General features: G+C 46.1%; 1 protein-coding gene across 2 annotated transcripts; it reads right to left on the reverse strand.

Moving 5' to 3' along the window:
- Positions 1-16,171: 16,171 nt before the first annotated feature.
- On the reverse strand, positions 16,172-40,838 carry BFSP2 (beaded filament structural protein 2). Of its 2 annotated transcripts, none has more exons than XR_010410456.1 (5): positions 40,726-40,838; positions 39,539-39,700; positions 26,545-26,676; positions 19,424-19,736; positions 16,172-16,441 (listed from the first exon to the last, which is right to left on the reverse strand). XR_010410456.1 is itself a non-coding variant. In XM_045903763.2 (5 exons), exons 1-5 carry the CDS (start codon positions 40,792-40,794, stop codon positions 16,435-16,437), a joined length of 591 nt encoding a protein of 196 aa, XP_045759719.1. In that variant the 5' UTR covers positions 40,795-40,838; the 3' UTR covers positions 16,172-16,434. The 2 variants fall into 2 exon arrangements, 1 of the variants encoding a protein (XP_045759719.1); XM_045903763.2 differs by having other exon boundaries at positions 19,516-19,736.
- Between the last annotated feature and the right edge of the window lie 30,906 nt (positions 40,839-71,744).

The raw sequence follows: 71,744 nt of genomic DNA on the forward strand, positions 1-71,744 counted from the left end.
TATTCCAGTGACACTCTAATGGTGGATACATGACATTATGCATTTATCAAGACCCATAGAATGTACAACACAAAGAGTGAACCCTAACGTGAATTATGGACTTTAATTAATAACATGTCAATATTGGTTCTCTAATTGTAACAAATGTACCGCAGTAATATAAGAAGTTAATAATAGGAAAAATGTGTGGGAGAGAGAGAATATGGGAACTCCTTGTACAATCCGCTCAGTTTTTCTGTAAACCTAAAACCATTAAAAAAAATAAAGTCTACAAGGCACCTGGGTGGCTCAGCCAGTTAATCATCTGCCTTCAGCTCAGGTCATAATCTCAGGGTCCTAGGATCAAGCCCCGCATTGGGCTCCCTGCTCAGCGGGAAGCCTGCTTCTACCTCTCCCTCTGCTATTCCCCCTGCTTGTGCTCTTTTGCTCTCTCTCTTAAATAAATAAATAAAATATTAAAAAAAATGAAGTGTATCAATTAGAAATTATTACTCAATTTAATGAATTTTAAATAGTAAATTTTTAATTTTAAGTTTTTGTCTCAATGTTTGCCAGTCAAAATTTCTAAAGCTAAGTGTACAAGACATTTGTTTTATTCTTTATTTATAAAAGTAAATAATTTTTTTATTTCAAGATTTTATTTAAATTCTAGTTAGTTAATATATACTGTAAAATTGCCTCCAGCAACGTGTCTAGTAAGAAGTTGCTGTGGCTAAGGTCAAAGAGGATGCTGCCTGTGTTCTCCTCTAGGATTTTGATGGTTTCCTGTCCCACATTTAGGTCTTTCATCCATTTTGAATTTATTTTTGTGTATGGTGTAAGAAAGTGGTCCAGTTTCATTCTTCTGCATGTGGCTGTCCAATTTTCTCAACACCATTTGTTGAAGAGACTGTCTTTTTCCCATTGGATATTCTTTCCCGCTTTGTTGAAGATTAGTTGACCATAGAGTTGTGGGTCCATTTCTGGGTTTTCTATTCTGTTCCACTGATCTATGTGTCTGTTTCTGTGCCAGTACCATACTGTCCTGATGACTATAGCTTTGTAATCTAGCTTAAAACCTGGAATCATGATGCCTCCAGCTTTTTTTTTTTTTTTTTTTCTTTTTCAAGGTTGCTTTGGCTATTTGGCATCTTTTGTGGCTCCATGCAAATTTTAGGATGGTTTGTTCTAGCTCTGTAAAAACTGCTGGTGGTATTTTGACAGGAATTGCATTAAATGCATAGATTGCTTTGGGTAGTAGGGACATTTTAACATTTTGTTCTTCCAATCCATGAGCATGGAACGTTTTTCCATTTCTTTGTGTCTTCCTCAATTTCTTTCATGAGTATTCTATAGCTTTCTGAGTACAGATCCTTTGCCTCTTTGGTTAGGTTTATTCCGAGGTATCTTATGGTTTTTGGTGCAATTGTAAATGGGAAGGATTCATTGATTTCTTCTTCGGCTGCTTCATTATTGGTGTATAGAAATGCAACAGATTTCTGTATATTGATTTTGTATCCTGCAACTTTGCTGAATTTGTGTATCAGTTCTAGTAATTTTTTGGTGGAGTCTTTTGGGTTTTCTACATAGAGTATAATGTCATCTACGAATAGTGAAAATCTGACTTCTTCCTTGCTGATTTGCATGCCTTTTATTTCTTTTTGTTGTCTGACTGCTGAGGCTAGGACTTCCAGTACTATGTTAAATAGTAATGGTGAGAGTGGATATTCCTGTCTTGTTCCTGACCATAGAGGAGAACCTCTCAGCCTTTCCCCATTGAAGATGAAATTGGCTATGGCTCTTTCACAGATGGCCTTTATGATGCTGAGGTGTGTTTCATCTATGCCTACTTTGTTGGGGGTTTTTTACCAAGAATGGATGCTGTATTTTGTCAAATGCTTTTTCTGCATCTATTGAGAAGATCATATGGTTCTTGTCCTTTCCTTTATTAGTGTGGTGTATCACGTTCATTGATTTGCAAATATTGAACCATCCCTGCAGCCCAGGAATGAATCCCACTTGAATGTGGTGAATAATTCTTTTAATATACTGTTGGACTCAATTTGCTAGTATCTTGTTGAGAATTTTTGCATGCTCAACAGGGATGTTGACCTGTAATTTTCCTTTTTAGTGGGGTCTTTGTCTGGTTTTGAAATAAAGGTAGGAGCACCTGGGTGGCTCAGTCGGTTAAGCCTCTGCCTTCGGCTCAGGTCATGATCCCAGAGTCCTGGGATCGAGCTCCACATCAGGCTCCCTGCTCAGCAGAGAGTCTGTTTTCCCTCTCCCCCTGCTCATGTGCTCATGCTCTTTCTCTCTCTCTCAAGTAAATAAATAAAATCTTTTTAAAAAGATGAAATAAAGGTAATGCTGGCTTCATAGAATGAAATTGTAAGTTTTTCTTTCATTTCGCTTTTTTGGAACAGTTTGAGAAGAAAGTATATTGCAATCCAGGCCTACCTCAAGAAACAAGAAAAGTCTCAGATACACAACCTTACTTTACACCTAAGGGAGCTAGAAAACAAACATCAAATAAAGCCTAAAGCCAGCAGAAGAAGGGAAATAATAAAGAATAAAGGTCAGAAATGAATGATATAGAAACAAACAAAAATGGTTCTCCATTCCCTCACTTTCAATCTACAGTTGTCTTTAGGTCTAAAATGAGTCTCCTGTAAGTAGCATATAGATTGGCCTTGTTTGTTTTTCTTATCCATTTTGATACCCTGTCTTTTTTGATGGGAGCATTTAGTCCATTTACATTCAGAGTATTACTGATAGTTATGAATTTTGTTCCATTGTGTTGTTACCTGTAAAGTTGTTTTTTCTGGTGATATTCTGGTGTAGTTCCTTTCCAGTCTTTGTTGCTTTGGTCTTTTTTTCCCCACTTAAGGTGTCCCCTTTAATATTTCTTGCAGGTCTGGTTTAGTGGTCATGAACTCCTTTAGTTTTTGTTTGTCTGGGAAACTCTTTATCTCTCCTTCTATTCTGAATGACAGCCTTGCTAGATAAAGTATTCTTGGCTGCCTATTTCCCCCTTTCAACATGTTGAATATATCATGCCACTCTCTTCTGGCCTGTCAAGTTTCTGTGGACAGATCTGCTGCAAACCTGATCTGTCTTCACCACTTGTAGGTTAAGGGCATTTTTTTCCCTTGCTGTTTTCAGGATTCCTTCCTTGTCTGCATATTTTGTGAATTTGACTACGATACGTCTTGGTGATGGTGAGCTTTTGTTGAATTTAATGGGACTTCTCTGTGCCTCTTGGATTTTGAGGTCTGTTTTCTTCCCTAGATTAGGGAAGTTTTCAGCTATAATTTGCTCAAATAAATCTTCTGTCCCTTTTTCTCTCTCTTCTATTCTGGGACTCCTATGATATGAATGTTATTACACTTTATGTAGTCACTGAGTTCCCCAAGTCTACATTTGTGATCTGATACCTTTCTTTCCCTCTTCTTTTCAGCTTCACTATTTTTGATAATTTTAACTTCTAGACACTGATTTGTTCCTCTGCTTTATTAATTCTCATTGTCATGGCATCCATTCAGGTTTGTATCTCAATTATAGCATTTTTAATTCTGGCCTTACTAGTTTTTAGTTCTTTTATCTCTGTAGTAAGGGATTCTCTAGTGTCTTCTATCCTTTTTTCAAGCCCAGCTAATATCCTTATAGTTTTTGTTTTAAATTCTGGTTCAGGCATCTTACTTATATCTGTATTGATTAAATACCTGACTGTTAACTCCTTCCTGTTCTTTCTTTAGGGGTGAATTCCTCCATCTTATCATTTTGTCTAGGTCACTGTTTTTTTGTGTGATTGTTGGAAAGCCTGTTGTATTCCTGCTCCTGAAAGTAATGGCTATATTAAGAAGAGGTCCAAAAAAAAAAAAAAAAAAGAATCTAGATCCGGGGCGCCTGGGTGGCTCAGTTGTTAAGCGTCTGCCTTCCGCTCGGGTCATGATCCTGGAGTCCCAGGATCGAGCCCCGCTTCGGGCTCCCCGCTCGGCGGGAAGCCTCCTTTTCCCTCTCCCACTCCCCCTGCTTGTGTTCCCTCTCTCGCTGTGTCTCTCTCTGTCAAATAAATAAATAAAATCTTAAAAAAAAAAAAAGAATCTAGATCCTATTTCCTCTAGTGCTGAAGCTTTGCAGCACTCTGACTTGGTGTGAGCGAGGGCTTTGTGCTGGTCTTCTGGGGGAGGGGCCTGCTGCGCTGATTCTCGGGGGGACTTGCCCTATTAGAAATGTGCCTGTAGGGTGCCAAGGGGTGGGGCTCGGTTTACGCAGCTCTGGTCTCCACTGGGGAGTGCTGTGTGGCTCACTGAAGTCTGTCAGTGTTAACAGGCTGGGGGTTGGGGGGAGTGGCGTTGCTCCGCTCTCTCACCCCAGAGGGCAAAGTTCCTGCCACCACTCTTCAGGAAGCCTTCACAGAAGAGTAAACAGTCACCCTTCTTGTGTCCCCAGCTTCCGTCAGATACCCGCCTTCCTCCTGTCTGAGCCATCTATTTGCCAGGTGGCACAGTACTCCTGTGTTTTATCTCAGGCACACAGCTGGCTTTCAAAACCCCAAATTTTAGGAAGTTGGCCTGGTGTGGACCCATTCTGATCCTCTGGGGGAGGATCTTGCCTCGCTTGTGCTGTTTGCCACTCTGTCCCAGAAAAGCAGTCACACTACTGGGCAGCATTTCAGAGTTTATAATAAAGCACAGCATAAAGCTGGTACTAGGTTTGCTGCCCTGTGCTGGTGTCCCTGTTCCTGTGCTTGGGAACAGGGTAGCATGTTGGAGCCACCAGTCCTTTAGTCCCCGAGAGGCCATGCCACTCCAAGAAGGGGCACGGTCTCTCCTCATATAACCCAGGGGGTGCTCAGAGCATGCTGTCTGCTCCTGGGCCTCCGCCCTCCTTCCCCACAGGAGCACTGCTATGCCCACCAGGCATGACCCTGGTGTTGGCGTGGACTTTAAAACTTCAGACTTTGGGCTCTGCTGCTTGTAAAAACCTTGCGATAATCAGCTGCTCTAGTTTTCCCAGTCAGTGCTTTTGGGGAAATGTTTCTCTTGTGTAATCCCCTACACACCACTTTCTCTCTGTTTCTCTCTCTCTCTCTCTCTCTCTCCTCTCTCTGAGCTCAAGGCTCCCTCCCCTCCACAGCACCTGTGATTCTTTTCTCCTTGGAATCACATTTTTGCACCTTCTACCTTCCGTGATGTGGCTTCTTTTCTCTCTCTAGTTCTGCAATTTGTTCTCTCAACATACAGATCAATTTCTTGGGTGTTTGGAATGACTATTTATCTAGCTGTGTTTGGGGGATGAGGCAAGCCTAGGGTCCCCCTACCGCTCTGCCATCTTAACTCCTCCCCCAAGTATACAAGACATTTAAATGCTTTAACTTTAAAATAATTTTTTGTAAGTTTGTAGCATTTATACTTCTCTTTTTAAAAGATTTTATTTATTTATTTGAGAGAGAGAATGAGAGAGAGAGAGAGAGAGAGCACAAGAGGGGGAAGAGGGAGAAGCAGACTCCCCACTGAGCAGGGAGCCTGATGCAGGACTCAATCCCGGGACTCCAGGATCATGACCTGAGCCGAAGGCAGTCGTCTAACCAACTGAGCCACCCAGGCGCCCAGCATTTATACTTCTGAAGTTAATAAAGTTTAAATCTGCATTAAGAATCTTTCTACCTAGAATGTTAATATTTGTGAAAGCTGAGTGATTTGGAATTATATGGTAATTCCTTAACTATTCTTTCAACTCTTCTATATCTGAAATTATGTCAAAAGAAAAAGAAAAAAGAAAAAGAAAAAGAAAACAAAACCCAAACCCAAAACCTTGTAGTCTTCTGAGTTACTGAGTTAATAGTTCACAGCCCAGATTGATTTGTGTTGCTTCTGAAAATCAAGCTTTGTTCCTCTTTCCTCATGGTGGCTGGTGTAAGTTACAACATGCACTACTCACTTTAGAAGATCTATCCCAACAAACCCTAGAGGCTTTACCTGTGTGGCAGTCTTCTGAATGTTGTCAGGGCTTATTTTCCATCCTCTGGCAAGCAGGTGCCTTACTAAGGCACCTACTTGCTAGCCAGCTCCCTCAGGCCCACCAGGTCCAATTAGTACGATGAAAATATGAAATGGATCAGCTTGGCCTTCTGGGGGCCCAGACGCAGGGGAGCTGACATAGCCCGAGGCAGTCCAGTAAAGGTGTACTGTCATCCCTGCCAGGAGGGGCAGAAGAGGACAGGGAAAGCACTGGCTATAGGTCAGTAGTAGTATAGCAGGGCCAGAGCTGTGTTGATTTGCTCCAGTAAAAATACCACCTCTGCAACCTCGCTGTGATTCACCTCACCGCTTGATTACTTTGTGATAATCTGCACGTATTCTCCGTGACCCAGCTGACTCGTGCACTCACTAAATAGGTAAGCTAACTGTGGATATGGTAGCAATCGCCACCCTGCATCTTCAGGTCTTTGGTGGTGGCACTAAGCTCTCAGGAGAGCAGGGAAAAACATTTATAGGAGGCTGGCACACTGTAGGAGCTTGATAAATGGTAGCCATCCCATCATCATCATCATCACCATCATCATCACGGTTGTTGTTGTCATTATTGTTTCAGCCAGACCAGGGGCAAAACTTACATTACCATTTCCCTTTGTAAAGTACCAAATTTCTTTGATCACTGATCCTAAAAGCACATTGTTTCATGCTTGAACATCTCTGAAATTAGGGTATGAAAACAGTTGATGGTATGTTTTGCTGTCCAGTGGGATTAAGATTGGGTCTGTTCACAGAGAATTTCTTTTTGCTTCTGCCAGTTTCTTGGAGGCAGAGATAGTTTATCTGAAGCCAGTGAAACTAAAGCTTCAGCGTCCCTCCTTTGTGCGTCTCTTCTGAAGCCCTGCAAGGGGTCCTAGTCACAACTTCATATGATCATATGTTTTTGTAACATTTGCAAGAATAAGTTATTTTGTATTCATTTTCTTAAAGATGGCCCCAAATTATATAAGCTTTGGGCTCTGCCCTGCCAGGGAACTCAATAATGTGAGACCACTTTAGGTGAAATTCTCTGAGGTTTTTGAACTGTGCGAGTAGTCCCACAGCCTGCATGAGAACCAACTTGTGGTTCAAATGGTTAGGGAAGAACTTTCCCTCTCTCCCCCCAGTGGCAAAGTTGAAACATGCAACTTCCCTTGCTACCCTACTCTGCATGTTCCTTTCCTGCTATCTCTTTTCTGTAAATTTCTCATTTACTCCTCTACTAAGGCCTTTAGTGTCTCAGCTGAATCTGGGGTCTCCTAGTAGATTTCCATTTGAAGTGGTTTTATTTCCTAGTGTTACATCCAGTGATAGTACATCTTATAATCAGTGATGCCTTAAGTTTCATGCACATAGTATATAATGGGGCCCTCGGGCTGGGACCAGCTGAGACAAGTAGGCTAGCCCATGGAGTTGGACCACACTACCCTCTGGATGTCCCTCTTATACTCTGGGGAGACTAGCCCACAGTTACTACTGATAATTCAGGAGTTGCTTAAAACTTAGGAGATATTTAGGAACTTTGAAACAGATGCCTGGTCACATGCCCAGCTGGCATGGGGCTGAGGACAGAACACAAATTCAGTCCAAATATGGAGTTCATATATGTCTGAGGGACTGAAATGGTTGGGGGTGAGTCCTGATGAAGCTGGATTGAGGGAGAGTCTATGGAACCTTGAGAGAAAATCCCTACAAGGGAGAGAAGAGACTGGCAGAACGATTCAGTTGAGGAAGAGGGGGCTAGAGGTGAGATCTTGTGGCCAATTTTGACTCAGCTTACCCCTTCCAGGGCTTGTGTGGTACGGGGTCAAGGAAAGGAGAGGGATGTGGCATGAAACAAAAGATTTAGTCACAGGAGGCTTAAGAGCTCTGCCAGAGGAACTCCTTCCAAAAGAGCTGGTTGTGAGAAGCAGTTCTGTGGAGTGGAAGGATTACTTGAGCCATGGGGGATGCCTGTGAAACTGTTGGAATGGTGGCCATTCTACTTACACCTGCCTAGGATACTCTGGGATACCCACCAGCCAAGCATTTCACATATATCTGAGGAGGTGGAAGCAGGACTTCCCACAAATAAGCTTGCAAACACCTCAGTAGTTCTCACCAACTATACATCCCGCCCACCTCTAAGCAACCTTTATCTGCTCTGTCCAAACAGTAGCCACCAGCCACATGCAGCTACTGAACTCTTAAAATATGGCTAGTGTGACGGAAGTAATGAATTTTAAAGGTTATTTAATTTTAATTAATTAAAAATAAAAGCAGTATAAAATATTTGTCCTGTAAAACAAGAAAAATTTGAAAAGTGTTTTTTTTTGATGTTTATAGAGTTGATTTTCAAACATATGCAATTACTTTCTTAAACGTGATGCTAATAACATCAAGTGGACATAAGAGTTAGTGAATTTATTTAACTTGGACAAGTGTGGTTTTGAAACCAATATGCTTTTGCTTCAAAGCCAATAAACTCTTCCAAAAAAGATGAACCAGTTTTGTTAATATAAATCAAAGGAAAAAATATAAACATCAAAGGAGGACAATTTTTTGGTCCTCAATTCGGTTATTGAAAAAAATTTTAAGTATGTTTGGTATAATTTGGGTTTGTGAATCTACTTTTTCAACTATAAATTTTAAAATCTAAATATGGATCAAGTACTTCTGAAGAAAATTTAGCATCCAAATTGAGATGGAGTATAAGGATAAACTATAAGCCTGATTAGAAGACCTAATACCAAAAAAAGAATCTAAAATATCTTATCAATAATTTTAAAATGTCAATTATATGCCAAAATGATAGGATTTAGAATATATTGAGATAAGTAAAATGTATTATTAAAATTAGTTTCACTTGTTCTCCTCTGACACTTTTAAAAATGTAGCTATTAGAAAATTTAAAATTAGGTACATGGGTTGGATTCTATTTCTATTGGACAGTGATGATCTAGATTCTTTAAAGGCGGGTCTACATTTTGTACTTCTCCACATCCTTGGCACCTAGCATGGTGTTGATGTGGAACAGGGGCTGTATAACTGTTTTTTGAGGAAGAGGATTTAATTTTGGAGAGGAGAGAGTTTTCCACCACTGAGCACAAAGGTGAACTGCTAAGTTGAATTCCCCAAATAATACATAAAACCACAATTTCACTTCCCCAGACAGTTGTTACCCTACATGTTTCTCTTGCCTCTTTTCTCTTGGTCACTAGTAGCTAAATGATGAGGTGCTTAACCTACCACTGGTCGGTTGATTCCTGCCCTTTTGTTTCCCTCTCAAAGTACCCATAGCAATACTGACATAAAAGGAATTGGTGACATCTTGTCTTAATTATCTAGTCAGGTTTGCCAAGTAGGCTTCTTTTTTTTTTTTAAGATTAATTTATTTATTTGAGAGAGAGAGAGAGAGAGTGAGCAGCGGGGAGGGGCAGAGGGAGAGGGAGAGAATCCCAAATAGCTCCGTGCTAAGCACAGAGCCAGAGGCAGGGCTTGATCTCACAACCCCGAGAATATGACCTCAGCTGAAATCAAGAGTCAAACTTAACCAATTGCACCACCCAGGCACCCCTGCCAACTAGGCTTTTTAATTAAAAATTGTGAACCTTATTTAGGTAGGTCATCAATAAGAACTTTAGCTATAGAAACAAAATGAAACAACAATAAAAAAGCCAAAGTACCTATGGCTTGTCCAGAGAAATTCAGGAGTTTGTGGCTTATCCACTTTGCAAAGTCCATTCTCCTAAGATGCAACATATCTTTTGTGTTCAATCCCAAAATTACACTGAAAGCTTGACTCCCTATGGTGTGAATGGTCTTTCACTCTCAGGAGGAGGAGGAGAAAATGGACGATTTTCTCTTGGGCATGACAGGGAAAGTTGGGTTTTCTGTTGACTTTGCAGCACAGCACATCTATGTTGGGATCTTCTCCAGTTCCTGCTCAACCTATTGTTCAAAATAACTGGTCTATATGATCCAATTAAGCCAGTCACTTCAGCTGAGAAAATAGTATGCTTTCTTCACTCAACTAGCAGATTAATTTCTTGAACGTGATTGGACCTGCTGTGCTGTTGTGTCAGGAGACTGAGTTTTCAATCAAGACTGAGCAAGAACGTGGCCTGGGTTACCCCTTCCCTTTCTTGTGATATCCAAGCTAAAAATGCTGGACAAATCTTCATGAATCACTTGAGGTCAGAAAACTATATGGGATATGAGTATGGAGTGCTTCTGACTGATTATGATTAGGGCTGCCTGATAATTTTTTTAAAGATTTTATTTATTTAAAAAAATTTATTTATTTACTTCTTTGTTTATTTATTTTAGAGAGAGAGAACATGAGCGGGAGGGGAGGGGCAGAGGGAGAGGGAGAGAGAGAGAGAATCTCTCAAGCAGACTCCATGTTGAGCATGGAGTCCAAAGCAGGGCTTGACCCCATGACCCTGAGATCATGACCTGAGCAGAACCAAGAGCCAGACGCTTAATTGACTGAGCCACCCAGGTGCCCCACCTGGTAATTTTTTAGTAGAAGTATGTCTGATGTAATATGTGGGACATATTTCTACTAAAAAATTATTCATTGTTCATCTGAAATTCAAATTTACCTGGACATCCTGTATTTTATTTAAGTCCAGCAACCCTAGATAAGATGCCAGAATTGCCCAAAAAGGCACCATCCTCTTTTGCCATTTATCAAAACAAAAAAGATGATGTAAGAGTTTATGAAAGAATATCTGTGTTACAATAGCATCAAAACCATAACATAGCTAGAAATAAATTTAACCAGGGAAGTAAAAGATCTCTACACTGAAAACGTTGACAAAAGAATCAAAGACACAAATACATCAAAAGGTATCCCATGCTCATGGATTGGAAGAATTCATACTGTTAAAATGTCTATACTACACAAGGCCATCCATAGATTCAGTGCAATCCTTATCATGATTCCAATGATATTTTTTACAGAAGCAGAAAAAAAAAAATCCTAAAATATATATGGAACAACAAAAGGCTCTGCATAGCCAAAGCAATTCTGAGAAAGAACAAGCAGGAGGCATCACACTTCCTAATTTGAGGCCATATTATAAAACTATAGTAATGAAAACAGTATGGTATTGGCATAAAACACACACACAGACCAATGGAACAGAATTTAGAGACCAGAAGTGAACCCATGCACATACAATTGATTAATATTTGACAAGAGAGCCAAGAATACTCAATGGGGAAGACACAATCTCTTCAATAAATGGTGCTGGGAAAACTGGATATTCGTGTAAGAATGAAACTAGACCCATTTCTTAAATCCACTTACAAAAATTAACCTGAAATGGATTTAAGACTTAAATGTAAGACTGAAAACTATAAAACTCCTAGGAGAAAACATAGGAAAAAAGCTCCTTGACATGGGTCTTGGCAATGACTTTTTGGATAGGACACTTTAAGCACAAGCAAAAAATTAAAAAATAAATAAGTGGGACCCCATCAAACTAAAAAGCTTCTGCACAGCAAAGGAAATCATCAACAAAAGGAAAGACAACTTACTGAATGGGGAAAAAAAAATTTGTAAACCATGTATCTGGTAAGAAGTTAATATTCACATTATATAAAGACCTCACACAACTCAATAGCAAAAAACAAATAGTTCAACTAAAATTGGGCAAAACTGGGGCTCCCAGTCTTTCAAGGCCATCATTTCCCAATGCCCTTTGACCCTGCCGAGGATCATGGACAGGACATAGACTGCTGTACTCTGGCATGGGAATAGGGGAGGCTGTAGCAGCATCAGCCTTGGGGTTCCAGGCCCCTGTCCTACAGATACTCAGCACGCAGTGGCTCATTTCCAGTGACCCAGCACCATATCCCACTAGCACTTCAAGAAGATGTCTCAAGAAGAACAGGCATTTGGTTTAACAGTCAAAATGTCAACTGGCCAGACAAGGGCATATCCTAGGAGAGATCATATCTGCTTTCTAATCTACTTGAAGACTTCTTGTCCTGACGTGGACTGTATCAGCCCTGGCACTCCCACCTCAGTGTTCCTGGGGACAGGAAGGACCTCACTTTGGAGATAAGACCACTCAGTGAAAAGTCCCTGCTCACAAACTGCAAAACGTTAGATTTGTAAGGGTAATAGGTCAGCTGTAGTCATCATGCCCCACCAGCTCTGATGGTGATGTGTATGTGTTATTGCTTCATCACGTAGAATATGAAACAGGTGACTTTGCTTTCCTGAGGAGTAATATCAAATCTCCATTATTGCTTGACTTACTCTTGCCTTTTTTTAAGTTTTATTTATTTAAGTAATCTCTACACCCAATGTGGGGCTTGAACTTATGACCCCTGAGATCAAGAGTCACAAGCTCTTCCAACTGAGCCAGCCAGGTGCCCCATTCTTGCCTCTTGAGAAGAAAATCCTCTTATTATGGCTGCTGCTGGCACCCTTACGCTGGCATCACCCGTTCCTCAAAGGGCCCCTGCAAATTCATTTGTAATAATTGGTAAACTTGAATCTTATGCTAACAGATTGGGATCACATAGTTCTGTGCAGATAGAGTACTAACAATTAGTTTCCCTTCTAGAAATGTTAAAATCATTCATTTCTTTATCTTTAATAGCCAAAGTACTATGTTGATTTCTGCATTTTTTTTAAATGTGTTTTTTAGAGAGGGAGAACACACCTGTGTGTACACATTAGTGGGGGGGAGGGGCAGAGGGAGAGGGAGGGAGAGAATCTTAAGCAGGCTCCATGCCCAGTGTAGAGCCCAACTTGGGGCTCCATCTCATGACCCTGAGATCATGACCTGAGCTGAAATCAAGAGTCAGACTCTTAACCAACTGAGCCACCCAGGCACCCTGATTTCTGCAGTTAAAAATTATATATATATATTCAACCTTGGAAGCAGTGTAAATATCTGATAATAACTAAATAAGCAAATTACAATTTAAAAAGATAGGCAAAAGTCCTGAATAGACATTTTTCCAAAGAAAATAGATGAGGGGCCAACAGGTTCATGAAATGATACTCAACATCATTAATTGTTAAGGAAACCACAATAAGATATCACCTCACACCTGTTAGAATGGCTAGCATCAAAAAGACGAAATAAATGTTGGCGAGGATGCGGAGAAAAGGGAACCCTTGTGCACTGCTGGTGGGAATGCAAACTGGTGCAGCCACCATAGAAAACAGAATGGAAGTTCCTCAAAAAGTTAAAAATAGAACTACCATATGATCCCGCAAAACCCCTTCTGGGACAATATTTGAAGGAAATGAAAACACTATGTCAAGGAGATCTCTGCACCCCCATATCCATAGCAGCATTAGTTACAATAGTCAAGACATGGAAGCAGCCTAAGTGTCCTTGGACAGATGAATGGATAAAGAAGTTGGGATATATACAGATACACACACACATATACCCAGAGGAATATTATTTAGCCATAAAAAGCAGGAAAGTCTGTCATTTGCAACAACATGGGTGGACCTTAAGGGCATTATGCTAAATGAAATGAGGCACACAAAGAAAAACAATGTATGATCTCAGTTGTTTGTGGAATCCTAAAAAATAAACGCCTAGAAAAAGACATCAGATCTATGGTTAGCAGAGGTGGGAGGGGGTGGATTGGAGGAAGGTGGTCAAAAGATACAAACTTCCAGTTGGAAGATAAGTAAGTACCAGGGATGTCTCACACAGCATGATGACTGACTGCCTCTAACACTGCTGTCTGGTACCCGTGAAAGTTAAGAGAGTAAACCCCAAGAGTTCCCAGCACAAGGAAACAATGTATTTTTCTTTTTCTGTATCTAAAGGAGATGATGGATGGTAACTGATGGTGGTACTCATTATACACCTTAAACTTGCACAGTGCCGAACATCAATCACAGTTCAATACATCTGGGAGGAAAAAAAAGAGTATCTGTGGGGTATTTAGAGATCATCAGAAACCAGCATGGGACTTACTTGATGATTCTTGAAATCCCACAGAGATTAGATCTGGATGTCTATTGCCATGCCTTCTATAATAAGCTGAATTCTATGAAGGGGTCCCGCGAACTGCAACGTGATGCTCTGCCTGTTTTGCTTTGTTTTTCCTTTTATGTGCTCACTCAGGCTCCCCAGGGAGACAGTAAGCCCACCGGGGCGGAAACTGTCTCCTGTTTACTGCTGTCCTCAAAGCCCAGCAAAATGTCTGGGCGCCAGGGGGGGCTCAGAAGTGCTGTGGATGACAGTGAAGGTGAGTTTGCTCGCGGTCTGAAAGCCTAAGGACGGGCGCTCTTGCAGTCTCGCTGGGTGTTTACACTGTGCTCCAGGGTCCAGGCCGGAGGCCGGTGGCGTTACCTGGTCTGGAAACAGCGCGTCTGTGCTTTTGGAGGAAGCCCTTCTCCGGTCCGCTCCAGAACAAATGCTCTGTCCTTGACACCAACAGGAGCAGGAAGCATCCCTGCCACCTGCCAGCGAGCTGCGGCCAGGCTGTAATTTTACCGGCTGTTGCGGGGGAAGCCCGAGCTCAACGAGGCCCTGGCCGAATCAGGGGCCAGCAGCGCCTTTTCTTACCTGTTAATGAAGCCTCATTAGAAACAGCAAGACACCGTGCTGAGAACTGGAAGCCCCAGTCTGCCCTGGCTCTCCCTGCCAAAGGCTGATTAACTTAATGATTTATGGCAGAAGCTCTTTGAGATTAGGGGGCGGAGGAGACGGGGTGTGGGCGGCTCCGCGCAGCATGCTGTCCGGTGGAAACGCGGGAGGGTGTGCGGATCCCTTCTCCCCTCCGTGCGATAGCCGAAACAGCGTCCAGGTTCATGGCCATTCAGACCCAGAAGTACCTCCTTTTGACGGCTGACGTTTTGGGGCCCCCCAGCTGTGTTTAGGTTAGGGATTTAGGTCTTGGCTGGGGCGGGGGGGGGGGGGCAGAAAATTAACTGTAACAAGTAAGAAAGGAAAGAAACAGACCTCAGTTGGCCACTTATCTATTTTCTTTGGAAAAATGGCTATTCAGACCTCAGTGCACCCAGCATAGCTCGCCCGTGCACGATGCCCTCTTCCAGGGAGCCCCTTGTACCCACTGCTTCCACGGAGGGCACCGGGGAGCACGCAGCTGTGCAGGGATTGGTGCTTTGCAGAGATGTAGCATCAGGTGGTGCCTTGACTATTTCTGAGCCTCAGACCACAAACAGAATTATGTAAAGGTGTGGTGCAAGCTGTAAATAGCTGTCCTGCCCACATGACTTGCTAATACAATCCCTTTGATCCTAGAAACCAAAAAGGAAAGCCAGTTGGCGCGGTGTCAACCAGGAGACCCCACTTCTTGCCTTGCTTCTCTTTTAAGCGTTCTTAAGGGTAAAGAAGGTTTCTTTTGTTTATGTTGGCTTTGGCTCTTTGGAACCCCAGGGGTGGGGGGAGGGTGTCTTTGAATGTGCCCATATTGGACACATCCCCCTGTCTGGATTAGCCACTTAGGAGGACAGACTTGTGTGGATATTTTGGTCTGTAATTCTGTGTGGCAGGTGGACTAACAGAAGCTTGGGGGAAGAATTCAGAAATTAAGGCTGGGCTTTGTGTGTGTGGTTTTGGAGACACTGAGAGCCTGTGGTAGGACACAGGTGGTGGTTTCAGTTTTAATCAGAAGGCAGGGAGTCTTGCCTGGGTCGGTGGCAGATTCACACACTATATTTGGCTGGGCTAGGCCCTGAGACGGCTGGGGGAAGGATCCTGGAAAAAAGTTCTGAGGCTGCCAGTGGGGTAGGCAACCACAACCTAATTAATACCCCCCTCCCCGACTTGAAGTACCGTTTAAACTGATTGAGAGATGCTCTGCCATCGCAGTGAGATGTGTGAGTCTGCACGAATATGCCTGTGCAGAGTGCATGAGAGAGATCTGAATGCTCTGTGATGCTTACGATCATGATATATTCAACAAAGCACCAGGCCAATCCGCTGTCTAGCAAGAGTGTTGTTTTTGCCCCCGAACTGTGGCAATCTTACATGCCATGGGCACAAGTCTTGCTTAAGCCGCACGTTTATGTTCATGAACCCAAGAGCAGCTGACCCTTGGATGACGAGGTAGATGCCGTCATGCTCAAGGACCCCTGCAGAAGCCATTACGAATGGCTCTGGGAGCAAAAAGCCAGGCAGGTAAAGTGATATCCATCTTCACCTGACAGTGGGTTGAACAAGGTGGGCAGACTGGAAGCCACACACAAAGCATTTATTTGGAGAGGGACAAGGAAGGTTGATCAAGTTACAGACTATTTAAATTAAGGCAGAAGGACCCTCTCCACTTCCAGGATGCTTTTCAGACTAAGCTGAATCAACCAGGGAATCCAGCAAGGAATGCAGCTTGGGAGGGTAGGGTGGTGGTGGGAGTCTAGGCGATGTGGGGGAAACTCCTCTAGGAACTTCACTGGTCACTTGGTGAGGGGGGCAGCATTTTCTTCGTGAAAAGAGAAGTTCCTTCATTCGCTGAAACAAACAAAAAACGCAAGTGAGAGAAGTTGTAGATGATGAAAATTAGTAAAGAGGTCATAGTGGGAGTACAGGAAAGGCAAGAGTCTCATGGAAAGCATTTGGCCTTTGGAACAAGGCAGTTTGGGTTTCAAACCCCTGCTCCATGGTTTTTAGCAGTGTGACCTTGGGCAAATGACTTCAGCTCTCTGAGGCTTTGTCTCCTGTCTGTAAAATGGGGAGAATGATGTCATCCTGGCAGAGTTTTGGGGAGAAATGAAGATAAAGAGCTTAAGACTGAGCTGGTACCTAGTGGGCACTCACTAGTGGAGTTCTTATATTCTTGAAGTAAATTCAGCCTAACTCATTACTTTTTGCATATGTTTAAAACAATTTTATGTATATATTCAGATGTTCAAGGGCATGTGAAAAAATGAGCTTTGTTAGGAACATCTAGCTTTTATAATCAGCAGAAATCAATGCAATAAAAAGACAGTCGGGAAGGAGCTGAATGACATATTCTCTATTGGAAAAGAGGGAGGATTCTGTTGCTTCTATACAGTTCTCTTGCCTTCGGGAGAAAAATGTTACACAGCACCTTGGAGAAGCCAGGAGACCTGGGCTCCAGTCCCAGCTCTGCCTCCACCTCCCCGTGTGATCACAAACACATCCTTTTCTGCTCTGGGCTTTTGTATTCTCTCTGAAATTGAGGGGTTGGATTATGTAATTACTAAGTTGTTTCTCAGAGCTGATGTTCTATTCATTATTCAATGTATGTCTTGGAAGGGACTTTGGAGGGAAAAGTGAAGATACAGAATTATGATAGAATAAAGCTTGGATTTCCTTAACAAGCTGGCAAGGAAGCAGAATCCCAAGACTTACACATATGCTCCTGGAACCCTTACCCATTAAAAAAAGACTGCGAATATACACATACCTGTGTGCATGTGCATACACATATATACATATACAGAATATATATGCCATTCCTACCCCTTGATTCTCTCCACTATGGAGGCTGGAAAAGCTAAGTAATTTCTTTCCCAGCATCCCTTGCAGGGAGGTATGCTCATGTGAGCAGGTTATGGTCAATGAGATGTAAGGGAAAATCCACTGGAGGTCTTCTCAACATGTTTTTCCTTCACTGATAAAAGAAGAGAGCTGCCTCCCTCTTCCCTCCCCTTCTACCATGAATGAAGATATGAGTCTGGAGCTGTGGTAGGCATTTGGCAACCATGGGTAATGAAATGAAGACAAAAAGCCCATATATCAGGGATGGTATATCAGGAAGATGAAAGAGCTTGGGACCTTAATGAAATCACTGAGGGGCCTAGACCTCCTTATTTCTGGAACTCTTAAATAAGCACAGTTTGTGCCCTTGCCACTCAAAGTGTAGTTTGTGGGCCAGCAGTTATAGTCATCACCTGGGAGCTTTGTTAGACTTGAAGAATTTCTGGCCTACCCCAGACCTAGTGAAGCAGAGTCTGCATTAAAAAAAAAGTCCCCAGGTTGTTCTCTGTATTTAAGAATCTGCTTTTTTGTTTGTCTCTTTTTTCTTTGTTCATTTGTTCTTAAATTCTACCTATGAGTGAAAAAACAGACTCTTAAATACAGAGAGCAAACTGATGGTAACCAGAGGGGAGGTGGGGGATGGGGGAAACAGGTGAAGGGGATTAAGAGCACACTTATCTTGATGAGCACTGAGTCATGTCTAGAGATGTTGAATCATTATATCATACACCTGAAACTAATATGATACTGCATGTTTATTATAGTTCAATAAAAAATAAAATATGCTCAGGTTTTGGTGTTCTGAGTGCACATTAAAGTTTCAGGAGCATTGGTTTGTAGCCCCATTAATGAGGGTCTATTACCCGCAGTTGAAAGTACTCCTAACAGACAGCATGTATGTCCTCGGTATGTCCAAACATGTAGAAGTATGTCCATGTGTGTGTATGTGTATATCTGCAGATGTGAATATACGAATAGAAAAATCCTGCAAGGAAGACATGAACAGACATTTTTCCAAAGAAGACATCCAAATGGCCAACAGACACATGAAAAAGTGCTCAACATCACTTGGCATCAGGGAAATCCAAATCAAAACCTCAATGAGATATCACCTCACACCAGTCAGAATGGCTAAAATTAACAAGTCAGGAAATGACAGATGTTGGCGGGGATGTGGAGAAAGGGGAACCCTCCTACACTGTTGGTGGGAATGCAAGCTGGTGCAGCCACTCTGGAAAACAGTATGGAGGTTCCTCAAAAAGTTGAAAATAGAGCTACCCTATGACCCAGCAATTGCACTACTGGGCATTTACCCCAAAGATACAAATGTAGGGATCCGAAGGGGCACGTGCAGCTCAATGTTTATAGCAGCAATGTCCACAACAGCCAAACTGTGGAAAGAGCCCAGATGTCCATCGACGGATGAATGGATAAAGAAGATGTGGTATATATATACACACAATGGAATATTATGCAGCCATCAAAAAAATGAAATCTTGCCATTTGCAATGACATGGATGGAACTAGAGGGTATTTTGTTAAGCAAAATAAGTCAATCAGAGAAAGACAATTATCATAGGCTCTCACTGATACTTGGAATTTAAGAAACACAACAGAGGATCATAGGGGAAGAGAGGAAAAAATAAAACAAGATGAAACCAGAGAGGGAGACAAACCATAAGAGACTCTTAATCATAGGAAACAAACTGAGGGTTGTTGGAGGGGAGGGACACGGAGGGAAGGGGTAACTGGGTGATGGGTATTAAGGAGGGCACGCGATGTAATGAGCACTGGGTGTTATATAAGACTGATGAATCACAGACCTGTACCTCTGAAACCAATAATACATTATATGTTAATTAATTGCATTTAAATTGAGAAGCATACATTTGAAACAAAAAATCCTGCAAGGACACAGGCTGTGGGAGTGTGTGCGCGCGCACGTGTGTGTGTGTGTTGGGGAGTTTGAGGGTGATTTCTCCTTCTTACCTTCGTTGCTTCTATAGTGTTTGGAAACTTCTAATTTCGAACCTGTGAGTACGTAGAGCTGCCACAGGAATGCGGGGCGAGGAGAGGCTTACCAGCTCTCCTCCCTGTCCAGCAGGGCGTGGTAGGACGCCACGTCCCTCTGCAGCTGGGCCTTGCGCGCCCGCAGATGCTCGCGAGCCTCCTGCTGCTGCCCGGCCTCCCAGCGCATCTCCCTGAGCTCCGCCTCCAGCCTGCTGACCACGGCGCCCAGGCTCTGGAGCTCGATGTCGTGCCAGTGCTTGGCGTCGTGCAACGTGTTCTCCAGGCCTCGTTTCTGCCAAAGAGAGAACGCAGTCCACACCCGAGGCCGCAGGCAGGGCCCTCGAAGAGGGAGCTGGGCACAGCTGTGGGAAGTGCTGCGCTGGGCCTGGGCTGACCGTTACTCCAAGGACAATGGCCGGCTTACGGGGGGAATGATGAATCCTCCTCCGGAGGCCAGACTCTTGTTTAGTCTAATTCACCGATGTTTCTGATGAGGGGGCCCGGGGAGGAAGATAGAGAAAAGGGGAAGAAGGCGAGGCAGAAAGATGAAGTATACTGATGAGAGAGAATGAGTGAGAAAGATAATGTGAGAAAAAAATGAGAGTGAGAAATTGACATACACACAAGGGGAGGCAGTTTGCAGGTGTTTTTTTTTCAAACAAATCTTGCTCTCTGAACCGCCTCTGGGCCTCTTTGCTCATGATTTCTCACTCCCTGGGGGGTCCTTTCCTCCTCTACTGCTGAAACCCCTTCCATCGTTCAGTTAAAATGCCTTCTCCTCCAGCACGCTTGCCCAGATTGCCGGAGTTAGAATGAATGTCTCTGGCCTATATATACTCAGCAGGTTTTTCTTTAGTGTGTTAGTAGCACACCTTGGCTAATGCCTCTTCCCCTTGCTGCCCCTTCCCTGTGGGCTCCCCACTGCCCCGTCCTGAGCCCGTTTCTCTCTGAGCCATTTTTCCTGCGCAAGCGTTGGTTGGTCTCTGCCACCCTCATGATTTTAGTTGTCTCTCTCCCGGTGACTCTTACATTGATGTTTCCAGGACAGACCTCTCCCCCTGAGCATAAACCTGCTACTGAATTTCTTCCTGGAAATGTATACAGTCCAAGGGCACCTCAAATCAACGTGTCCACAATGGAGCCACTGGCTTCTTTCGGAACCTGTTTGCCTCTCCTATCTGTGCTTCCGCTGGTGAGTTCGCATGGACTAGAAACCTGGCAAAGCCATGTCCCTCATCTTCCTCCCCTCCCTGATTCAATCATCATGGAGTCCTGCCTCTTATATATTCTGGAAAGTTTTCACATTTATGCCCTCTCTCCCCCAGGCACCGGTGCCCAGGATGGATGCTTATCACTGCTACCCTGGGGTAACCTCAGTAGCTTGTAGCTCATCTCTTGGTCTCTAGTTCCTCCTGTCCCTGCATTCTCCACATAGCAGCCACTGTGCTCTGTCCAAAGTCCGAATCTGGATTTGTATCTCCCCTTCCTTCTCACCTGGATCATTCCTACTCATCCCCAAGTCCAAGCTTAGGGGTCACCTCCCCCAGGAAGACTTCCTTGATTGTCTCTTGCCCTTTCCCCCACCAGGCCGGGTTAGGGGCCCCTCCTTTGGGTTTCCATGGCTGCCCAAGTACATGCATGCCCTTAAACTTGTAATAGTGGGCTGAGCTTCTTAGGGGCATGTTTCCTCTACTAGACGGTGAACTCTTGAGAGCAGAAAGGAAGTTTCTGTAACTCCCATGATAAGACAGGGGCTGGCACAGAGTAGGTGCTCAAACGGGTGTGTTGCCAGGATGACAGCACTTGTATTATGGTTACACTTATTGCCCTACCTGTCTCCCCATTAGACTGGAAACCTCATCTTCCCATATAGCAAGCCTTGCACACTGTAGGGCTGACCAATAAACGCCTTTAAAAAACTGTGTGCATCTATCTTTAACATTTTTTAGTAGTTGTCATCATGGTGCACCTATAATTTAGCATCCGGCTTTTTTTATATGACACATAACAACAGATAAGTATCTTTTCAAATTGGAGTAAAATCTCAATAATACAACTTTCTGTACCCTGCCCCCTAAGAGGAGATTTTTCATACCCTTTTGATTACTGTGGTTGAAATGGAAGATTCTTGGTCAGGATGCCATCTTGAATCATGGCTCCTGTTAAGCAGGGGCCACCATATCATCTTATTTAAACCATCTTAATTCCATAGGATATAAGAATATTGAGTCAGATTCCCATCCTAGGTATACTTACAGGTGGCAAAAAATGTGACTAGTAGAAAAAAAATCTGGATCAGTATCTGGTCTAGGGTTATTATTTTGGTGAGATCTGAAAACCCCTCTATGGCAATGAAGATGCAGAAATGGCCACCTGCACTTTGAGAATCACTTGTTCCAAACTCTCTGGGTTTTCCTCCTTTGTTCATCAGGAAATTGCTTGGTTTGTAGTGTTTAGTGTTGACATTGGACCTGTAACAGCTGTGATTTGGAAAAAACTTTCATGGAATCACGTTTGGATCATCTGTCTACAGTTTTTGCTCCATGTTCACAGGTGACTTCTCCATGTGGCCTGAGGTTTTCTTTGATGACTTAGGGACCATTGCCCAATGTAGGTTCGCGGAAATGCCTATCAGAGGTTCGCTGTCTCTTTTGTCCCATCCTCAGAGTCCCGGTCCAGCTTTTCCCGCTAAGTCCCTGACATCCTGGCCTGGTTCTCACAGAGACGCTTGGGCTCGAGTGATGGCAGCCAGGCCACTGCCGCCCGTCTCCCAGTTCCAGCCCCCACAGCAGCACAGCTCAACACAACAATAAGCACACTTATTCCCCAGTTTCTGGAGATTGAATTGCTAAGCCCTCCAGAAAGTAAAAATAGTGACCTTATGTGATTTCTGGCCTTGAGCTCCATTCCTGATTTGAGCTGACGGAACACAGAGCTCAGTAGGCTTTAAGCACCATTACGGGTCCCTGGCTGCCAATACAAACAGTGCCTTGCTGGCAAAGGGGGCTGCAAGCGCCACCAGCTCGCCTGTCTGAGGTTTGCATGAGCTGCGGGGGCCCTGTGTGTGGGCAGTCTGCTCTGACCGAGGATAATAGGGATGGCTGGATGGACTGAGCTGTCCATTTGAAAGCTGCAGAAAGGTGTGCTTCTTATTCCGGCTGTCTGGGCTCCTAACCTCGGCTGTAAGGCCCAGGGACCAGAGCTCTGATCTACCAGCTAGCAGGGGACAGAGGCAGCCCGTCCTGGGTCCCAAGCACAGCCAGCATGTCACTACTCCTAAGTCTTCTGGTTGGGGGTGTGAGTTTTCTTTCGGTTGGTTCCAGCAGGCAGGACCATGGGGTTTAAGTGAGGTGATCAGATGATGCCAACTTGGGATTGCTATACCCGGGGTTATAATAATAATTTTACAATGATAACCAGTAATAGATACCATTTATTGACTGCTCACTCTGTGCCAGGCACTGTCCTAAGTGCTTGACCTGCATTGTTTCATCAATCATCCCCCTGACTTTATGAGGTAAATTCTGTTCCATCTGGCAGCAGATCACATTTCCAAAGACAGCTGCAATCCCTGTCTCCATCCCACGTGTTCTTTCTCTAGGTGGCCTTGCCACTGCCTCATCAAGAGGTGGCGTTTCTTTCTCTTCTTGTGGGATCTGAGATGGCCCGTGCCTCCTAAGACCAACAGAGTTCTGTATAAGTGATATTCAGGGACTTGTAAGCCCAGGTGTTAAGAGGCCTGGTAGCTTCTGTGCGGGTGCTCTGAGGAAAGCCGGATGCCACATCGGAAGTCTGACTACATGACTGCCATGATTTGAGGAAGTCAGAGCTAGCCACCTGGACAGGCCCCATGGAGGGAGAAAAAGAGATGCACAGCTGAGGCCCCACACATGTGAGCGGAAGCCACCATTCTTGGATGGTCTGGCCCCAGCAGATGCCCAGCTGTCTCTGCCGGACTCCGCCTCAATTGAACACATTTTTTACTGTTGTCTTAAGCCACCAACACAGCAGATGCTTATGATAACCCAAACAGATCCTCACTTCGCAAGTGAGAAAACAGAATCTTAGAGACATCACTGCGCTAATGAGTAGGGGAGTCAAGATTCCAGATTCCAGAGTGAGTGCCAATCCCCAATTCCAGAAGCCCGCTGTGGTCTAGTAGAGAAATAGAGCCAGAAGGGCTCAGCCCCTCCACTTGTTACTCCCGTTCATGGGCAAACCCCTGAACCACAGTTTGCTCTGCTGCAAAATGGGATGTCAGTCCCAGCCCCCTACACTTCTCAGTGTTTCTATGAAGGTCCAATGAGAGAATGCAGGTGAGCATGCTCTCATGACTATTAGCATCTCTTTGAAGAAATTACATTTTGGACACTCATCAAGTGCTTTGGGGACATGAAACAAATTAGACATGGTCTCTGCCCTGAAGAAGTTAATGTGATGTCAGTGGATGAGCTGATATAACCACATGAACCACAGGGCTCTGAATGCAAATGGCTGGCAGGTGGAGAGGTCACCCCACCTGTGATCTAGGCTTTTCGTTGGGTGTAGCACTTGCGTATCTTCTACCTCACCTGTGCCAAGGGTGTGAGGACAGGTAGAGGTGGGTAGAGTTGGGGGGAGGGGTCTCCTTGCAGCCATGGGAAGAACATGTCCAGAGGCTCAAGTGTAGGAGAGCAAAGGGTGAGTTCTAGGCATTTCCCTTCCTGCAGAATCTGGGCTGGTCTGTGAATGAAGCCCAAGCACTGGGTGGTGCTGGAAGGTCTGGCGAAGGAAGGCTTTCTCTTTTACCCCCAGGCAATCTCAGGGGGGAGGGACACTGAAAATGCAGAAGAGAGGGGACAGTAGATAGAGGAATGTCCCAGATGGGGCAACAGTAGACAGGGCAAGTTTACTGAAGGGAGGAGAGAGTGGATAAAACTTCAGAGACATTTTGAGGCTGGAAACAGAAGACAGAAGATCTCCTGTTCGGGGACTTAAACCTTACCTGCAGAATGGTGCAGGTGACAGCGTCTGCGAAGGACAGAGGTGAGGGCAGGCTGGCGCTCGCTGAGAACGGAGGCTGCTGGGAGCAACTGCTCTGGGAGCACAGTACCCTCTGCCGTGTTCAGTCATTTGGTGGAACCCAATCTGGTCATGAGCTTTTAGAGGACGGGAACCATCCACTTCATGTTTACGTCCCTGGGACCTACCTCACAGAGGGCTTAGCACACAGTAGGCAGCCAGTATATGTGTGGCTAAGTAATGCGCCACCTCCATCCAGGTGCAATTCATCCAGGCTTTTCTGATGATGTGGGGTTGAGTATATGCCCAATATTTTGCCTGGCACTTTTTTTTTTTAAGATTTTATTTATTTATTTGACAAAGAGAGTGAGAGAGCACAAGCAGGGGGAGCAGGAGAGGGAGAGGGAAAAGCAGGCTCCCCCTGAGCAGGGAGCCTGATGCGGGGCTCGATCCCAGGACCCTGAGATCATGACCTGAGTCGAAGGCAGACGCTTAACTGACTGAGCCACCCAGGCATCCCTGCCTGGCACTTTTTATCACTGGAAGAAGGCAATTTTGGCAGCCACAAGGACATCTGGGGAATAAATGGCAGCCCCTTAACCAGGCTTAAAGGGGCTTGGGCAAAAGGCAGCACTCCTAGTATTAGGATCAAGGGTTATGGTAGGTGAATAAAACTGATGAGCATAAAATTCACATAACTTAGTAAATAATGCAATGTCTTTCAGACAATTTTTAAGCTAAAGTAGCATTGTTTTAGGCTGTAGTTTCTCGATTTTTCTCACCTCAAATCCTTTTCTCACATCCCCTCGCACTGACCCTGATCCCATCACAGAATGTAGCAACGAGACGTGTATCATGTTGTGCTATGCTGTGGCAAGACGAACATCTCCCTGAGCTGACTGGGCAGCTTGTGACCTTGTTGGTCAGAGGACAGTGGACCCAAGGGAACTGAAGACACGTGAGGAGGGGAACTGGGGGTGATGGAATGATCTTGGCCACGGGCACCGAAAACATTGTTTCTGAGGGAACCAACTAGAATAAATCCTTGAGCTAACTTGATGGTAGACTAAGACTGCATTGGGAGGTGGGGCTGCTGGTTTGGTGATGGAACAGCTTTGGGTGGCAAAATTGAGATGAGGAGGGTATATGGGGAGTGGTAGAAGAAAGGGGGCACTAGTGATAGTATTGGAACTTTCCCAAGGCTTGAAGCTGATGGGAGACAGGGGCTCCTTGGGCCTCAGTGGAGTCCAGACCCACCTCAGCTGCACAAGGATTACATGAACCATCCCTTCATGCACTCCAGTGTGGACAACACACTTGTGGTTCAAATCAGTACACATGGCCCCCGCAGGGGGCATCGAGCAGGAGCTATGGGCTTGGTACCCTAATAACTTCAGTTGACCCCAGAGAGCAGAGGGTGAATTGCTAAATTATTAATAATTATTTTAATCACTACTAATAATAAATAATGCAGGAGACCTTCCCACAAATCCCAGTGAGTCTGAGGAGCTTCCTAGTCTTAGTTCGGGGTTCCCCAGAAGCAGAGCCTAAGGCAGGGATCCTGGTACATGTAAATAATTAAGGGGTTGCTCTCAAGAAAAGGGGAGCAAGGAAAGCAGGATAGGGCCCAGGAAGGCGCAAAGCCAGGAGGAGTCTCCATTGGAATCTGGTACAGCCTGATCCCACAGAGAGCCAGCGAGTGTGCATTACAGGGTGCAACCCATTCCACTCGGAAGCAAGCGGGCTGGGCTCTTAAACCCCACCTCAGCTAGTCATTGGCTGAGGGCTGGAGGAGGCGGGCCTAACCGCCCAGGCCAGGTGTGCACTGTTTGGCTGAGGCCCATTCTCTGGACAAGTGGGGCATCTAGGGGTGTAAGCAGTCGACAGTCACAGCGGTGGCCTGGTGTCGGGTGTTTCGGTGGGGCACTAACAGCGTTCACCATACTTGTGGTTCGGTATCAGCTGACCCTTTCCGGCCTCAAGACTCAACCTGCTGGGAGGTGGGCATCTCTTGCGAACTCCGACCCAGATGACTACAGCTCAACAGTTGAGAGTTAAAATTGACATAAGAAATGCCGGGGCTCTCCCGGCCCACTCACCAGGGCCCGCAAGGATTCCGTCTCGGCCTGGAGGCTCTGGACCCGGCACGAAGTGTTGTGCAGTTCCAGCCTGAGGGCAGCGGCCAGCTTGTCTTCCTGCGTCTGCGCCCGGCGGGCCACCTCTGCCTGTTGCTGTGGAGGGTCAGGTCTCCGCGTGAGCAGGGGAGCGTGGACAGCCCGAACCCCCCTTCCCTCTCGCCCTCCCCAGGGACCGCTCCACGGCCTCTGACTCCGAGCAAACAACTGGCAGATGGAAAGATCCCTTTTTCCACAGGCGCCCCCACCGATTTGTATCCAAGCGTTTATTTAGTTTGAACACAGAGTACATGCAAGTAGAATACAATTCAAAAGCTTTTTCTGAAGGATTTATAGAAGAAAGTCTCCTTCTGTCCCATGCTTTACTTACCCAGTTCTTCTGTTTCCAGTTTCTTATACCTCTTTCCAGAAATATTTCATATATTTATAAGTAAATATATATGATCATCCTCTCCTTGCCTTGGTACTTAATATATCTTAGAAAATATTCTCTACCAGTATATATAGATCAGTGACATTCTTTTCAATGGCTCCATAATACTGCCTTGTTTGGAAGTACCGTAACTATTCAGAAGCCCTGCACTGATGCGCGCTTAGATTGTTTCCAGTCTTCGCCTGTTACAAACAATGGTGTAAAGAATAACCCTACAACCCTCACTTTCCACATACGGGAGTATCTCTGACGGGTAAATCCCTGCAGCGGGACTGCTGAGTCAAAGGGTATGCATTTGCCATTTTGATGGATGTTGCCAAATTGCCTTTCAGAGAACTCGTAACCGGTTCCAACGCTGTCAGCCAGTGCTGATTGCCCCACACCTTCTTCAAATGAGGAACTATCCAAGTTGGTCTGATAGTCCCCGTTTCCTTGTAAAAACCAGTCTGGCCACAACTGTGAACACCAGGGGAAGGTCTGTGTTTCGCAATTTCTCCCTCAGCAAGGACATAGTCTGATTCTTTCCCATACTTTCAGGGGATAGGTCATTGCTACTCTTTCTCTCTGCTGGAGGAAAGGGGAAAAACTAGAGATCACCTTCATTCATCTTTGGTACATTCTGACGCATGTCTCTAAGCCAGTGATACGGGAGAAAAAAAACCCTGTTTTCTCTCCTAGTTTACTGGCTGTCTGGATTGACCATTTTTACTACATATGAATACTTATTTATAGGGTTATGCAAAAATAGTCCAATTTAACTGACTGACTAAGAAAACCCAGGTCAAAGGGCCCATATCTCAGGTGTAGTTCTTCCTGTGTGAGAGCTAGAAAGAGGTCAACAAAAATGTCCATTAAAAGTCTGGGATCAGCTAAAGGAGAATGGAAGCTGTGGGCCCAGCTCAGACTGGTCAGTCCATGGCTGTGTGTCCCTGGACCATCATTCAGCCTCTCTGAGCCCCAGTCCCTGTCCACAGAAAGCAAATGACAGCGAGTAGAGTACCTATGAGGCTTCCATTAGGTTATACATGCGGAAACTTTTAGAGCCTTAAAAGTACGCAAATAGTGACTGCATATATTTTTCTATACGTAAAAAGTAATATTAGCCAAAAATGAGTTTGTAAAAGCCACTGTAGGTTGGATACTACTACTGATAACTAATACACGTTAAGCACTTATTTTGTGCCAAGCACTCCATTGACAGTGTCCATTATTTCAGTTAATCTTCACGACTCTATGAAGCAAGTGTCATTGTTACTCCTATTTTACGTGAGGAAACCGAGGCAGAGAGACTGAATTATTTCCTCAAGATCGTATGGCTTATAAGGGACAGAGCTGGACTCCCTGCCGCGGCTGATGCCAGAACTATGCTCTCAACCAGGTTTGAAAGCCGCTGCTTCTGCCAATCCATCAAGACCCCCAAAAGTGGAGCTGTCTTCCCCAAAGTGAAGGTGGACCCCTCTCAAACTTCCTCGTGGTCTGTCAAGTCCTGCTGTGATGGGTCGCCCCGTTTCCCTCCCTGTCTTTGGGGTTGGGACTTGGCCCGGTGGGCTGTGTGGGTGGCTGGGCGGTGGGCGGGCCGGGTTCCGGCAGACAGACGGAGCTAGGAGGTGCGGGTGCACCGAGCGGCCAGGGGGCCAGCTGGCAGCTGGAGCCCGCTCCTGAGAGCTCTTGAGAGCAGAGGGTTAAATTTTCAGGAGGTTTGTAAGCTGGTCGGTAAACACAGCTATTATTAAAAATTAAATTATATCCACTTACAATTAAGTTATGTTAAAATGGTAACAAATACTCCAAACACATCACTTGCTAATTTATTTACATTTTATCATTATCTGTGCTATCAAAGTTATTTATATCGATGGGAGCTGTGTGGTAGAAATGACATTTAATGCTGAGCTTCTGAGCATCTCTTCCAAACTCTGTGCTTATTTACCTCAACTTAGGAGTTTGAAATCAGCTGGGGTGAGAGTTATTTACCTCATGGAAATTGGCAAACACTACAAATCAGGGATTGAATTGTTGTTTTGCTGACTGTCTAGACTTAAAGGGATGCAGAAAATGTTAATAAAGCAGATTAAACTTAAAATGGGTCATGTCTATAGCTGTCGCATTATGAATAGCAAAAAAATTAGAGGGAATATCTTTCCAGTATTTACAAACCATTATCTGATTTAAAAGAAGTTACTCATATCATTGATGAAAGGACTCATTAAGGTTAATGGAAATATCAACCAAAATTCATATCAGAGCTATCCTCATTTATCATTGATGTGACTTTTTGCTTAATTGGATATTAATAATCGAGCCTATTTTGTAATCTGATTTTGTGACATTATTGTCGATGACAGAATTATAAAAACAGTTGGCAGATTTTGCAAGAAATAGCTAGTCCCACTGAAAGTATAGGTGCAAACGGAAAAGCAAAGTACGTATTTTATCCTAAAATTTATGTTATCTCTAAAATTATATAAAGAAAACATCAACAGAAACTTCTATGTTCCTTTACGTGGTATTGTGAATCTGACCGGCACATAAATACACATGCTTACATTTGTCCTCGGAGAGCAGATATGAAACATACCAGCACGCCCTGGGTAAGAAGCGGGCACGAGTGGAAGTCAAGTCCCACTGAAAGCAAATTTCAAAGCCTAGGTAGGTGGGTTGGGGTAAATCCACTGGCCAAGGCTATCACCACAGTTCCCCAGATGATCTGCCCTCCTCTCAACCCAGACAATGAGTGGTCTGTATTCAGAGGTATGCACTGGTCTCTGGGGGGATGAATGCTCTATCGGAGTGTTTCCCAAACATTCGACAAGCAGCATGGTTTTTCACATATATGAATACTGACTCAAACAATTTTTATTTACATTGATTCACTTTCTCTTTGTAGATAAATGTGTTTAAAATGGAAACTGTAGATAAGGTCTCAAATTTTATGTGCATCAGGATCATCCAGGGAGCTTGTGAAAATGCAGGTTCTGGTTCAGGAGATCTGAGTGGGCCCAGGAATCTGCATTTAAAACTCCCATGTGATGCCTGGTCCATGGGAACAAAGTTCTAGATTGCTACGGAAACCAATAAAACTGTAAAACTGTATCACTGGTCATAGACAACAAATAGCTGAAAAATTAATAAAATTAAAATAAACCAATGTTATTATATTTGAGCAAATGCTGCCCACCATGTTGCTGAGTCCCAAAGCCTGCTTTCTCTTTGTTGAAACATGAGACTGATGAGTATAAGAGAAGTGTTAATGACCTACTGGCACCAAATGGACTCTTTCTTATACGGTTTAATTAAGATTGAAAGAGAAAAAAATGAATTTGATCACTATGAGATTCAGTGTCATTTTATATTATGCCCAGTACCTTCTCAAATCAGCTTACAAGTGATACTTGCCTTTCATCTGGGGACAGTCAACTGCTTTAACTCACCTAAATGTATTACCTGCTCTTCTCCAATGGCCTTTTAGAGTTATGCTTCCTGATTAATAATTACTTCTATTTCCATTTCAACCCAATGCCTTCAGGATTTCTCCTCACAGACCATACAGCAGGTGTGTCATTCTAGACCCTGAGGATAGGAAAGTAGGACTGTGTTTGTTGCTCAGTGCAGTCGCTAGGATGTTAATGAGATTCAAATATGTTGGTCCCCAGGCTTTCAAGCCAGCCTGAAATCTTGGCTCTGCTGTGCAGGGGCTAGGCTGCCGTGTTTGCACTCCATCTATATTTCTGGGACAGGAGAGCATATTGACACTTTGAAATAGGGTAAAAAATTTTGAATAAAAAAATTTAAATTAAGTGCACATGGAAGATGGATGGGAGAGAAGCAAAGCAGCCTGCTTTGGAGTAAGTCGGAGGAAGTATTTGAGAGTCCCCACATGGAGGGGGGAAAGGGCCATCTCCAAACCCATCCCTCTGCTATGCAGGGGTGTTCTTAGCAGAACATGTGTCCAAGATGAGTGCTGAGAGGCTGAAATGTGTACTCTGCCTTTCTCCAGCAGTTGCTGTGTGGATTTCAGCCAGTCCGCTCAAGCTCTCTGTTTTGGCAGCTGGGAACAAGAGCTTTACAAGAGCCTTGCTCTGCTGCTGAGTACAGCTGACTGCCTTGCTCTGCAGCCTCTTAGACCTCACAGGATCACACTAATCTCATGGTGTTCACTATCATGGAAAAAGGGAAAGCAGTGGATTCCTTGGGGATACAGGGGTTCCCCGTCTTGTATCACAGAGGAATCTTATCCCACAGGGAGGGCACAGAATCATGGTTTGGGAAGATCATGACAAAGGTCTGGCCTAACCTTCTGGACCCTCAAGACAAAGGCCTCTCAACCTCACATTCCATGAGACACTGAATCAAGACTCCCCCACACTCCATGTGATCTGTCCAGGACAACCTAGCTGTTCAGAGTGATGATTCTGGAGTCAGAGTGTGGTCTGAATCTCAGTTCCACCACTTTGGAACCGTGTGTTCTTGGGGAAGTGACTAACCTCTCTGTGCCTTAGTCCCCTCCTCTATGAAATGGATAAGATCACAATACCTAACTCCTGGTGGGAAGATGAAAGGAGAACAGGCCTGTCAGGGGCTTAGAGCCTGGTCTGGGCACTTGGTACACGCTTACTAAATGCTCTGCTGGAGCTGTTCTCAAGCATGTTGTCTTCTGCCTTGGAGAAGAATGGTCTTTCTCTCCGTTTCCTGCCACCTGCACTCAGCCAAACTCACACTAGATTGTAGGTACCTTGTGTGCGGGGGACAACTTCTTCCTGATGCCTCTGTCTGCCCTGGGGACCTAACATGGTGCTTTACACCTCGGGCACGCCCAACACATTTACTGAAGGTCCACAGTGTGTCCTAGGCACATGTTAGGGACTATGGAAATGGAGGGTCCACCAGCAATGGAATGAAATCTCACCTCCTTTTCATTAGGAGGATTAGCTATCAGTATTATAATGACCATGGGGTATCATATAAATGTTATTTAGCTAAGGATAGCTGTGGACAAGCAGCATCCACACCCCTGACCTACTCGAGCCAGATGTAGGATTTATTTGGGAGAAGGCTGGATGCCATCTGGTTTCACCTGAGACACGAGTTCTCCTTAGTGGGAACTAAAAAGAAGTACATGTCTCACTCGGTGGAACTTCAGTGTTGGCAGGAGGGCTGGCCTGGCGAGGCTAAGCCAAGTGTCTCCTTGAATTGATTGACACAAGAACTGCCTGGCCATTGAAGCGGCTCACAAAAGGCTATGGGACCCAATTCCCAGCCTCAGCGGAAGCTGCCCAAGGACACACCGAGGGACACCTGGCTTTGCAGACTTGCTGCCCCTCGGTCATAAGGAAGGGTACACTGCTGAAGAAGGCGGCGGAACAGGCTCAGCAGTGAGCGTGGTTCCAAAGAGAAAAATACATTTTTCTTCTTAAGGTATTATTGAAGAAGTTTAAACGATAGTATTTTTCTTCTGGTTCATGGAGATCATCCCATTCTGAAGAAGGGACTCCTCTGCTCTGTCTCTTCTCAGAGACTGATAAGTGTTGAACGCAAACCATACTACTTTAATTTCTCAGGGATTTGGGTTATTTTATCTTTGCAAGTCTCTTATTTTGGAAGTAAGGTCCCTACCCTTTTCATGGGAAAGAAATACCATTGAGAAATACCAAAGATAGCTTTGAGATCTCAGAATCGGGTGGCCAGGAATGGCCAGGGACTTTGTGCCCACAGCCCCATGCACGAGGCCTGGCACCTGCTTTGTGCTTGACAAATGGAGTCTGAATGAGCGAGTGAGTGCAGATATCTTGGTAGTATGTAGAGTTTACCGTGTCGGGGGATCCTCTATACAGATAGTCACTCAAATATTGGTTGTCGACCAGCTGTGGGGTTGGAAACACAACGTGGAGGCTGAGAGCCTGGAATTGCCCTCTACAATATACATGTTGTACTGGGTAAGGGTAAAGAACAGGTGAAAGATAGGCAGGGCCTACCTCAATGCAACAGTCTCTTTAGTTTCCCTTTTAACAACTACTTTGATTCCCTTCACTCTGTCTCCCAGTTCTAACCAGCTTGGCTATGCTCCTGTAACATACAGTGACGGGAACCCAATCCTGGCCTCCCAGCTCCTATAGTAACCCTATAGTCACCTGGAACCATCATAACTTAAGTAAAAAGACAATTGACAAGCTGGGGACATATTTACAACATATTGCAGGGAGAGGACTAATTTCTTCTGTGTACAAAGAGTCACTACAAACCAGTACTAAAAAGTCCAAGACCTAATAAAAATGGGCAAGGGATAGGATCTGATAGTATACACAAGAACAAATATGGCTGGAATTCAGCATGTAAAAAGATGTTCCACCTTCCTTATAATATGAGAAATGCAAAATAAAACTGCACTGAAAAACCATGTTTTACCTCTAATATTGACAAGGATCATAAGGTATGAGAACTCACAGTATTGGTGAGGATGTGGGGAAATGGGCACTCTCAAACATTTCTGATGAGAACGTAAATTGTTACAACCTTTCCTGAGGGTAATTGACAATATTTATCAAAATTACCACTGTGCATAATTTTTGACCCTGCAATTCCACATCTTATGAATTTATCCAGCAAATATATTTCTATATTGGGGAATGAGGGACATACGTATTCTAACGTATAAAAGCAAAAGATTGGAAGCCACCTAAATATTGATCAGCAGGGCATTAAATAAATCCTGGGATATCCATTGCTAGAACAGGCATTTTTTTCTGTTGAGGGCCAGACAGTAAATATTTTAGGTTTAGGAGACCATATGGCCTCCATTGCAACTATTCCACTCTGCTGGTATATGCAAATGCAGCCATAGACAATATATAAGTGAATGAGCAAAGCTGGGTTTCAATAAAACTTACTTAAAACAGGCAGTGGGTGAGATTTGGCTTGTGGGCCATAGTTTGCTGCCCACTGTGGTATAATATCATGCCATCTAAAAAGCAGCATGTTCTGAATACTACTATTTGTGTAAAGAGAGAGAGAGAATATATACATATTTCCTTGGATGTGCATATGGTATCTCTGAAAGGACTCATAGTAAAAGGATAACATTGACTGACCCTGTAGAAAAGAACTGGGTGGCTGGGACATGGGTTGGATGTCATTTTTCACTGTGTATCATTTTGTACATTTTGAACTTTGAAACAAGTGAAGGTATTACATATTAAAAATGCTTACATAAAATCCAAGTATATGAAAAATGAAATAAAAGTGAGCTGGGGCCCTTTTGCAAAGCCCTCCCTGAGACATACTAGAAAGGCTAGAGGACTCCCTTTCAGTGCTTGCAGGAAGCACACCAGAATAGACCATGGCTTGTTTCACTGAAGAGACATCAGGGATTATAGCCAACTCATCAACACACAGGGACCCCTAGATTACAGATGCTTTTAGGGGTTCTGCTCTTTCTATTCTCCTTGAAAGGAACTCTCCCCGTTGGCTCTCGTGGTGATACCACATCGGGCCATCTTGTCATCTAGAGCCAGTGACCCCAGTTGACTAGTAGAAACCCATTCCAATCCAATTTCATATATTCTAGAAAATATTCACTCTTCTTTGTACAAGCAAGCAAAGAGAGGGTGTCGATATGGCAGCCTATATAAAATATTTGCCCTTTCAGGGGAAATTATTGTTTGTGAATGTGGATGATATGGAGACATGTTATCTAAGGTTCCTAATCTGTTCATGGTTAGATCTAGACCTATGTTGTCCAACATGGTAGCCACTAGCCACACGTAGCTATTTAGATAAAGATTAATAAATGTTAAATAAAAGTAAAAGCTTAGTTTCTCAGCTGGATCAGGCACATTCCCAGTGCGCAACAGTGCATGTGGCCAGTGGCTCACATCCTGGATGGCTGTGCGGACTACACAACAGTCCTATCCTCACAGAAATTGCTACTAGAGGACACTGCTCTAGTCAGTGGCTAATGTCTCTTCCAGCTCTAAGCCTACCAATAACCAGAAACCTCACGATTCATCTCCATCTGCTCACCTCTCCATGCTCAACTGTCTCCACACCTGGCTGTTTAAGGCAGGATGGTTACAGCTTCCTTAAAGTTCCTGACCACGAATCCCTTGAACTGATCTGAGGCAAGTGCAGACCACTATCAGAAGAGACAGCATGGGTGCATTTGCTGTGGGGTTCCTGGCCCCTAGGGGCTATTGAAAGGAAGCTGAGTTCTCTCTTGTCAGCACCTCCTACCCTACCACACCAGCTGGAGCTGGTAATTGAATAAGCCTTTGGTTATTGTACACATCCTCCCAATTTGGTGAACAAGGGACAGAGAAGAGGCTTCCAGGAGTGAGGCTTCCAGGAGGAAGATCCCAGGGAGGAGGTTAGGAACGCAAAACAGAGGGCGCCTGGGTGGCTCAGTCGGTTAAGCGACTGCCTTCGGCTCAGGTCATGATCCTGGAGTCCCTGGATCGAGTCCCGCATCGGGCCCCCTGCTCAGTGGGGAGTCTGCTTCTCCCTCTGACCCTCCCCCGTCTCATGTGCTCTCTCTCTCATTCTCTCTCTCCCAAATAAATAAATAAAATCTTAAAAAAAAAAAAAAAAAAAGAAAAGAAAATGGTTGGGCGCCTGGGTGGCTCAGTTGGTTAAGCGACTGCCTTCGGCTCGGGTCATGATCCTGGAGTCCCGGGATCGAGTCCCGCATCGGGCTCCCTGCTCAGTGGAGAGTCTGCTTCTCCCTCTGACCCTCCTCCCTCTCATGCTCTCTGTCTCTCATTCTCTCTCCTTCAAATAAATAAAATCTTAAAAAAAAATTTTTTTTAAAAAGAACGCAAAACAGAGCTTGTCTTGCTGCTACAGAATGGAAACATCTCAGCATAGGAATGCTAGGAAAGAGGTGAATGATAGAGGCTCTCCCATATTCCCCAAGGTGGCCCATTTAGAGTCTGTGGGTTGCAGACAGGGGAATGTATTCCGTGGGTAGCCAGGAGGTCTGGAGGGTGGGATGGCATGTTGTCTGTGGTTCCCCAAGCATCCCCAAATACCTAGGGCTGGGTAACCACAACAAGCAGACAAGGGAGGGCCGGCCTGGAAGACCCTCCAGAAATTCTCTGGACAAAACTGACCCCCCCCCCAAACATGGAGTTATGTTGAGAACTTGAGAAGCTCCAAAAGCTGGACTACCAAAGTTCCCAACATCCATGGCCGAGGCTGGAGAGAACCTAGCCCGAACCTCTTTATAAGCTTAATGACTTAAGAGGAGTTAGCAGATAACTTGGGAACAGATGCTGATGGCATCAACCTCTATCCCTCAGGAACCTTTATCCCAAAACATGTGGTTCTCCCCACCCTTCCATTCCACTGCCAGATTCTACCCTTTGCCTGGAGAGCTTTCTCTGAAGTCTTTGAGAGGTCACTCTGCTAGCAGACGGCAGATGTCTGATGGGGATGGTATTACTACTCCAGCTTCCTCACCTTTCCCCTCTCTTGTATTCTGTACTGTTCCCCAGAAACCCTGTGGGTGCAGAGTCCCGTCTCCCACAGTGGGTGCTGGTTGGTTAGTGAGTTCTTTGTTGGTTCCCTTCTCTACTTCTTCTCTACTGGTATTTTTGTCCCCCTCCTCCCCCAACTTCCAGATAAATAATTTCCTCTTTAATATTTGTCTCACACAGGGTCAGTTTCTGGGGAAACCTAAACAAAGACATAAATTAATCATGTCAATTAATTTTCAGCCTCCCCAGGCTGAAAGGTAATTAAATACATGTCTGTACGCTCTCTGCAAAAGGTTTGAAAGGAGTGTCTGCTAAGCCATTACACATTTATGCTTTGCTGCCAAGAAACCAACAAGAGGTGCTCAGGATGGGCAAATGTCAGCCCCCAAGGGCATGACAGCGACTGACAAAACTATTTATTGGAGGACTTCTGGCTGTCAGTTCTGATCTCTGTTGACGATCAGAGGAATTCACTCATTCTGCAAATATTTTCTGATCTCCACCTCTCTGCAAGAGGCCCCGGTAGCATCAGCCAAATGAAAACAAGTACTGTCTGTTTTCTCTGAGATGTAGCTTTCAGATTACTCTATTAAAAAAAAACACTAATGAATCTCCTCAGAATTAATGCTTGAATTACCGTTGGGCTGGTGATGATTCTCAAGAGGGTGAAGGGTGAGTAATAATGGCCAGGATTTTTTCTTTTTCACACTATGCAGGATTTCTTTCTGTTCTTTACCATGCCCCATCCCCCTTCCATAAATAAATAATCACTGCAGTGTGGGGTATGCCCCAGGAGTGTTGGGACAAAAGCAAGGTTGCAAACTCCTGGGCCTCAGAGCTCTCGCTTTGGGAACCAGAGCGGAAGAGGACCGACTACCCAATGTGGAGAAAAGGTGCCTGGCCCTAGAGCCAGGAGGGCGGAACGAGGGTGCTGCCAGCCAGTCATGTGACCTCAGGACATCAGCTGCCCTCTCTCAATCTGTTTCCTCACCTCTGACGTGAAGAAAGGGGATGCTCTGGTGGCTAAGGTCATGAATTATGAATATTCATGAGTCTCTTAAAAAAGAAGCAAGGGACCAAAACCAAATCTATGGTTTGGTTTCACTTTCCCTTTGTGTTGTTCCCCCTCTCACCTGGTTGGGGGGGTGGTGGGAGACTGCCTGTTGTGAGGTTACTAGGCACTGTTTGCCCTAAAAAGAGTTTGCAGTGACCTGGCTCAAGGAATTAAGGTCAGAAAGAAAAGGGGCTGTTGAAAGGAGATGGGGGGCGGGGTGGAGAAATGGCGGAGTAAAGATGTTTTTGATGGATCCAGAATTGGTGAAGACCCTGCTGGGAAGGTTCCTGTTGATACTGAGGGGGCAGGGCACTGAGGGGGCATGGGAGAACAAAGAACAGAAAAGGTCTTCCTTGGGTTTTTTTGTTTTTTGGTAGCTTTTATAAACTCTGGTGGCTCTCAAGCCTGGCTGAATATTCGAATCATCCAGAGAGTTGGAAAAAAAGTCACAAAGTCCCTCTCCTTCTTCTGATTTAATTGGTCTTAGATGGGGCCTGGGCATGAGCATTCTTGAAAATGCTCTGGGATAATTCTGCTGTGCAGCTGGGATTGAGACCTACTGAACAGTAACCCAGAGCACAGGAAGAGCCTGCTTGCTTTCTCTCAAAAAAATAAGCTACCTTATTTTTCATACGTTCTCTACACTTTCCTTCCTCTTCTGTTCTTCTCGCCCGGTGCCTCAGAATCCCCAAGTCATACATGGATGGGAGATGGAGAAAGGAAGAACAAACCCTGTGCATTCTATGTTCTGGTTAATTCCTTTATTATTTACCAGGTTTAATAAAAGTTGTTTCCCTCCATGCATATAACTCATACTGCTTAAGAAAAACTTGAAAAAATATTATACTCAAAAACAAGAAAGAAAAAAACATCTCAACATGTCACATAGGTCCCTCCCCCAAAGACAACCACTGTTAACACCAATACATTTTAATGTTTTCTTTCTAATTTTTTCTTGATGCCTCATTTCTTTGTTTGAGTGCTCTCTACTATGTCTACCAGGGGTTGGCCAACTGCAGCCTGCAGGTGAATCCAGCCTACTTTTTGTTTCTATAAATAAAGTTTTATTGGAACAGAGCCATGCTTATGTGTTACCTTTTTTTTTTTTAAGATTTTTTTTTTTTTATTTGACAGCGAGAGAGACACAGTGAGAGAGGGAACACAGGCAGGGGGAGTGGGAGAGGGAAAAGCAGGCTTCCCGCAGAGCAGGGAGCCCGATGTGGGACTCGATCCCAGGACCCTGGAACCATGACCTGAGCCGAAGGCAGACGCTTAACGACTGAGCCACCCAGCCGCCCCTTATGTGTTACCTTTTGTCTTTCACACTACCAGGGCAGAGTTGAATAGTTGTAATAGATTATCAGGCCCAGGAAGCCTCATATTTATTGTTTGGTGCTTGACAGAAAAAGTTTGTTGGTTCCTGGTACATACCCTTCTGTACTCTCTTATTTCCCCCACTTGACCTTATTACGTGAGCATTTCCCATGTTGTTATAAATGCTTCGTAAATATTTCTAATAGCTCCCTGGTATTTCATTGCATGGAAAGGTTGTGGCTTAGCCTTACTCTTATTATTAAACATTTATGTGCTTTCCGCCTAATTTTTTTCATTCTTATAATAAATGCTTCAGTGAATACATTTAGATATAAATTTTATCTATATTTTCAATTATTTCTTTAGGACAGTGTCTAGATTCTTCAACTGGAAGTAGGGGCATTTCAAGATTCTCGACACAGATCATCAATTCCCTTGCTCAAAGATGTCATAGTAGCTTATACTCCTCAGTAATATAGGGGAGAACCTACTTCACCAGGCACTTGTGGGCATTGAGTATTACCATTTTCAACATGTTACCTTTAGACAGGGAAGCAAAATGTTACTATTTTAAATTGTATTTCTCTTATGTCTAATGAGATCGAAACTGTTGCATTTCTTCTCTCCTATGTTGACTGCTTTTCACCTTTGCTTGACCTCCTTCTGCACAGGGAGCAGGTCCTGCCTCACCTTGGCTTGGAGCAAGGCCCCTGCTTCCGCCCGGTTCTTTTCGACATCTTTCTCCCAGTGGATCCTGATGGTCTCAAGGATGTCGTCCAGACCAGTGCCGATGGGTACACCCATTTGTTCCAGCTCAGACCCTGACAGCTGTTTGTACAGCACTTTCACATCCTGCGAATGACAATATACACTCCAGGTGAGCTCCAGGGGACAAGGAGAGCACACAGAATTTCAGCCGGCAGAAGCCCGGGTCTGTGGGCACCCCTGTGCTTCTCGTTCTGCTCCTGCCAAACATGGGGCTTCACAGAGACTGGCAAAGTCCCCGGTCCCCTCGCCACACGCATGCCACAGTCTTGGGCAAGAAGGAGGCGTTTCTCAGGCCGGTGTTCGCAAGCCCGGGCCCCCTCAAAGCAAATATCAAAATACATAAACCGCAAAACAACACAGGGGAAGCAACAACAGCCAGATGAAATGTCTGAATTCTGTAAAGTCAGAGTAGGCTGGGACAGACTGGGAGGCCACTGAAGGGTGAGTGGCGGAGAGTGGCGGCAAGCGGCGGAGCTAAGAGCAGGAGGAAGCGGCCTTAGTGCCCGTGGTCAGCCTGAGGGCGGACGAAAGAAGGAACTTCCCAAGGGAAGCGGAGTTAAATGGGTTTTGACTTGTTTGGCTGAAAGCACGTTCCAGGTCCGCTCAGACAGTGCCACGTGGGAGGTGGTTGAGTCGGGCGGCTCTGCCGGCAGCTGGGCGGAGTCATGGGGGGAGGTCCCGTTGAGTCCTGTCACTCAGTGAGCTGACGGAATTTCCTTAACGAGTGCGTGCAAACCCCAGCCCGGGTCTAGCTTCAGAGTTATTTTGTTCGTTCAGTGCAGCGTTAAAAAAGAAAAAAAGACCTGGAATACAAGGCCTTGAGGTCGGGGATGCTCTCTCTCCAGCCCGACACGGGCCCCCTCACTCTCCAGCGTGGACCTGCCTTCCCCTCCCCTTGTGTCCCAGCCCGGGGCCTGAGCCGTCTGCACTGGAGACTCCCGCCGTCACTCACCCACTGCAAGGATTCGGGCGTGTTTGGTCCGCAGCCCCGCGGGGGCAGGCGAGGGGGACAGGCCGACAGGAGCTAGCCTCACCGACGGCCGGCTCCGCCAGACAGGCGCGGGCCTCTGGGCCGCAACCAAGCCAGCGTCGGCCCGGCCCCCACCTACCTCTTCGTAGCTCCTTGACAGAAAGCAGAGTTCTTCTTTCAGGCGTTCTATTTGACTCTCCAGATCCATTTTTGACAAATTAGCTTCATCAATGACTTTATACAGAGAGTTAATTTCCTCTTCCGCTGCCTTTCGAAATGGCTGCTCATTTTCATATCTGCAGACAAAGGAGCTTAATCAGCATAGGTGGGCAACCCCAAAGGGGAAATAATCAGATTACAAATGTTACCAACAGGCCAATTATGTGATAGACAAATGGATGTTAGAAGTCACCGTTCCAACAGCTCTGAGGGCACTGTTAACGCAAGTGTTACATGTTGATTTATTAAAATGAAAGTGATGGCAGCCAATTTGTGATAACCTAGCTTCACAGGCTGCCACGCTCATGGGGCCCTGGAAGCACAGAACTCTAGGGAAGGCTTCTCCAGGAGTTGAGATCCAGGTAGGGGGATGTGGCATGTCACCATTATTCTGATTTGTCATCCTTTTCCCCCCGAGGATCCTTTAACAAACATTACTGAGAATCTGCTAAGCACAGGCTAATGATCCCCAAATGAAAAACCCGGTTTCTGTCTCCAAAGAGCCCGTGTGAAATTTTAAAACTGTGGCTGCAAACCCAAATGCTTTCAGGGACCAAGTGGGGAATATAGATGGGGGATGAGGGCCGGGTCTGGGCAGCAGGGAGAGGTGGGGATTGAAACCCACAGGACAGCTCGTCTTTCACGAAACGGGACCTGCTGTTCAGCTCTTCCTGTTACTGCTGCGTGGGAAGGGGTGTGCCAGTTCTCTCCGAGAGAAATGGGAAACCTGGATTTATATGCGAAATATCCAGAGCTTTAAAAATTTGCAGCCTATGCAATAACACATAGGCACACACATCGACACAAATCTGAAACTTCCCCCCTGCGTTCTTTCCATCTCTGGTTTGCACAGAGCCTTCTTTCTATAAACCACCCAACGTCTTTGCCAATTTCTCTCAGTGGTACTCCTTTCCTTCTACGGCCTTCCACCCAGCTGTACCCTCAGCCACATTTCACACCTTACCTTCATCCATCCATAGAACGGAGAAATCTCACATTACTCATTGAAGAAAGCATCTTAGGGTTTTAGAGTTTTAAGGGAATTTAGGATTCAACTATTCAAACTCTTACCCAGTGACAATCCCTTGATAGCATTCTTTAAAAAAAAAGATTTATTTATTTATTCGAGAGAGAGGGTGCTTGAGAGAGTGCAAGCGAGAGTGCAGGAGCAGGGGAGGGGCAGAGAGAGAAGGAGAGGAAGAGAGAATCTCCAGCAGACTCCCCGCAGAGCATGGGGGCTGGACATGGGGCTCCATCCCAGGACTCTGAAATCCTGACCTGAGCCGAAATCAAGAATCAGTTGCCTAACCAACTGAACCATGCTGGTGTCCCTCGACAGCATTCCTGATAGGTGATCATGTAGCCTCTACTTGACTACTTCCAGTGACAGGGAACTCATCACCTACCACCATCACCATTCCATTTTAGGACAGATCTAATTATGGAAATTTCTTCCTTCAAGAGCTTAAGTCTTCATTCCTGTAAGAGTCTGAGTTCCACTCACTGGAGCATCCAAAGTTAGTCTGATCCTTCCTTCTGGCAGTCCTATAAATATTGAGTCTAGTCTCTTATATCATTCCCTTTTCCCCTCATCACTTCCTCCGAGCCTTTTGTTCCTCAGGTTAAACATTCCCAGTTGCCCCATTATTCATATAAATTGGTTTCCATATCCCTCATCCTCAGTGGCGGGGACTTTGTATTCTTAGCATCCACCTTCAGGCTTCAAATATATGCGTGGAATGATTAGAAATGCTCTAATTGGTTCACATCTTTCTCAAAATATGATTCAGAGACTGGAATGCAAAACTCCAGATGTTGCCTGATCAGTTCAGAGTCCCGGGGGACTGTCTGCTCCTTTGTTAAAACCCTTTAATTCTATTCATCATGGGCCCTAAGGTTTGCTTTGTGGGTTTTTGTTTGCATGTTTGTTCATTTGATTTTGACCAGCTGTATTTGCTGCTGACTAATATTGGGTGTCCTGTCAATTAGAGTCCCTGACCATTTTTCACAAGTCCAATTACCCTGTCCTTTCTGGGTGCACCTGGTATTTGAACCCCAAAATAGGAGTTCACATATATCCTCTTTCTGTTTCACTGGCCCATTGTTCCAATGTGTTAGGATCATTCTTCTCCTTGCCAGCCCTCCTGGCTTTGTGTCTTCTGCCATTTTGCCCTTTCATGCCAAGGTAGCTTTCATGCACCTTACAGTTAAAAATAGTAAATGCAGGAACCGAGGACAGAGCCCTGTGGCATACCACTAGAGACTTTCCTCAGAGTCGGACCTGCACCTTTGAATCTCCCTCCCCCCGAAGAACTGGTTTTTGAAGTCATTTTTATCTACTCTATATGTAGGATTAGATTCTCTACCCATATATATTCTTCATGAAGGACTGTATTTTTATTAACATTTAGTCCTTTTGGAATCAAGTCCTGCCCTTCCAGCTGGAATGAAAACCCACCCATATCACTGGGATTGGTCCCTGCTGACCAGGGCCGGAAGAATCCCCCTTGTGCCTCTGAAGTCCTGTTTTGCTTCTCTCTCCAGGAAGCCTGGCCCCTTCCAGGGTGTGCCCCAGTCAGCATTATGGGAGGTCTTAGATGTCCTACAGATCGTTTTTTGGAAGTCCTCTAAGCATTTAACACATCCCTGTGGTATCTCCCAAAGCTGCTGTTAAGCTTTTAGCTTTCTCTTGCTATCTTTTTTTCCTTTCCCCCCCATTTCAAAGTCTTCAAATAGAATCTCTTTGCTTGTGATACCCAGAACTTTCTGTCTTGACCTGCAAGCCACTCTGGCCCAGCATCTTCAGAAATACCACAATTTCTGCTTGGTTGCTCTACCATCTGCTCGACTCAGCTTGCTCAAAGCCAAATTCATTATCTATCCCTGACTTTTAGACCAGCTTTCCTTCCACAGTTTTCTATTTTAGTCAGTAGAACCACAAATCTTCTAAATTACCCAAGTTCAAAGCCTGAAACTTATCTTTGCTTTCTATTTCCAGGCTGCATATGTCAAACCCTGCCAATGATTTCTTTGACCCATCTCTGAAGTCTGCTCATGGCCACCATCCCAGGCAGACCCTGAGCTATAAGATTGTTTTCCTCCAAATGACCTACAGTATTGCCCCCAGAGGGGCCATTCTTAAACATATTGGGTCACCATTTACTCAGAGCCATAAGTGTCCTCCTCTGGCCCCTTAGTAATCTGATCTTGCCTTCCTTTCTAACCTTGGCTCCCAGTACACACCCTGCCCTGCCATCTAGCCAGCCCGTTTGCTCCCATGGCTTCTTGCTCATTTGCCCCGCCTCTCCTCTCTACCAGTACAAATCTCCCTTTAAGCTGAAATCCGGTCATGATGAGCCACTGTTCAGATCCCTTCTATGGGTCTCCTCTCAGGTCATCTCTGAGCTCGTTGGTATGGCTCACATGGTCCTCTGGGATTTGGTCTCTCCCTGGTTTTCAAGCCTCATTGGCTGCCCCTCCTTCCTTCACTCCATATGCCCCAGTTATAATGAGCTACTTGGTGGCCACTAATGCACCAGGCTTTCTCATGTCCTTCTGCCTTAGCACATACTGCCTCCTCTGCCTGGAAAGTCATGCCTCCTTCATTGGCAGTTTAGGGCCCAAATCAGGCGTCACCTCTTTTGTCAAGCCTCCCTGGCCAGACTAAATGTCCCCATTTCACTTGTGCTCACCTTAGTGATGGCACAACCACTCTGTGATGCTGCTGACTGTTCACTCCTCCGTCTTTGACACTAAACTGTGAGCTGCTGGAGGTCCCCTTCACTTCATTCCCAGTAATGAAGTGCACTGGTGATGCAACGGGGAACAAAACAGACCAAGCCCCTGCTACTCAGTTGAGTGGCTGGATGAAGGCATGAACGCATAATGAATAAATGAATGAGCGAAAGAAATTTTGGTCACATCCTACCTGGACTTCACACTTAATTAAATTCTATCTTAAATTTAGTACAAATGGCTTCATGTCTATTGGCACTATCTTTAGCTGTGCAGTAAGCTGCGGTGGCTGGATGATGGCTTCAGTTTTGTGCTCCTGTGACCTTGGCGAGCACAGTGTTGTCCGAGACAGCAACGCCAGCTGACTGAGAGTCTCCTTGACTCCAGAGTGGCCGCTTGTGGGGACCCTTTTAGCAGATGGAGAAGCTTGGTCTTACAGAAAGGAAAGGACTCTGGGAATGAGGAGATGGTGGAGATTTTCCTTCTCATCACAACACTCTTATCCTAAGATAAGAATGGCAGTGGGATGGATCACTGACTTCCGCAAAGACTCCCAATGACATGCCTTTCCTCTTTGTCTTTACCAACTTAGGGAAATGTTCCTTAAATAACTATCCCATCACCCATCCAATTGCCCAACATCCAGAACACCTTCCCCACAGAATATTCTCAAAATCGCCGTGTTTATCAATGAAAGGTCTTTTTCATTTCGTTTCTCCATTAGACCAGTGTTTCCGAACGTCACTGACCATTGTGATTTTGCCCTAAATGCGTCTCTCTCCTGTCATTATTTACTTTACATTGTTCCTTAAATTCATCTACTTAAAAAGTAAATGTTAAATCAATAAACTTGAAAAGCTCTTTATGATCAATAAATTTTAAATTGCCAGTATAAATTGTAGTGCTATGGTGGAAAAAGTTTCATGAGTCATAAATAGAAGGTAACTCTAAAAATACATAACTATTAAAAAGAAAATGTTTAGGGCGCCTGGGTGGCTCAGTTGGTTAAGCAACTGCCTTTGGCCCAGGTCATGATCCTGGAGTCCCGGGATCGAGTCCCGCATCGGGCTCCCTGCTCGGCAGGGGGTCTGCTTCTCCCTCTGACCCTCCCCCCTCTCATGTGCTCTCTGTCTCTCTCATTCTCTCTGTCTCAAATAAATAAAAAAAAAAAAAAAAAAGAAAATGTTTATCCTTATACCACTTAAGATGATCTTCATCAGTGCTATCTAAACCATATTTTAGGAAACAGTATATTAGACTTCAAAGAGGTGTTTTTCAAGGCTGGGGAGTTAAAAATTCTGAGGCCCAGACCCCACCCCCAGGGACTGTGGTTTAATTAGTCCGTGCAGCTTGGGCATTGACATTTTTAAGTGGCCAGGTAATTCTAACATGCAACTGCAATTGAGAAGCATTGCTCAAAACCAGCAGTTATTCGAGCGTGCTCCCCGGACCAGCAGGATCAGCATCGTGGGGAACTTGTTAGAAATGTAAATTTTGGGCCCCACCCCAGACTACTGAACCAAAAACTCAGGGGGTGGGGCACAGCGATCTGTGTTTTCTATAAGAGCTCCTGGTGGTCCTGAAGCAGCCACAGTTTGAGAACCCCTGCTCTGAACCAGGTGACACTGGGCAAAATCTCTGAGCCCTAAGACCTGGTTTTGTGTCTATCAGGAGGGTTCGAGCTGGACGATCTTTGCTCCGATCCTCCCAGGGACCTCTACCATCCCACTCCAGCCTTCTGTGCGGTTGGCAGTGAGTCCTGCAGACCCCAGAACAGCATCACTCGACTTGCCCAGAGTCTGGGGGAGTGGAAGGACTGTCCCCTCTGTGGCAGATATTACCTCTCTTTAAAGTCGTCTGCACCCGCCTGGATATTCTCTGTCTGAAGCATGAGCCGGGCATTTTCCAGGACTGCCTCGCCCACCTAGAAAGATCACACACATCAGAGGATACGAGGCCACTGGACCGTCTTCCCTCCCTTCCCACCGTGACTTGCACCGGGCAGAGGTTCTGGGGAACTTAGAGCACCTTTCTTATAGCAAATATTTTTAGAATTCAAGTGTCTCTCTCCAAAAAGGGGGGGAGGAGATAAACGATAAAGCATAAAATCTGGATGTCTTTTAAGGGCCTTTAGAGTTGGATTTTTAGAGCTAAAATATTATTCAAAGGCAGATTTGTTCATTGCCCCTGTCATAATGCGGAGCTTTCAACTACCAGTGAAGTTTCTGGCTCCTTAAATGAAGATTCCCTGGTTTGACTTAGTGGCTCTTCACATTTTCTGGTCATGGATGTCCTTGAAAAGCTAATGAAATCTCTAGTTCAGTGCTGCCCAATAGAACTTTCTATGATGATGGAACTCTTCTATGTCCGCACTATCCATCACAGTGCCCTGACATGGCTACTGAACACTCACCATGTGGCAAGGATGACTGAGGAACTGAAAATTTAATATTATCTAAATTTAATTTATCATTATTTTTTATTTTTAAAGACTTTTTTTGACACACAGAGAGAGATAGTGAGAGCAGGAACACAAGCAGGGGGAGTGGGAGAGGGAGAAGTAGGCTTCCCGAGGAGCAGGGAGCTCGATGCGGGGCTCGATCCCAGGATCCTGGGATCATGACCTGAGCTGAAGGCAGACGCTTAACTGACTGAGCCGCCCAGGTGCCCCAATTTATTGTTATTTTTAATAGATTTTTTTGGGGGGGAGAGAGAGAGCACACATGAACTGGGGGGAGGAGGGCAGAGAAACAGGGAGAGAATCTTAAGTAGGCTCCACGCTCAGCACAGAGCCCGAATTGGGGCTCGATCTCAGGACCCTGCGATCATGACCTCAGCCAAAGTCAAGAGTCTGATGCTTAAACGACTGAGCCACTCAGGTGCCCCTGTTTAAATTTAATTTAAATTTGAATAGCCACCTGTGGCCAGTGGCCATCATATTAGCATGGCTCCAGAATTTTATCCACTGTCAAAACATACATATGGGGACGCCTGGGTGGCTCAGTTGGTTAAGCAACTGCCTTCTGCTCGGCTCATGATCCCGGAGTCCCGGGATCGAGTCCCACATCGGGCTCCCGGCTCAGCGGGGAGCCTGCTTCTCCCTCTGACCCTCTCCCCTCTCATGCTGTTTCTCTCTCTCTCTCTCTCTCTCTCAAATAAATAAATAAATAAATAAAAATCTTAAAAAAAACCATACATATGAACATAAACACTGTGCATACAGTTTGGGGGTTTCATGGAGACACGAAGAGTGGTTTTTCAAAACCAGCTCCCCAAACCCTACAGAATGTACCCAAGATTTTGTTTTTATTTAGGTAAGGTGAGGCGAACAGATCAGGAGATGACTGACATTGAAAAGATGTTACTCACAGTTCCCAAGGGGAGGGGCAGCCCCACCATGCAGGGCCAGAGGAGGAAGTACCAGGGTTGGTTGCAAAAGGTTGAGAGGAAAGCGTGGGCAAAAGCCTTTATTGTAGTTTTCATGGGAAGGAACTGGTGAGGCAAGGTAAACAGTCGAGCAGGTTTAGGACTGGGTAGTTTGGAGAATTTCAGCCGTCTCTGGGCCCCTGGGGTGGTCTCCGGCCACCTGGGATGCTTAGGGCAGAGGAACACTGCTTCCTGGAGTGTAAGAGCCAGCAAGAGGAGGCGGGTGGGGGTATGTGCTCAGGATCCGCTGGTCTGCACAGCAAAAGCGTGGCAAGTGGTTTACTATCTCAAAGGTTCGCTAGCTCTGCGAGGGGTGGTCTCGCCCTAACAGCGAGGCCCCAGATACCAGAGCATGAAGAACACAGAAAAAGTGAAAATAGAGTTAATATTGTTGAATATAGTTATTCCAGCCGGCCATGGCTACCTGAGGCGTCCCTGAGGATTGACTTTGGCTGCTCTGGCCGAGCCCTCTCCTCAGCCTCCTTCACACAGTGGCAGTCCCCACATTCGGGAGCCCCCTTTCCCGTCTTTGGATGCCACTTTGCCAGTGCCATTTTTCAGATGACAAACTCGACGCCAAAGGCAATCACCCTGCTCGAGTTCTCACAATGATGCCCACGGCAAATGCCTCGTTCTAGTGCAGGACACCGAATCATAGCAGGTGTCTAGACTGTGGGCTGGAACATGACTGCTTTGGAAAATAAAAGGCCTATCAGAATCAAGAGAGACACTCATTGGGGAGGATTGTTTTCCGTCCTTTTCCTGTAATGGGACAGCCAGGACTCCTGCTCCCTCTTTGGGCTGCATCACGGAGATAAAGAGCTACCTTGCCCACCGGCACGAGGAAGGTCACCAAACCAAACCAAACCAAACCATCTCCCATGCCCATGTCCTGAGCTTTCCCTGCCAAGCCCCGTAAGCTGAGTGGAGCTGAGCAGATTGTGGGCCCAACCCTGAAGGCCTGGAGAACGTCGGTGGCCGAGCACCGTGCGGTCAGGCCTGCAGAAGAAATGTCAACTGCACTTAAAACTGTGGGACCTGAACATTAGCCACCTGGTCCCCTCACATTTATGGTTGAAGCAGATGCAAATTAACTTCACCTCCCTGATCATCTTCTCTCTCTGGGAGTGAAGGCAAGATGAATACCAAATATGAATATGTACAGTCACTAGGCTGATGCTGTGAATATGAACACACTTGCTCATAACCCTGGAACCACTCCTACCCTCTTTTCTCATAGGAAAGAGTACGAACCAACATCAGAGTTGCACTGCAGGGTGAACTTTAAGCGCATGGCGTGCTGGGAAGGCCAGCAGGGGACCATCTCTCCTCCCCTTCTCTCTCCTCTGCCCAAACACAGCCGACTCCTACCATCAGCACATGATGACGGTTTCCTCTGTGGAACATGACTTAACACCAGGTCTCCTGTCTGTCATAGCCGCGTCGGTGTGAATTGGTGTGTGAGATTGGGTGGTCTGGAGGGACTAGGACTCAGGATTTGTAAGTTTTGCTGGAGAAACAAAAGATGCCTTCAAAGCATACAATTCAATGAAGGAGAAGAGCGGGGCTGAGGGCTGTGGGGAGGGGCTGCCAGAGCCAAGGTCGGCACGGCTTTGAGGGGGAGAGAGAGAGCACACATGAACTGGGGGGAGGAGGGCTACAGGCAGGGGCAAGGGTGGGTTCACTGCCGGCCGGTGTTAATTCGAACTGCTCTTGGCTTGGAGTGCAGCTGCCTTAAGTTCCCTCCCTGGAACTGTCTTGCTCTCGCCTCCATGTGGAGGAGTCCTCAGCACCCTTGGAGACCCCAGTTGTTCTCCCAGTGTGGCCCCTGGGGCAGCAGCATCAACACCACCTGAAGCCTGTGAGGAAGGCAAACTCTCAGACCCTACCTCAGATGTCTGACTCCGAGGCTCTGGAGTGGGGCCCGACCATCTGTGTTTGAAAAGCTTTCCAGGGGCTCGCAGCGCGCACGCGGCTTGCAGAACCCCAGCTTTGCACAGACCTGCCTCCAGTCCTGCCCATGCCGCCTCCTGGGAACCCCAGCTTTGCACAGACCTGCCTCCAGTCCTGCCCATGCCGCCTCCTGGGAACCCCAGCTTTGCACAGACCTGCCTCCAGTCCTGCCCATGCCGCCTCCTGGGCTGCTCCCGGCATTCCTCCATGTCCTTGCCTGTGTCAGCGCCTATTCCTAGAACACCTAGTTTTACCACCTCACGCCCCTAGGCCTTGCCGCCTGACAAGCCCTACCCCACTTTAATGCTCATCTCAAACGTGCCTTCCTCTGCAAAGCTTTTTTATTTATCTGCTCACTCATTCTTGCATTCATTTCTTCAGCACATTGTTTCCTCTGTGCCGGGCTCTGTGCTGGTTGTGGGGGAATCAGCAGCGACTGGAGGGGGTGCAGTGAGAAGGGTAGGCAAAGGCCAGATCCAGGAGGCAGGGCCTCGGGAGCAAGGGAAGGGAGGTGGGATTTGCTGGGAAGCCCGTGAAAGGTTTTGAGCCAGGCACAGGTGTGATCTGCGCAGTCGGTGGGTCCCCTGAGTCCTGAGGGAAGGGGAGATTGTCGGACGCAGGGGACCGTGCCGAGGGCCCAGCCAGGAAGCTCTGCAAAAGCCCGAGGGAGTTGGTGGCTGCTTTGACTAGGGTGCTTAGAGGGGCCACGAAGAGAAGCAGACCGGTTTAAGACTTATTTTGCCAAAGGAACAGATGGGTTTTGGTGACGGAGCAGTTGCAGGAAGAGGGAAAGAAAAGAATTAAGGATGACTTCTAAGTTTTTAGCCCCCACTCCTGGGTGCATGGTGCCTTGGCTGACTCTCTTCCTCCCCTCGTTGGATCAGTCCTGCATCGGAGTCACACCCTGAGCTTCGTACCACACTGAGTAGACAATGACCTCATTCACGAACCCAGCTCCCCCACTCAGCGGCTTGGGCCAGTTGCTTGGATAACTCTCAGATTCGGTCCCCTCATCCATAAAATGAGGATGATACTGCTCCCTACCTGCTAGGGAGGCTTTAAGGATTAGAGGGGCCACTGCAGGTAAGGCGCTCGGCCGGCTGCCAGGCACCGAGTAGGTGTTCCGTGCACGGCGGCTTTGTTATCACTGCTGTTTGCCTTAGACCAGAGCACTTGTGATGGTCCAATGGACCTGATGCGTGTGTGCAGTCTGGCATCGTTCCTGCTCCTCCCCCAGGCAGCTGAATGAAGACTTCCATCTAGTGGCTTGGTTTTTTGTTTTTTTCTTTTGGTTTTTCCTGCCCATAGTCATTTGATAAAAGCCCTGGTCCCTGGTACTATGATGGTGAGGATCGTATCCCTTCCTACTGCTATTTCCTTGCTTTGGCTGTAGTTACTAAAATAAATGATGCTGGTGGGGGCAGGCGAGGAATTTGATCGTTACTGTGTTTTTAAAAAGGTGAGGACAAGCAGCATTTTTAGAAGGGTTATCATTTGGGCCCAAGGGTACAACTGATGCTTTATTTGGAGTTAAAGATCTTGGCATCCCAGCAGCTAGAGCTGCTTGTGTGGGGAGGAGGTGGGCAAGACTGGGCCCCTTGGGAAATTAGACTTGACGGGGGCCGTGGCAGGGTATAAGAGTCCCTGGAAACCCTTTACACATTTATTTGACTTTCAAGTTTTGGACGAATGCTCAGCATGACTTGTTCCAGTAATAAATGAGCAAGAAGTCATTATCTGTCCCTAGTACCCCACTGAAAGTGCGTCTTTGCCATGATGGCGAAGACCGCCACGTTACCAAGCTGGACGGATGCTCCTCTGCACTCATCTTGACCTGCCGGCCACATTTGTCACAGAAGATGGACTTTTCTCTCTTGGCCTCCATGATGCAGCTCTCTCCTGCTCTTCCTTCTACTTCACTGGCAATTCTTTCTCAGTCTCCCTCACTAGGTCTTTCTCCCTCATCCGACCTCCACGTGCTAGATTTTCTCAGGTTGGGTCATGGGACTTGTTCTTTTCTCCCTAAGTGACCTGGAGCAGTAGGGTATCAGTTGAATTAATGAGCCCAGCATTAGCACCGCCTCTCCATGGAGAACCAAAGCAGGGAAGACGTGGTTCCCACTCTCAGGAACACCCAGGTTCCTACCTGGCTCCGACATGAGATCACCTCCAGAACCTCCCTCTCCCTCACCTCCCAGGTCAGAGCACCACTGAGCCTCTGCCCCGATGTGCCCTGGTTCATTCCTGCCACACTGCCCAGCTTTGGTTCGAGCCCCGATCATCTCTCTGGTGGTTTTGCCTGATTGTTGCTACCCACGGATGGAGAGTACGAAGCCCAAGCACACTAAGTTAAGATCGCGGCTACAGGTGGAGTTAGGGAGCATGTCATAAAGTCTAGATGGAGAGGTTGAACCATCTCGAACATAGTTCATCCCTGAATGCAGTCACAGCCATTGAGGATCCAGGGAGGATCAGGGACACCTGAGGGCTAAGGTTGGGTCTTATTTCGGGAGGCCAGGACGGTGGACATTTCTGCATCTGTACTGCAGATAAATGACCTCCTCATCGAACTGTGCTCTGTCTGAAGAATGTCTTTGTAGAAGGGGTCAGGTGAGCATGGAGTGAGGGGCCAGAACGGGTGGGTGGTGTTATGAACCATTAGGGGGCAATCAGGAACACCCTGCTCCCTACAGGTTGCCCTCTGTCTTGATGAGGACAAACCTTAGGCCTCCCCTTCCCCGGAAACCTCTGCACGTCTCCCAGGACTAGTTCTGAGCATACCTTGCATCCTGCCCGCAGCTCCCTGGGAAATAGGAGGGCCTGATTTGGACGGCAGCCACCAGTGCTGGACACTGAAGAGTAGCCTCCTACCTCATCCTGGGTGTATGTATCCCAAAGCTTTCTTTTTCATGAGCCAGCCCTTCGGGGCCTACTTTTCTACAGACGTCCTAACACAATCTGAGTTTTGCGTGCTAGGCACATCAAGATATGTGACCCTGGGAGGCTCTGTTGGGGCAGCCAGCTGATTGAGCTCTTTCTTTCTTTCCTAAATTGAGAGCAAATGCGTTCCAACCTCCCATTCCCTTTTTTACTGCAATCACTTACTAAGATGCAAATTTGAGCTCACATTTATTCAAGAGGGTGCTCTTGAATAAACCCGCACGATTTGGGCTTTAGCTCTTCTTCACTCTCCTGCTGCAAACTGAAGTATTTTTCTAAACAGACTCAGGTCCTTCCAGCTTTCGGACTGTGTCTCCTGCTGCTGCCTCTGGATGTCATGACCCAACATGCCACCCGGCCGCCGTGCTTTCCTTCTTTGCCAGGTGAACTCTTAACCATCCTTCAAAACCCAGCTCAGGCCGCACTGGGCATCCCCTGTATGCCCCAGATCCCCTGTGGGCATATCTCTATCACTGCAAGGATTTGGCCTGCTTATAGTAGGATGCCCACCTCTAACCTAGGGATGTCCTGCTGTATTTTATTCTGACCTTTTCAGCTGTCCCCACCACTGACCTGTGTGTTCCTGGGACGGGCACAGCCTCGCATCTCTGCCTCCTCAGCCCCCAGCTCAGTGCCCGGCACGTGGACACTAGATGTTCAGGGACTCAGTAGGTGAAGTAGGCTCGCTGAGTGAACACAGACAGGTAAGGCAGGACATACTTAGATGTGTGGAGCTAAGTAGAAGATGCCTGAGAAGAGCTCAAAATCTAGAGCCAAACTTCATAAAACCCAAAATAGAAGCAACCGAACAAATCAAACCCGAACATTTTTACCACACTTCCACACTTTATGCCATGATCAGCTCGTTGCAGTCAGGCTGTCATTTAACCCCTGCGCCCAACACCAGTGGCCATACAGAGTGGGTGCACACTCGGTCTGCAGATGAGGAGCCGAGACCCAGGAGTTCAAGTGACTTGCCCACAGCGCCAAGTGGCCCAGCTGAATTTCATCCGTGTCCGCCGGACTCCACAACCCATGCCTTTTTTTTTTTTTTTCTTCCCCCTACAAAAACCCCACTCTTTATTACGGGACATTTCAACGAGGTAAAACTATATATAGATGTAGAGAGAGATTGGAATGATGGCCCCCTGGCTCCCCACTTCCATAACTAAAATCTCATGGCTAAATTTAAATCTCTCTATTCCTGCTTCCCGCCCTACTCCTGTCTGAGATTATTACATATATATCACTTCCTCTATAAATATTTCAGGAGTCATGCTCTATTTTGAACTTCTGCATTTTAATTTAAAAGGTATCAGAGTAACACATACCTTTGATCATAAAATGAAACAAGGCTGAAAAGAAAGGCTGGTGCAGAAAAACATTCCATGCCCCACATTTGCTCGTCCCACAGCGCCCGTCCCCGCAGCTTCTGCCTTTCATTTGTCCAGAGCTTCCCCCATATTTCTACATATTTTTGATTCCTTGAGTTATCAGCCACAGACATCATTTATTGACTTCCCAGCTGACAAATGAAGATTTCGCTCACTCACACTCCACCACCCTTTTCCTGTCTTTATTGGCCATCTTGGTGACTTTAACTGAGAAAGCTCTATTTCTTGCTGTGTCATCATGGAGCTTCCCTTTCACATACTCGCGCTCTCTTGTAATCACAGGTGTTTTATTGTCTAAGGTCAAAGAGAAGACACAAAACCAGCTTAATTACTAACCTCCATTACTGACGCCTGTGTGAAATATAGGTCCTTTCTGCTAGGAATTACGACACAGGTGCCCTGGACTGTCAGAAGCTATGGGCAGAGAGCCAAATTGTTCTATGTCCCACGTGAGCATCCTCAGGCCTGCAGAATATTGTCAGCTGCCTGATTCTTTCTCGCAGTGCTACCCTCTCCAGGGCATGTCTACACAACCCCCGTAGCCATCTAGCCTTACCACCGTGCTTGAAGCGTGAGTCTGACACTAGGTGACTCCATTTCTTCTCTTGAGAAATGGGGCCGCTCTAGCTTGGTAGTACCCGGCACGCAGTAATCCCTTAATTGGTGTTTGTTAAGTGAATAAGTGATGTATGTTTAAAGAGCCAAACATATGAAATAACGATGAAAAACCAATTCACAAGCAGCAGGCAGGCAAACCTTTGGGAAGAGAAGGTGTGGAGAAATGGAGGTCTCACACACTGTTCTGGGAGGGTGAATTCAGATAGCCACTTTGGGAAGCAACTTGGCAATGCCATATAAGAGCCGCTGACAGGCATAGCCCATTCTGCTCCTAGGTACTTGCTGAGAGCCGGGTCAGAACCTTCTTCTATGAAGGGTGACAGAGGAAATATTGTAGGCTTTGTGGGCCCGCAGTTTTTGTCGCAACTACACAACCCTTCCCTTGTAGGATGAAGACAGCCACAGACAATTAGGATGTGAATGGATGTGACCGCATTCCAATCAAACTGTAGCTATAAAAGCGAGTACCTGGTTGGATTTGGCCTGCTTATAGTAGGATGCCCACCTCTAACCTAGGGAAACTCTCCCATACGTGTATGAGAAGGTTTATGCCCTCTCCTGTTTGTGACAGAGAAAAGTGGAAGCAACCCACATCCATCAACAAAAAAACCCTTCATAATCTATGGTGTATATACAATGAAATACTACCTGGGTCACCATGAGCAATGGCAAAAACAAAATGAGAATTAAAGAAAGCAAGTTGCAGGGGCGCCTGGGTGGCTCAGTTGGTTGGGCAACTGCCTTCGGCTCAGGTCATGATCCTGGAGTCCCTGGATCGAGTCCCGCATCGGGCTCCCTGCTCAGCGGGGGGCCTGCTTCTCCCTCTGACCCTCCCCCCTCTCATGTGTTCTCTCTCTCTCATTCTCTCTGTCTCAAATAAATAAATAAAATCTTTAAAAAAAAAAAAAAAAGAAAGCAAGTTGCAGAGGGAAACACTATGTGGTGGTGAATTTTATGTGTCAACTATTTTATGATGGTCAGATATGGTCAAACATTATTCTAGATGTTTCGTGAGAGTGTTTTTGGATGAGATTAATATTTAAATCGGTAGACTTTGAGTAGAGTGGATTGCCCTCTGTAATGTGGGGTGGCTTCATCCAATCAGTTGAAAACCTTAACAGAACAAAGACTGAGTGCCCCCCCCCCCAACAACCCACCAGGGGGAAGGAAATCAGCCATCAGATAGTCTTTGGACTTGAACGGGGACATTGGTTCTTTCCTGGGTCTCCAATTGGCTGACACCCTCTTTTTTTTAATATATATTTTTTAAGATTTTATATATTTATTTGACAGAGAGAGATAGAATACAAGCAGGGTGAAGGGCAGAGGGAGAAGCAGGATCCCCGTTGAGCAAGGAGCCGGATGTGGGACTCGATCCCAGGACCCGGAGATCATGACCTGAGCTGAAGGCAGACGCTTCACCAACTGAGCCACCCAGGGATCCCCCGGCTGACCCCTTAATCTGGAGCATCTAGCCTCCATTATCCTGTGAGCCAATTCCTTAAAATAAATCTCTTTCTCTCTATATAAACATCCTACTGGCTCTGTTTCTCTGGAGAACCCTAATACACAGTATGATACAACTTAATATAAAGTTTAAAATCATGCAAAACAATCTTTTAAAGGGTTTATATACATATATGGTAAAACTGGAACAACATTGGTGGGAATGATAAATGCCAAATTTAGAGCAGTCGTGGCCTCTGGGGAGGGGAATGGAATCAGGACAGAGCACAAATGAGGTTTCCATTGAAATCTTTGGTTTCATGTTTAAATATGAAAGGTCTGTAGCAAATAACATTAAGGTTGACAATTCTGGATGCTGAGCACCCGTTTTTATATGTTTGGAATAGTTCATAATTAAGAAGGAAACAATGAGCTAACATAAAGAAAACAACTAGGAGAAGCAATGTAGTGCAGCGAATGTTATGTGATAGGTCTCTAACGTGCAGAGAGGGAGGCTGGCTGGAGAAGGCAGGTCAGAGATGAGTAGAGGAGGTGGAGGGCAGCGGAGAGCCTCTAGAGCTCCAGAGGGCCTCCTTGGGCCGCAGGGATGACGATGGAGTGGGACTGGCTGTGCACTTGGGTCCAGGGCCGGGCAGGAGGTGTGGGCACGTGGGAACTAAGACCAGCACGGTGAATGGGCGGAGGCAGTGCGCAGGTGGCTTCGCAGGTGTGGGTCCGCTGTGGGGTCACGGTCACAGTCGCTGGAGCTCTCCCAGCACTTTGTATTTACCCCAAGGGGGCCCTTCAGAAATGGTTATTCCCGATTTCCTTCTGACAAGATTTGATTCCTGGGTGCTGGCCAGAGTCAGAGGAATTCGTCTTCTCGCTGGAGACTTGTTGAGGCTTAAACCAAATTAGGAGCTCTTCTTTCCTATTTCAGGGGTGGCTGCTGGAGTAGACAAGTCAGTGCTCAGCCCCGCGGGGGTTTTAAAACACTTTTGTACGCCCCCAGGTTCTGCTGCTTTTCTCTTCCCACAACCTGCACTTGGGTTCTGCTTCTTGGGAATCTGTCGGGGGACAAGTATGCTTCTCCACCTCCTGCTTTGTACCCCAGAAGCCCTCAAGAATGCCTCAAGCCTTGGTCTGTCTAGGGCAGAGCTGGGCACACAGGTTCTGGAACCAAACTGCCCAGGTTGAAAGTCTTGTCTCTATCCCTGCATAGCTGTGTGACCTTGGGAAAAGTTATTTAACTGCTCTGTACCTCAGTTTCCTCGTCTTCAAAAAAAAGGAGTCATAAAAGTATTGGCTTTGGGAAGCCTGGGTGGCTCAGTTGTTAAGTGTCTGCCTTCGGCTCAGGTCATGATCCCGGGGTCCTGGGATCGAGCCCCACATCAGGCTCCCTGCTCCACAGGAAGCCTGCTTCTCCCTCTCCCACTCCCCCTGCTTGTGTTCCCTCTCTCGCTGTCTCTCTGTCAAATAAACAAATAAAAATCTTAAAAATAAAAAAATGTATTGGCCTCATAGGGTTGTTGTGAGGTTGAGTGGAATTAAGATATGCAAGAACCTCAGAACACATAATAGGTGCACATAGTAGGTGCCCAATAAATGTCAGCTGTGTCCCTCTCCACTAGAGATTAGCATGGAGGGAGCAGAATGACAGCACTCTTTAAACGGCGTTTCTCTCTTCCCCACACTTGTTTAAGGTACACGCCCGTGGGAGACATAGAGTGTTAGAGCAAGAAGTAAAGAGCTAAACTGTGGGCTGCCTCCCACATGGGACGTGGGGTGAGGCCTCTGCAGAATTCTCTGCCATCACCTTCCAGGAAACCTCAACTCAGCAATTTCACAACACAGTCTTAGAATGCAAAGGGCTCTTGGAAATTTTGAAAGATGAAGACCCGAGGCCCAGAGAGGTGTGGTGGCTTACCCCAGGCCCCGGGGCAGGTCCTTTGCCCTTGAGAGTCCAGTAGCAAGGACTCACGGGGAGACCACAGGCTGTGATCAGAGAGACAGGGCCTCAGACCCTGTCTTTGTTACTTGGGGACTGCAATGCTCTACAAGTCTCCCTATCTAGGAAATTTTCTGTCCAGGGTTGCAAGATGATTAGGAGAAATATATGTGTTACAACACGATGGTAACTGGGCTGGGAGGTCCTGCACTCCTCGACGAGGCCCCGAAGGGGCACCCATCCCAGGCACAGAGGTGGAGCCTGCAAGAGGCATGGCGGCCTGGGCTCATTTGAGAGGGCTCCTGCCCAAGAGGGCAGTCTGCAAAGGTGAGGGGTGGCCTGGGGGACAGCAGCTGAAGGAGGGGCTTCCCCTTGCAGGGGGCCCAGCAGGGGAGTCTTAGAAGAACCCAGAAAAGGGTCCCTAAGAGAAAGAATCTGGTTTAAACTTTAGCCAGACCCAGAGGCTGCGAAGCCACCTCACAACAGCATGTCTCAAGGAAGAACTCTCCAGTCGTCTTTCCCTCTCCTTTCCCCCTGCTTGCACTTTGGTCAGGTTGAAAGAGCAGTGGGAAGTGAGGGTAGGAGGACTGCAAGAAAGAGTTGGCTGCTGGGCCTGTCCTGGGAGAAGGGGTAACTGAGGGTTGACGTGTTGAATAATATACTGACTAGACCTTATATTTACTGGCTTGAGACTGTGTTTTGTGACTTAAAATGAACATGGAATTTTTAGTTACTGACAAGTGATCAGGAAAGTCATGAGACCATCTGTGTTTTCAACCAGGGGTAGGAGACAGTATTTACCTCCCAATGAACAGGTCAAAAGGGACCTTGGAAGAGGTTCTTCTCAAACCAAAGCTGTTTCTTTCCTTTTTTTTTTTTTTTTTTTTAAAGATTTATTTATTTGAGAGAGAGGGAGAGTGCGAGCGGGAGGAGGGGCAGAGAGGGAGACAAGCAGACTCCCCACTGAGCAGGGAGCCCAACTTCAGGCTTGATCCCAAGACCCTGAGATCATGATCTGAGCTGAAACCAAGAGTCAGGTGCTTAACCGACTGAGCCACCCAAACCAAAGCTCCTTTTGTAACTATCTCTTGAGTCCTTCGTTTCAATGTATAGTTGACATCCATCAGATGCCCAGCACTGTGCTTGGCACAAGCAGGCACTCAGCAGTGTGTGGATTTAATGACTCATCATCCCTCTTAGACCTCAGGTCCTGGAGTCTGAGAATTTTGCTGCGTTCTATTTGAATTCCCATAGTTCCCGGTACACAGTAGACCCACTCTCAATGCCTGATGAATGAACATAATAAAACTGAATTCTGTGCCAGCCCCACAGCAGCTACCATGACAAATATTACCCTGTCAAGACTGCTGGTAAGGAGGGAGGCAGGGCCAACGCATGCCAACATCACTAACGATTCTGTACTTACATGTGACACTAATTACACCCACGGACTGAGAATCTGCAGCCTAATCTCTGACACTGACAAAGCCTTTTCCCACTCACGTTATTCTCCTTAAATTTCAAAAAGGTCGGGGCCATGGTGGCAGGTATAATTATCTCCCTCTTTTTGCAGATCAGGAAGCTGCAGGTGGGAAAGATTAGGGACCTGGGTGAAGCATTTGGTGAGTTGAGACTGGGAGGAGGTGGCAGACACAGGACTCCTGACTCTAAACGCAAGCTCTGACCTAAAGCCCAAAGTCACAGAAAATGCAACTAACAGAGAAAAGGAGGGGTGGTTTCTCCATCATAAATGGAAGCAGGAGAGAGTAAGAGCAGACTTGCTGGCTAATATATGCGAAGTCTCAGGGCATGGTGAAATTTTATGGTTGATTTATAATCCTCAGAAAATCGGGAGCCATCATGGAAATTCTGACCTAAACAGAGAGACAGCAGGGCAGCATGAACTGCGTGGCTGGCCTTTCAGTCAGGGTGGCGTTGGCAGCAAAGGGATGGTGGTAGGTGTCCAAAACTTAACACAAATGACTTTTTACAACGTGGGTGACTAGGTATGCAAGATAGTGCTCAGGGCAGCTAGAAGGTGGCGCCATTTGCCAAGAGAACTGGGTCAGAGACAGCAGTGTGGGACTCCCCCCATCTCCAGGAGCCAGTTGGAGAGCCCTGGGGGGCGGGGGGAGGCTAATAAAACTGTTGTTTGGGGGGGGAAGATGGCGGAGGAGTAGGGGACCCTCTTTCAACTGGTCCCCGGAATTGAGCTGGTTATCTATCAGACCACTCTAAGCACCCACGAAACCAGCCTGAAATGTAAGAAGATCTGGATCTCTACAAACAGAGTATCACAGGCGGTTGGTTTTGAGGTCAAAGCGGAGAGCCGTTCGGGCAGATATCGGAGGATAAATGACAGCGGGAAGGTGCCTGGCCATGGGGATCCTGCACCGCCGGTGAGTGACAGCCTCGCGCGCTGCGGACGGGCACAGACTCGCAGACCAGTAATGTCGGGAAAGGACTTTAGGGCAGCCCCCGGGGCGGAAACCCGGAGCAGCAGGGTCGCGCCTGTGAACTGCAGCCCCCGGATCGGAAACCTGGAGTGGCGGGGTCGCGCGGGTGAACTGTGAACGGCTGGTGGTTTTAGAAGCACAAAGGGCAGAGATGTGCCCCAACATGGAGGCAGGACTGGGAGCGCTGCGGAGGGGTGCACAACCCAGGCTGTTGCAGTTTATAGCAGCACGGACAGAAATGGAGATGGTGTGGCCTGGAGAGCTCACTGAAGAACAGACTGAGGTCTCTCTGCTCTGAGGCAGAGGGTTGGAAACGGTCTCTTCTGCTCTGACTCGTGGAAGAGACGTGGAAAGCCGCCAGGGAAAGCTGCCAGAGAACAAAAGCCCCAAAGACTGATTCCCACTGAGCCCATCCCCCGCCACAGGGGTGCAGGGCAACTCCGCCCAAACAGGGTTGCCTGAGTAACAGTGCAGCAGGCCCCTCCTGCAGAAGACAGACTGGGAAAACAAGAGGCCAGCAACCCTAAGGTCCCAAGAAAACAGGTGCCTCTTGCTTGGGTTCTGGTCAATAATTTGGACTCTATACATTCCCTCAAACACCCATCATCAGAATGATTAGGAGGAGGAGCCCCCAAAATAGAAAAGACTCAGAGATTATGACTTATGCTGCAGATTTACAAATGGATGCAGATATAACCAAGATGTCGGAGATGGAATTCAGGCTAGCAATTGTGAAGACAATGGCTAGAATGGAGAAATCAATTAATGGCAACATAGAGTCTCTAAGGGCAAAAATGAAAGGTGAATTGGCAGAACTTAAAAATACTATCAATGAGATCCAATCCAATCTAGATAATCTAACAGCTAGGGTAACTGAGGCAGAAGAACGAATAAGCGACCTGGAAGACAATATAATAGATAAAAAGGGAAAAGAGGAGGCCAGGGAAAAACAACTCAGAATCCATGAAAATAGAATCAGAGAAATAAGTGACACCATGAAGCGTTCCAATGTCAGAATAATTGGAATCCCAGAGGGAGTGGAGAGAGAGAGAGGACTAGAAGATGTACTGGAGCAAATCGTAGCTGAGAACTTCCCTAACCTGGGGAATGAAACAAACATTCGAGTCCTAGAGGCAGATAGGACCCCTCCCAAGATCAAGGAAAACAGGCCAACACCCCGGCATGTAATAGAAAACTTGCAAATCTTAGAACCAAGGAAACCATCTTAAGGGCAGTGAGGGGGAAGAGATTCCTTACTTACAGAGGGGGGAACATCAGAATAACGTCAGACCTATCCACAGAGACCTGGCAAGCCAGAAAGGCCTGGCAAGACATATTCAGGGTACTAAATGAGAAGAACATGCAGCCAAGAATACTTTATCCGGCAAGGCTGTCATTTAGAATGGATGGAGAGATGCAGAGCTTCCACGACCGGCAGAAACTGAAAGAATATGTGACCACTAAGCCAGCCCTGCAAGAAATATTAAGGGGGGTTCTATAAAAGGAGAAAGACCCCAAGAGTGATCTACAACAGAAATTTACAGGGACAATCTATAAAAACAACGTCTTCACAGGCAACATGATGACAATTAATTTGTATCTTTCAATAATCACTCTCAACGTGAATGGCCTAAACGCTCCCATAAAACAGCAAAGGGTTGCAGATTGGATAAAAAGACAGGACCCATCCATACGCTGCCTACAAGAGACTCATTTTGAACCTAAAGATACATCCAGACTGAAAGTGAAGGGATGGAGATCCATCTTCCATGCCAGCGGACCTCAAAAGAAAGCTGGGGTAGCAATTCTTATATCAGACAAATTAGATTTTAAACTAAAGTCTGTAATTAGAGACACAGAAGGACACTATATCATTCTTAAAGGGTCTATCCAACAAGAAGATCTAACAATTGTAAATATCTATGCCCCCAACATGAGAGCAGCCATCTACATAAGCCAACTGTTAACCAAAATAAAGAGTCATATCGATAACAATATGTTAATTGTAGGAGATCGCAATACTCCACTCTCAGCAATGGACAGATGATCTAAGCAGAAAATCAACAAGGAAACAAGAGCTTTGAATGATACATTGGACCAGATGGACCTCATAGATATTTACAGAACATTCCACCCTAAAACAACAGAATACTCATTCTTCTCGAGCGCGCATGGAACTTTCTCCAGAAGAGACCACATACTGGGTCACAAATCAGGTCTCAACCGATACCAAAAACTTGAGATTATTCCCTGCATATTCTCAGACCACAATGCTTTAAAACTGGAACTCAATCACAAGAAAAAATTTGGCAGAAATTCAAACACTTGGAAGTTAAAGACCATTCTGCTCAAGAATGTTTGGGTCAACCAGGAAATCAAAGAAGAACTTAAACAATTCATGGAAATCAATGAGAACGAAAACACATCGGTCCAAAACCTATGGGATACTGCAAAGGCGGTCCTAAGGGGAGATACATAGCCATCCAAACCTCACTCAAAAAAATAGAAAAGTCCTGAATTCACCAACTAACTCTACACCTTAAAGAACTAGACAAAAAGCAACAAACGATGCCTAAGCCACTCCTTAGAAGAGAAATAATAAAAATTAGAGCAGAGATCAATGAATTAGAAACCAGAAACACAGCAGATCAGATCAACAAAACTAGAAGTTGGTTCTTTGAAAGAATTAATAAGATCGAGAAACCATTGGCCAGACTTATCCAAAAGAAAAGAGAAAGGACCCAAATTAATAAAATTATGAATGAAAGGGGAGAGATCACGAATAACACCAAGGAAATAGAAACAATTCTTAGAAATTATTATCTACAACTATATGCCAATAAACTGAGCAATCTGGATGAAATGGAGGCCTTCCTGGAAACCTATAAACTGCCAAGACTGAAACAGGAAGAAATTGACAACCTGAATAGGCCAATAACCAGTAACGAGATTGAAGCAGTGATCAAAAACCTCCCAAAAAACAAGAGTCCAGGGCCTGATGGATTCTCTGGGGAATTCTACCAAACATTCAAAGAAGAAATAATACCTATTCTACTGAAGCTGTTTCAAAAAATAGAAACAGAAGGAAAACTTCCAAACTCATTCTATGAGGCCAGCATTACCTTAATCCCCAAACCAGGCAAAGACCTCATCAAAAAGGAGAATTTCAGATAGATATCCCTGATGAATATGGATTCCAAAATCCTCAACAAAATCCTAGCTAATAGGATCCAACAGTACATTAAAAGGATCGTCCACCACGACCAAGTGGGATTTATCTCCGGGATGCAAGGGTGGTTCAACATTCGCAAATCAAACAATGTGATAGAACACATTAATAAGAGGAGGGAGAAGAACCATATGGTCCTCTCAATTGATGCAGAAAGAGCATTTGACAAAATACAACATCCTTTCCTGATTAAAACTCTCCAGAGTATAGGGATAGAGGGAACATTCCTCAAGTTCATAAAATTCATCTATGAAAAACCCACAGCGAATATCATCCTCAATGGGGAAAAGCTGAGAGTCTTTCCCTTAAGATCAGGAACACGTCAAGGATGCCCACTCTCGCCCCTATTGTTCAACATAGTACTAGATGTCCTAGCAACAGCAATCAGACAACAAAAAGAAATAAAAGGTATTCAAATTGGCAAAGAAGAAAGTCAAACTCTCTCTTTTCGCAGATGACGTGATACTTTATGTGGAAAACCCAAAAGACTCCACCCCCAAATTACTAGAACTCATCCAGCAATTCAGTAATGTGGCAGGATACAAAATTAATGCACAGAAATCAGTTGCTTTCTTATACACCAACAACGCAACTGGGGGAGAGAAATTAGAGAAACGATTCCATTTACAACAGCACCAAAAACCATAAGATACCTTGGAATAAACCTAACCAAAGAGGTAAAGGATCTATACTCTAGGAACTACAAAACACTCATGAAAGAAATTGAAGAAGACACAAAAAGATGGAAAAATATTCCATGCTCATGGATCAGAATAATAAACATTGTTAAAATGTCTATGCTACCCAGAGCAATCTCTACCTTCAATGCCATCCCAATCAAAATTCCAATGACATTTTTCAAAGTGCTGGAACAAACAATCCTAAAAATTTCTATGGAATCAGAAAAGACCCCGAATCACCAAGGAAATGTTGAAAAAGAAAAACAAAGCTGGGGGCATCACGTTGCCCGATTTCAAGCTATATTACAAAGCTGTGATCACCAAGACAGCACGGTACTGGCACAAAAACAGACATACAGACCAATGGAACAGAATAGAGAACCCAGATATGGACCCTCAACTCTATGGTCAAATAATCTTTGACAAAGCAGGAAAAAACATGCAATGGAAAAAAGACAGTCTCTTCAATAAATGGTGCTGGGAAAATTGGACAGCCACATGCAGAAGAATGAAACTTGACCATTCTCTAACACCATTCACAAAGATAAACTCAAAGTGGATGAAAGACCTCAATGTGAGACAGGACTCCATCCAAATCCTAGAGGAGAACATAGGCAGTAACCTCTTTGACATCACCCACAGCAACTTCTTTCAAGATACATCTCCAAAAGCTAGTGAAACAAAAGCAAAAATGAACTTTTGGGACTTCATCAAGATAAAAAGCTTCTGCACAACAAAGGAAACAGTCAACAAAACAAAGAGGCAACCCACAGAATGGGAGAACATATTTGCAAATGACACTACAGATAAAGGGCTGGTATCCAAGATCTATAAAGAACTTCTCAAACTCAACACCCAAAAAACAAATAATCAAGTCAAAAAATGGGCAGAAGACATGATAAGACACTTCCCTGAAGAAGACATACAAATGGCTAACAGACACATGAAAAAATGTTCATCGTCATTAGCCATCAGGGAAATCCAAATCAAAACCACATTGAGATACCACCTTACACCAGTTAGAATGGCAAAAATGGACAGGGAAAGAAACAACAAATGTTGGAGAGGTTGTGGAGAAAGGGGAACCCTCTTACACTGTTGGTGGGAATGCAAGTTGGTACAGCCACTTTGGAAAACAGTGTGGAGGTTCCTCAAAAATTTAAAAATAGAGCTACCGTATGACCCAGCAATTGCACTCCTGGGTATTTACCCCAAAGACACAGATGTCGTGAAAAGAAGGGCCATATGCACCCCAATGTTCATAGCAGCAATGTCCGCAATAGCCAAACCGTGGAAAGAGGCGAGATGCCCTTCAACAGATGAATGGATAAAGAAGATGTGGTCCATATAGACAATGGAATATTACTCAGCCATCAGAAAGGATGAATACCCAACTTTTACATCAACATGGATGGGACTGGAGGAGATTATGCTGAGTGAAATAAGTCAAGCAGAGAAAGTCAATTATCATATGGTTTCACTTATTTGTGGAACATAAGGAATAGCATGGAGGACACTAGGAGAAGGAAGGGAAAAATGTGGGGGGGGAATTGGAGGGAGAGATGAACCATGAGAGACTATGGACTCTGAGAAACAAACAGGGTTTTAGAGGGGAGGAGGGGGGGATTGCTTAGCCCGGTGATGGGTATTAAGGAGGGCACGTCCTGCAGGGAGCACTGGGTGTTATACGAAAACAATGGATTGTGGATCACCACATCAAAAACTAATGATGTATTGTATGGTGACTAACATAACATAATAAAATTAAAAAACCCCCCAAAACCCAAAAAGCCAAACTGTTGTTTCGCCAGTGGTGGGGCACAGGCCACCACCTGACCCTTGGAAGTGAAGTAGGTGGCCAGTATGTACTGCCCGCTCTTGGCCCCAGCCAGACAAGTCTGCTAAGCCACGATGGCTTAGGGAACTGGGCTCCGTGGATGGCTGCTGCTTCTCTTTAGGCTTTGCACTGCTCAGAGATAATGATGAGCCCTGACAGATAGGGGTATGGCTGGAGGCTTGGGAGATCAGAGAATTCCACCCTCTCATTTTACAGATGAGGAGCCTCAGAGCAAAAGGGATTGCTGCAGGGCATGGAGCAGCTAGCAGTCAGAAGTGAAAACAGACGTTGGGGTTGGATGTACTTGGTGTCTTCGTGTCCTTGAAGCGGGGGTAACGTGACCACCTGCTCACCAGAGTTAGGGAAGGGAATCTGGCCTGTTCCGTGTGTCTGCAAGGACACGTCAGTTTGACCTAATCTCTTCATTTAACAGTTGAGGAACCTGAGGTTCAGAGAGGTGGGGTAACTTATCCAAGATCACATAGCAACTTAGTGATGTTTACTCTATTTCTACTGTATGGATAGTACTCTCTCAGTCTTTTTGTACCATGGCTTTCTTTTCTGAACCTCAAGCTCCATGTGGTTCAATAGGATTTGGGATCTGATGCCAAGTGCAAAAGGAAATGACGGTAAAATGGAGTAGGTACAGAGATATTGGTCATTCTGGAACTTTTAAAATGATGTTTGAGGAAATAGGATAAAATGTTGGAAATCAGGACTATAAAGTGAAAAAAAAAAAAACCCAACCCAGTAGTTACTCTTATGGGTTGAATTGGGTACCACTCCAAAGACAGGTTGAAGTCCTAATCCCCAGTGCCTGTGAATGTGACCTTATTTGGAAGTAAGATCTTTGCAGATGTCATCAAGTCAAGAGGAGGTCATTAGGGTGGGCCCCAGGTCAGTGTGACTGGCGTCCATATAAGGACATTTGGACACAGATACACGGGGAAAGTGAAGACAGAGATGGGAGTGATGCATCTACAAGCCAGGGAATGCCAAGGATGCCAGCCACCACTGGAAGGTAGGAGAGACGTTTGGAACAGAACCTCCCTCACATGCCAGCAGGAACCAACCCTGCTGATACCTACATTTCCAACTTCCAGCTTCCAGAACAGAAGAGAATACAGTTCTGCGGTTTAACCCACCCAGTTTGTGGTGCTTTGTTCTGGTAGCCCCAGCGAACTAATATAGCTACCTTTTAACTGATTACTTTGCTGGGTCCTTCCATTTGTTGATGTAGCCAGTATTTCCTGTGTATCCATTGTGTGCCAGGCACTATCCTGGGCACCAGAGAAAGATCAGGGAGTGAGAGATGCTCATTCCTTCCTTCCTGAAGCTTGCGTTCTACTGACCTCTATTATCTCCCAGAGTCCTCACAATGTCCTGTGGGATAGGAATCATTCTCTGGCAACTCAGACATAAGGAAACTCGCTCTGGGGGTTAGTAACTGGGCCCAGGCCTCACTTCTGGTAAGGGTAAAGCTGCGCCCGGGCTTGGCTCTGTCTGGGGCATGGCCCTGCACTCACCCGTCACTCTGTTCTACCTCATTTACTTTGTGTGCACGTGACGGCCCAGAGAGACTCCTGGGGCAAAGGAGGGTGAGACTGGCAGGCGTGTGGTTCCCAGAGGCACAGAGTGGGCCCTAAGTCATGTTCCAGTCAGGAAACTATGCCTCAGCCTCTGGCCTTGAGGGGCCCTACTTTTAGCTGTGTGGGGAAGAGACCCCTCACTCCTGCTCTGTCTCCAGAGGTCTGGAGCCTCCAGCCACCTGAGGATGCGGAGGGAAGCCCAGTTTGGGGGAGGAGGTAAAACCATGGCCCTGGCAGCTAACAGCTAGGCCGTAGTACTCTCACCTGCTCTGAACAAGCACACAGTCTCAGCGATAACCAGACAGGGTCACTAAGTGATCCTGGTGGAAAGAGACAGAGACGAGACCTGCTGTAATCATAGGGGAACAGAGAGGCCAGGATGCTCCGCAGCCACAAAACTCAACGTCCCCCACCCCCTTACAGCCTGCACAGGTGACGAGGTTTCCTGCTGCTTACTAACGCCTGCTTCCTCCCTCCCATCTCCTGGATAAAACCTGAAAGATACCCACTCATCATACCGCCCCCAATTTCTGGCAGCATCAGATGCAGAGCAAATCCTTGCTCTGAACCTTTTCCCCAGATCACCCAGCACAAGCCCAGACCTCAAAATAAGTCCTTCCAACTCCCTCTTCCCAGGTTCTCCTTTGCTGCAGCAAGCTAATAAACCTGACTTTGTCCACCGAGAGATGTGTTCTCAGTGGTCTGTCTGGCTTTAGCAGGTGCATGCCTCACCAGGAACTCTGGGGGTTGGCACTGGGGGCCCCTCCCACTGGGTGTGGCTCTTGCTGAACCCTCAGCTCTTCAAGTAGTACTTGGAACTGGAGGTTCCTGGAGGGTATCACCCTGCAGGGGACAGGGACCCAGCCCAAAATCCTGCGGAAAGCACTGATGCTGGCAGGAGTTTGCAGAGGAGGCGTCCTCCCACCCATGCTGGAGTGGTGCACCTCGGGGAGCTCCTGAACTCTGCTCAGATACAGACGTTCTGCCTCAAGGACCGACTGCTCAGCACATTTTTCTGAGCATTGAAATCACTGAAAAAGAAAAGTAGAAATCCCTGGGGCAGGGGAGGGGGTGCTGCACCATTTCCTGGCAGCAAAGCTATTAAACTTTCAAGTCCTAGTCCTGAGCTGCCTGACAAGCTGGAAGCCGCCCAGCCTCACGCATCCTAGCTACAGCAGTTAGTTCCAGTTAAAGTGTGCTTGGCTAAGGATCAATCACGGTTTCCGACAGTTTTTTCCAAATTAAAAGAGAGAGAAGAGGAGAAAAAGGAAGCATATCTTGGTGTTTAAACTCCTCACAGAGAGCAGCTCTTGTTCACCATGACTGTCTTATCAAACAGTGGGCACTCAAAGTATATACCCTTTTAGGACCTGGGGTCTGAGGCAGGACTGACCTTGGTCTTATAAATGAGGACCACAGGAGGCTTTTCATAATACTTTGGGGGTGGAAATAACATCGAGTGGGTCCTGGCGGGGACGCTAATTCAAAGGGGGAACTTAATCTCTGTAGGCCTCAGTTTCTTTGTCTATAAAATGGGGGTTATGGGCTGAAATGTGTCCCCCTCAGATTCACATGTTGGAGTCCCAACTCCCAGGACCTCAGAACACGGTTGCAGATAGAGCCTTTAAAGAGGTGATTACATTAAAATGATGCTCTGAGGGTGGGGCCCCAATCCAGTTCCACCGGTTGTGAGAAGAGGAAATTTGGGCACAGATGTACAGAGGGAAGACCCTGTGAAGACACAGGGAGAAAATGGCCATCAACAAACCATGGAGAGAGGCCTCAGAAAAAACCCACAACCCTGCTGACACCTCCATCTCAGACTGCCAGCCTCCAGACCCTGAGGGAATAACGTCCGTTGTCGGAACCAGCCCTCACACTAATTCAGTGGGCATAATCCCAGCATCCTGGGTGACACAGACGTTGTCGAGAAAATCAAGGACACGGTGAATGAAAGTTCTTGTTAGTCCTTGTGTCATGCAAAATGAGTGTGTGCCCGAGGCCTGCCATTCATAGTGAGAGTGTGGACCGTGTCATGATCATGGTCTTGTCACAGTACACGGTTTTGTTAGGAGACCTTGGGGGGAAATCTGTAGAACCCCCAGAGTACCTGTGCCTGCTCCAGGGGGTGGCTGGGATGTGGGCCAAAACCCCAGGAATTCGGGGTTAGTGCCTGGCAGGGCTGGCCTTAGGGTGCAGACTCTGCACCGGGGGTCCCTGGGCTCACTCCCCGTCACCTGCAGGTGGTCTGAAATATCACCAGAAGCAATTCACTTCCCAAGCAAAGCTCCTTAGGGACAGGGCCAGTGAACTCCCAAGATGCCCCAGGGCTTCACCTCCTTGTCTCATTTACTCCTCACAACCCCGCAGGAGAGTTTTCACCTTCATTATGCAGATACACCGAGGCTCTAAGTTAAGAGGCCCAGGTTTCCTTGGCAAGTAACTAATAATAAATCCAGGTGTGAGATCAGCTTCCTCTCAGAGTTGGCTGGGAGTGGGCCTGAGGAAGGGACTCTTACCTGCCTAGTGGGAAGGAAGAGGAAGGCGTGGCCCAATTGCAGGCTGGGGATGATGCCTGGAAGTGCTCTGGGCAGCAGGGCCAGAAGGAGGGGGTGTGAAGGGGTGCAAGGAGCGAGGGGGCGTGCAGGGAGGGGCAGGGTGCTGGTGAGGGCTGGCAGGTGCGGGCACTCAGAATTCAGGCACAGTTCTTTGCCTCTTGTCCAACTTTGCCCTGAGTCTCCTGAAGGAGCCTTTCTAACTTCATTTCTCCATACTGTGGTGTTTCCTCTGACATATTTATTTTATTTTATTTTTTTTTAAGATTTTATTTATTTATTTATTAGAGAGCGAGCGAGAGAGAAACAGCATGAGGAGAGGGTCAGAGGGAGAAGCAGGCTCCCCGCTGAGCCGGGAGCCCGATGTGGGACTTGATCCCAGGACCCTGGGATCATGACCCGAGCCGAAGGCAGTCGCCCAACCAACTAAGCCACCCAGGCGCCCTCCTCTGACACATTTAGATGGTTATTCATTGGCCCTCGAAAAATATAAATAAAAATTACAAGTTGTTTTCTGATAGCAAGTTGGTTTTGTGATGGAGTTTTCCACTCCCTGTGCTCGGCTTTTCATTACCCACTGATAACAGCTGAAGTAACTTCTCATTTCTGCTGAATAATGCATTTGTGACCGTCAGCTCTATTAGCTCGTTTACAACCCAATAAATGAGTCTTTATGTGCATTTCCCCAGCCAGACGATGATAAACTAGGTTTTATTTCCCTAAATTGAGTCCTCGACTTCAGGGGATCTGCATAAACCCTCTGGAGGAACACGGACCCTGCGTAACATTCTGCTTGGTTCACCCATTCTTTCGATAATTCCCTGTAAAGAGCCACCACGTTTGTCCTCGGCATTTGTGCCCGCTCCCTGGATTAAATTTTAATTTAGTTCTTCTGGAGAGTGTAGCCCACTATGAGGGCTTTTCTATTGCTCCTATATGTGCTAATTTAATTTGTTGGGTTTTTGCTTTGAGAGGAGAGTGTGCAGATGAGTCTTCTCCTCTCCCCCCTGGGACATGTCAGTAGCTTCTGTGAGGCTGTGAGGGCTTCACCTGCCCTGGGCCTGGTTGGAACACCCTCATTCCCGCCCCAGGTCGCTGGCAGGAGTTTTATTTATTACTTCATTTTTTAAAAC

The sequence above is a fragment of the Mirounga angustirostris genome, unplaced genomic scaffold (genome assembly GCF_029215605.1).
Source record: "Mirounga angustirostris isolate CCGP_5_RB_7025 unplaced genomic scaffold, mMirAng1.0.hap1 SCAF_1, whole genome shotgun sequence".
NCBI classification, from domain to species: Eukaryota; Metazoa; Chordata; class Mammalia; order Carnivora; family Phocidae; genus Mirounga; species Mirounga angustirostris.

What these genes read in the sequence shown, in the direction of transcription:
- BFSP2 (XM_045903763.2), bottom strand. Translation starts at nt 40,794, where the DNA reads ATGGATCTGGAGAGTCAAATAGAACGCCTGAAAGAAGAACTCTGCTTT. An exon ending in TGTCAAGGAGCTACGAAGAG is followed by an intron (nt 39,701 to 40,725) that starts GTAGGTGGGGGC and finishes TGTCATTCGCAG; the next exon opens with GATGTGAAAGTGCTGTACAA. An exon ending in GGGCCTTGCTCCAAGCCAAG is followed by an intron (nt 26,677 to 39,538) that starts GTGAGGCAGGAC and finishes GACCCTCCACAG; the next exon opens with CAACAGGCAGAGGTGGCCCG.